Source organism: Nannobrachium achirus, assembly GCF_963921795.1.
Source record: "Nannobrachium achirus genome assembly, chromosome: 20".
Classification (NCBI taxonomy): domain Eukaryota; kingdom Metazoa; phylum Chordata; class Actinopteri; order Myctophiformes; family Myctophidae; genus Nannobrachium; species Nannobrachium achirus.
Window position 1 is genome coordinate 24,111,428 of NC_137827.1, and position 72,089 is coordinate 24,183,516.

Genomic DNA, 72,089 nt, shown 5'->3' on the forward strand with positions numbered 1-72,089 from the left:
AAATCGTGAAAATGTGTGCAAGAAACCTATGTCAAGGACCCCCAAGATGATATGTATTTGGCCACAGACCCCGATCTCAAAATATTTAGTTCCAGGGACCCCCAGAAGCAATATTTGAGTTAGAAACGTTCGCTTAAAAAATACATATATTCAAAGATTTTCACACATTTTCACAACTTTTCAAAGTTATTAGGGCCCCTCCACCTTGGGCCCCAGTAACTCAGTCCCACTTTCCTACCCCTTGTGACGCCCCTGAGCACAAGGGATAAATCAGCCATCCCCACTCACACTCAGAGCGAGCCACTGTCCAGACAGATCATTACATGTGCTCGGGCTTGTATGAGCTTGCCCTCTCAACAAAAAAAACATGTTTTTACCATCTACCTGTCCGTATCCATGACTACAGCTCGATAATCAACACAATAGTTCCTGCCAAGCTCAACACAAAGCTCAGCGACATAGGCCTGCACCATACAATGTGCAGCTGGACACTGGACTTTCCAACGAAGCCGCGGCCAAGTGGTGAGAATTACTTCAGACTCAGTCTCTGACCCTCAACACAGGAGCAGCTGCAACGACATCACCATGTACATATGCTGATGATGACACAACAGTGATGGCCCATTTTAATGATGATGATGATGAGTCGACAGGGACGAGGTCACTGACACCATGGTATCAGAACAACCTCGCTCTCAGCGGGTGCCGTGTCATTGTTTCCGACGGCGCATTTTTCTGAAGTTGCGTTGGTCCGACTCGCCCCATCCCTATCCTTAAACCGCATACTGTCTGTCATCTTTGATGTTGAGCATCAAAATGTTAAAATTAAAATGTTGCAAATAACAGTTTGAAGTTTCTGTTGCAAGTGGTTGCAAACTTCAACTCAGTTCCGCTGTGTCGTGATCGTGAATCTTTGGTCTGAAGGCTCCACAGCACCATCGAGAACATTGTGACGAACTGTTCAGACAGTGGCTCCCTTTGAGTTTGTGCGGCCGGCTGGCTTATTATCCTGTGTGCATTGATTCACAAGTGGTATGTCGTCATCACAGCTAGCTGTAATAATTCCAAAAGAAACCTGCCAGACGGCTCGAAAATTAAGGCATTAACCCATTATGCTGTCCTCTTTTGAAGTTTCCTCTTTTTATATGTGGATAAGTCAAATCAAACTGTGGATATATTAGTTAATTAATATCATTGACGCAAAAGAGCACAAGTTGTAAACAATGAAGCAACATTGTGCTTTAAGAGGAAAGTATCCTACATAATAAACGACCGAATGTCTGTCTGTCTGTCTGTCTGTCCGATGTCTGTCTGATATATCTGCATGACATCACTGATACTAAACAGTGCCCAAATTTGGAGATAACTGACATCACTGATACTGCCGCCTGTACTGCGCATGTGACACCGCCATGGTAACAGCCGCATGCTGAAACAGTGCCCAAATTTGGAGATGACTGACATCACTGATACGTCTGGGTTCTCCAACATTACTTCTGAGACGCCTAAATTCAATCCCTCATACAGTATACTATGCACAGTTGCACACCCCATAACCAAAACTCTGCACATAATTCGGAGCACATATGTTCGAACAGGCAAGGACTAGTACTTCTAATAATGATTCAAGTTCATCATAATTTCAACTGTTCTACTATTCAAGTTGGCTTCATTTGGAACAACGTTTGCAATAACCTAACAATTCACAAACCCCCACATATTTTACATTTAGAAATACTTGCTCTATAACGTATACTGTACATTTTAGTATGTTTTAAAATGAATGGGAATATCAGTAAAAAAAAACTATTGTTGTACTGAAATAATAAAATAAAATAATAAAGCTACAGTTTACCAAATATATACTGTAACATTACAGATGTACAAGTTTTATATAGGCCTACTGTAACAGAATGTTTGTTAAGATAATTGATTAAAATGTTCCTGTTATTATGATTAATACGGTATAGATATAATTTTCAGTGTTAAACGTCAATGCCATCAGAATGTTGGGACAAATAACTAATATACGATGAGATCTGTCCACTGCAGGTCATAATGACCAGGACACAGGATAACAAAATGCCAAACATACTATCTGGCCTTACGACTGGGGCCAACAACACGAAAACATCTGATATCCATTGTTATGCTTAATTGTCCAATCAGAATGTGACTAATGTATTCTGTAACGCCATATATCTCTGAAATTATGTTTTGTATGGGCAGAGATGCAACGATGGGTGTACTGTACTTGCTACAATTTGAACTCTGAACTATATTTTCAATACATCTAACAGAAAAATGGAATTACACTGGTGTGGACTCTTTTCTTGTGTGCGAGTACTTTACTATGGTCGGGGAAAACTGTTTCAGAACTGTTCCAGAAGAGGACATGGTGAAATACGACAACAAATTTATCATCTCAGCACCACTGGAGAATGGAAACTGAAAACCGACAGGGGCTCCCCATATGTGCCGTATAGTATAGAGCAGGTTGGAGATGACTTTAACAGGCACATCATCCCTGCCTTTTGCATGCCTGAACTGCATTCCTCTGAGATGTATGTTCTGCCCAGGCCCCTCATTCTTTCCCCTTCACCTACGTGTATGACTGGCAAGGCATAAAAGCTGATAACGTTGAAGCAGAGGAACGCACGTCGCACCTACAGATGTTTGCTTGAAGGTTGAGTTAACAAAGGCCATAATGAAAGATATGGTTAGTTCTGTCAAGATTTCTACTGCATGGCTTTGATAAAGGAGGAAAAAAAGTATGTTGGACCCGATCGCTGTCCTGCTCTACGGTGTAAGGTTCAGATAATTCCTCCCAAGTGAGAGCAACTGTTCGGAGGGATTTTTTGAGTGAGTACATGCTATTGTCCTGGCTTCATTTATACACATCTGATAGAAATATTACAGTGAATGTTACTTATGTCCACATGGCTTTCTAATGTGTAAATCCTTGTCCAGGACGGGGAAGTTGATGGATGAAACCAGTACAGGGCTGTTTGTATAAAGTTACTTTTCTTGAGGCCAATCGCACACCACATGGGATATAATGGCTAAGCTGTCTACGCCGTAGACAGCAGTGGTTCTCAACCTTTTCTGGCCGCGACCCCCAAAATCATATTTGAACTGGGGACCCCCAGTAAAAACCTTTTTTGTATAACACGGTTCTATTGTGAAAATAGCAGATCTACATGCTCACAACGCCTCGCAACGCAGGTTGAGAACCACTGGTCTACGGGACCTTTCAGGAATACTTCATGATACCTGCAGCTTGGCTTTCTGGAGGAAACACATCTGTAGTTAAGAATATGCAAGTGAGGTGTTGGACTAGGCATTTGGAAAAGACATAAAACAATACATTATACACTCTTCCTCGTGGAAACAATACTCATGCAGGGCCTTAGTGTATGTTACACCCAGGGAAAAGCGATGCAAAGTGCAGCCAAGTGTCATTACTAGCGTCCGCGGCCAGCACCCACATTGTGTAAGTATCTGTGGCCATGCCCATAACATTTGGTGTGGACAGGTAAACTATTGGTGTGTCGCTATCTTAGGGTTAAAAAACCTCATCTAGTATTACCAGATCTATTAGTTACTGCATGTGTGCAGTTTGTGAAAGAAATGCCACAAATCATAATTCTGCATTGAATAAACTGCAACATTTGTTTTATCTATAAGTAAATAAGCGAGAGTCACTGAGATAACAAACAAAAAACAACCCTTGCGTTCCTACATGTATTTGATTTTCTTTAAATGGGTTAACATCGGAGTAGACTAAGAGGTTGTGGTCATTCTCCTTTCATTTATGGTCAGATGCGGTTCGGTTTTTGGAGGTCAAGCATGTATCAGCATAAGCTCTGATTGGTCTACATACATAGGCCTATATATCGTTCAACGAAATGACAAATGTTAGGCAACGATTCTATTCTCCATCAGCGTCCCCCCTGTCCTTAGATGATCTTGTATCTTTGGATTGTGTCTTCCCAGCAAGCCAACATTACAAACAATAGGATTATTGTTTGTAATGTTAGTTGAAATATGAGCATATAAGGTTATATTCTGGGACATATCTGACTAGTTATAATATTTATCTGGCCTCGATCAGACCCTCTCTGATTAATCCAGGACGTCCGTTTTCGTGGGCAGGATTTATGTTGGTTGAATTCAGGTGATATTCGAGGCCAGAGCTGACTAGTCATGGTTTAACTTGATTGATCTGGCCCCAATTGAGACTTCACTGATTGGTCCAGGTCCTGACCGTGCTTGCTGGGCTTGATTGTATCAAATACACTGTAACTGTTCGTGGGGTGGAAGTGAGGGCCATCTGCCATTACCTGATCCAGCAATCAACAACACCGATTACAATAGCAACAAACGATGTATTCCGTATTGCTGCAAACAGTACCGTTGAAAACAACGGTAATTGGTTAAGACAGCCAGAGGCATTCTGTCAGAGGCAGAAGCAATGACCTATACCTTCTCCTAATTAACCCTCCGGAGTGGCCTTCCACTGTGAATCCTTTTGTGTCTCTGCGGGCAGAAAGACGAGTCTGTAAACTGAACTGGAAAGATCACATACCGTACACCAGGGTTCCCCAATTAGTTTTCCCCAAGGGCCGAATCATGTCTAGGGTACCAAGCCGAGGGTCACTTGCAGGGGGTGCAGGTGGCGTTCCCGCTACTCCAGCGACAGTTCAGACATCGTCGTTGTCGGGTGAAAATCGTGTATGTCCAAAACCGTTTGTTTTGCATTTATCATTTTAAAAATGATTTAAACTAGTGAAAACAGCCGATCTACAAGCACACAACGCCTCGCGGTGTGAGGCGTTGTGTGCTTGTAGATCTGCTGTTTTCACTACTTTTGTGTGACGGCCTTGTACGATGAAGCAGGGCTTTACTTTGCGAAAGAACATACACATTTGGAGATACGATGTTTCCACCCGACAACGACGATATACTAGTGTTGTTGCTGCTCTTATACCACCATTATTACTGGGGTTGGTGGGGGCCTGACAGTAGCTCCCTGCGGGCCGCAAATGGCCCGCGGGCCGCCTATTGGGGAACCCTGCCGTATACTAAAGGCTGAGACTTTTTCAGTGAAAGGGGCAGTGGGACCTCTGGAAGCAACAGCACCAGTGGTGTAAAGTAACTAAGTACATGTACTCAAGTACTGTACTCAACTAAGATTTTGAGTTATGTTTTACTTTACTGGGGTGTTTCCAAATATTCCAGTATTTCAGTCTACTCCACATCCACTACAATTATTGAAAAACTTTAGTTACTACTTTCTTTGTAGATTTTGATTATCATTACAAAACATACATTACCCACTTCAGCCCAAAATACATTTCAGCCATTTGAAAATAGCCGATCTAAAAGCTCACAATGCGTCGCATCGCATTGTGAGCTATTAATATAATCATATCATATAAAATAGCATTTGCTATTTTTAAAAGATTTTTATAGATTTGAAAACTTGTGAAATGGGACATCCTGCATAATGAGTACTTTCTACTTTCGATAATTTAAGTACATTTTGATGCCAATACTTTTGTACTTTTACACAAGTACATTTTGATTACTGGACTTTTACTTGTAATATAGTATTTCTATATTGCAGTATTGATATAGTACTTTCACTTAGGTAATAAATGTGAGTAATTTTCCACCATTGGTAATTTGTGTTCTTGTTTTACCCTGCAGGCTCCCCATATTCCTGTTCTCGGTCATCATTGTTTTATCGTGTTACGGGACTCCAGCATAATACATAACACACAATCAAAAACGCCACAGTCACAGAGCAACCTCACGAGCAACCCTGTAAATAATCTAATCATGTATATGTAGATACAGAATACAGAATGAGAACAGGGGTGTCAATTGGGTATGGCAGGGGTATGCAGCTGCCATACCCTGGGGCCAGGGGGGAAAATAAAAGTTATTTTTAAATAGAAATCCATGAATGTCTCTTTGTCTATCTGCGCTGGTTATTGTTGTTAAATTACAGTAAAATAACTACAAATGCAAAATGTAACAAAATGGTCACTTTAACTATTCTCCACACTTCTCCCCATCTTGACAAAATGGTATATTCCCAGGTTCCGCAGGTCAGCTGCACAGGTGCAATGCATTATTGTTAATTGTGGCACATTTACTAACATGCCAAGTTTAGCTGCACTTGAACAACCGTTCCAGGCTGCCATATCCAGACCAAGAAACCGTAGAAACCTGTGTAAAAAATGGCAATTTCTTTTCAGACATTGTGAAAATAGCAGATCTACCTGCTCACAACGCCTCTCAGCGTGAGACGTTGTGAGCATGTAGATCTGCTATTTTCACAATATAACCGTGTTATACAAAATGTAATGCCTCTTATCCATGAGGACTCCCATCTTTGCCATACCCAAGCTTTTGCTGAACTGACGCCACTGAATGAGAACTCTATTATCAGTTCTGAGAACGGTTGGCTATTCGTTTTTTATGTTATATGTAACAAACACTTTTTTGATTTTTTTTTTAACATGTTGGGTTTTGAAGCAGACGCTGCAGCTAGCATCTCGTTGCCGCTATCATAGCTGTGAATTCATGTCCGCCTGACTGCCATTCTGCCAAGTGCTGCATCATACCGTATGGAAATGACGGAGCCGTCACAGAGCCAGCGATGTCATGGAGCACTGCACACATGGAATGTCAACATAGCCGGGCAGATAACAGAAATAATCGTTCACTTGCGGATACAAGCACCAAAATTGGCACACATACTCCTTAGGGATTGCTCTTTTCATAAAACCATCTGGCCAAATCAAATTTCAAGATGGCGGCCATTTTTCAAGATGGCCGCCATAAAATACCATAGACCTGTCCTATTTGAATGATCTTGGTGTCAAATCATACATTTTTCACTATGTAGAATCCAAATTTGGACCCATGGACTTACTCACTGGCTTCCTTGTACCATATATCAGTCCCGGAATCCTAATATTCTGCTAAATTAGAGGTTTGTGTTATGTCTGACTCGGATAAAATGGGTGGTAGTGTATATCTTAGTATTGTTAGAGGTTTATAGTGTGTATGTGTGTGTGTGTGTGTGTGTGTGTGTGTGTGTGTGTGTGTGTGTGTGTGTGTGTGTGTGTGTGTGTGTGTGTGTGTGTGTGTGGGGGGGGGGGGGGTAATGTAGTAATGTAGTAACTCAACAGAGCGGATTTCAATGCACAGCGGCTGACGCGGCTAAAATGCATGGTAGATATAATAGCGCCGTGGGATCACTCTTTGTCTAGTCTCTATTCTTCGACCTTTTCGACTTGGGTAACCCTGCCAGGAGTACAGGAGTACAAGACTCCTGCCGACATAGCTCTGGGGGTCATGGAGACACGCAAACTGCCTCACCACGATAAGGTGATGATCCCGTCGAGGCAGGAGGTAGTTTTTTTTTTGTCTTTTCTTTTTTTTTTTTTTTTTCTAGGGCCTAGGCAGTATAGTACAATAGTATAGTAGGCCTATACTACAACGCTTCTAAACCTCGCACCTGCAGCTGCACAGTGCCGTGCAGGTCAGACCAAAGTGGTAGCATTTGCATCGACTGCAGCATTCCAACTTGCATCCACACTTGGTCAGCTGCTGGCAACTCTCTGCAATGGGTGGGAGCTCAGTCCAATCAATCTGCCACAGATCTCCTTTCTTGGTCCAGCCCCAGTTGTCAGGAGTCTGCATTTCTGGTTGACATACTGTTAACTGACTCCAGATGCAGGCCGCTTGATAGGAAGCGCGCTTCACATGTTGCTTCAGTGCTGCTTGCGTTGGAGGAATGGCTTCGTATGGCCTCTGCTTCCGAGCAAACAAGTCCAACCTCGCATCATTGACACCTTCAGCTGTGCTGGATCGGTCGTACATCATGACCACAAACTTCTCCAAGGTTTTCAGGTCTTCATCATCCACTACAGGTGGGTAATGGCTGAGTTTGCTGAAGACACCAGAAGCCTCATCACAAACATTCCAGGTTTGCCACGCAGACTTCTTCCCCTTTACGCGGAATGCTGAAACAACATCGCAGCCAGTGAAGGCATGGAAGAAGAGCATCCCTTTGCTCTTTTCTGCAAGAGTGCAACACAGGTCATGAACAGAATCCACTTTAAGTTCTGTCTTTGGCCAAAGGCAACCCACTGCCCAGCCCTGAGGCTCATAGGGCAGGAGTCTATGTCCTGTTTCTGTGAGGCTGCTTGATGTACATTAAGTACCCCTAGTGGACATGATAATAGTTTGTCACAGGGACATACCCCAATCCAGCCTTTGATGCTGAGGTCATAGATTCAAGATGTATGACAAGGTCCATATATGGAGTTCCCTGATGTCTTCAATATTAAGCCCATATCTAACAGGACTTCATATGGGAATGCCCATATATGGAGGACACATTGGCCACATACCACACTAACAGAATCCATATATGGCCAAGACAGATGGCCAAGACAGCCCATATCTGTGTGACTGGTTCTACAGACAGGGATCTCCATGTATGGGCATAAAAGGGTATGTTGTCAGTTGTCATGGACATCATAGTACTTTCACATAACAAATAACTGAGTAAGCATGTTTGGGCTCTCACAGCATATCTCCATATACAGTACATGGACCTCCATATATGGGTACCAGGGGGTCTCCATATATGGGTAAACAGCCGTTTGGATGTCCCCCTGTAGTAACGCTGAGGACACCTGGGGGTCCCGGACCCTGTGGAAGACCCCTGGTATTAGCTACAGAGCCCAGGTACAGGTACAAAAGCTTTTATGCTTCAAGTATGATCTAATTGTTCTGGAGCAGGAGCAGAGCAAGGACTGTACTGAGATAGGCTCAGGGGTCATTCCGGGGGTCCCAGGTGAGGAGAGACCCCCACCAAAAGTCATAAAGGTTATTCTGGCTGCTTCAAAAGTGCAATATATGAACTTAGAATGTTTTAAAACCTTCAAAACAACTCTAATATTATGAGAATTGGACATTAACTGGCTGACATACTGTTCTGCGAGGTCCTAACATAGATGACCCCCCAGAAAGGGGGCTGGGGTCAGGAAAATCTGACACCCATCATTTTCTGACAGTTTGGTCCCTATAGGGGTCCCGAAGCCCCTGTGGAAGACCCCTGGTATTTGTTACTACTTTTTTTTTGTTTTCAGAAAAAAAGTTTATGCTTCAATTATGATCTAATATGACATTGTTCTGGAGCAGGAGCAGAGCGAGTACTGAGATAGGCTCAGGGGTCCATCTGGGGGGGTCCCAGGTGAGGAAAGACCCCAACCAAAAGTCAGAAAGCTTATTCTGGCTGCTTCAAAAGTGTAATAAATGAACTCAGAATGTTTTAAAACCTACAAAACAACCCTAATATTAAGAAAATTGGACATTAACTGGCTGGCGTACTGTTCTGGCATGCAGGTCCCAAACTAGATGACCCCCAGAAAGGGGGTGGGGGTCCGGAAAAGTTGACACCCATCATTTTCTCATAGTTTGGACTCTATAGAACCAGGATCTGCAAAAAGATCAATTTTAGCACAAAAATCCTACGGGAGCTGTTTTTTGGACGCATCGCACCACACTATTAGCAGAATATTAAGATTCCGGGACTGATATATGGTACAAGGAAGCCATTGAGTAAGTCCATGGGTCCAAATTTGGATTCTACATAGTGATAAATGTATGATTTGACACCAAAATTATTCAAATAGGACAAGTCTATGGGATTTTATTGCGGAATGCAAGATTACTGTATATTCAATGGCGGCCATCATGAAAATTGGCCGCCATCTTGATTTTTTTTTTGGCCAGATGGTTTTCTGAAAAGAGCAATGCCTAAGGAGTATGTGTGCCAATTTTGGTGCTTGTATCCGCAAGTGAACGATTCACCTGTAATATGCACTTTATCTGCCTCGCTAACACAGCAGCACACACACACACACAAATCACCAGAACTAATGCGGTTGGACCTGCCACCTGGAAATGAGAGCAGCAGAGAGAGAAATGGAGTTTGTTTGTGTGTGTGTGTGTGTGTGTGTGTGTGTGTGTGTGTGCGTGCGTGCGTGCGTGCGTGCGTGAGTGCGAGAGAGAGAGAGAGAAAGTGTACGTGCATGCATGAGAGAGAGAGAGAGAGGGAGAGAGAGAGAGAGAGAGAGAGAGAGAGAGAGAGAGAGACAGAGAGAGACAGAGACAAAGAGCAGTGGGGAAGGGAGAGAGAGGAAGAAGGGGGAAGATAGATAAACAGAATCAGAGAGTGATCCTAATCCTTTTTTTCCCCTTTCCAAAACATTCATTCATTAAACTCAAATTCAACTCAACTCAGATTCATTTGTAAAGTCCTCAATCACTGTTACAGTCTCTAAGGGCCCTACAGGCGCACATTTAACAAAGGAATCAAATGACAATCCCCTGTGCCCTCAATCAGGCAAGGAAAAAACCCTCTCTCTCTCTCCATGTGATCTGAGATAATCCCAGGGCAGTAATTTCAGGGAGGCCATGAAGGCCATGGCCGTCGTTGCCCCTCAGTTTGGCTTTGTGCCCATCCAAAAAATGGCAAGACCTGAGGCCACAGTGGCCTTAATGCCCCAGCTGACTGTACCACTTTCTTCTCTGTCTCTTTCTTGTCAATAGCCAATTTAAGCTTTGTACGGCTACGGAAGATGACAATGGCAGCCGGAAATGATCAGAGCTCGATAGATCAACCTGACGCCGTTGCGGCCGTCTCTATACGGCAAGAGATAGCTTTCCACGTAGCGTCTACAACGCCTGCTGCGTAGACGTATTTGTCAATATGACAATTCTACTCTAATTGCCTTTAGTGCTTTGAAAAGTTCAAAGCCATCACTATGGAAAAAATAGAAAGTGAAGAAGGTAAGAAAGTAGTACAAGGTTCAGAGATGGCCATGGAAATAATAACAATAATACTCTTGACTTTTAAAGCAATTTTTGAAAATGGATTATAAATTGCTCTATATCTACACCTTCCCTCTCAGCTTTCCTACTTAAAAAAAAAATAAAGTTCAAAGGGATGACTAACCACTCTCCCTCTTTAAAAACACAGCAGGTGTTCTCCATCATGTCTACTGGACTAGTATACATTTAGTATTTTATTCATGGTAATGTATGTCCGTGGCAAAAAATATATTTTGAGGAAAATGTCCATCACAAGCCCAGGTGATGACCCATGACCAATGCAGTAAGTTTGATTAGTGCAGGAGTTCACAGATAGTCTACATTTCAAAATCATCCTAACCTCCTAACCCTTAAATTCAATTAATTCTTTCAATGGACTAAACCTTGTTTTATTTGATGGCCTTCCTGCCTTAGCATTTGGCCTTTGTGCCCTCCCAAAATTGACAACAACAAAGGCCAATTGGCCTTGCCCCTAAAACGACGAAATTCTAGACATGGATAATCCACAATTACCATCTTACGAAATAGCCTGTATATGAAACCATATGAAAACGAAATAGTTGGACCAGATGGGATGGAAGCCGGATTCTAGATCATCCTGCAACTGATTTGAGCCGAGTCCCAGTGCCAACACACACGCATCAATGATTGGATGTGACAGAATTCTCTTCAATTAAACAAAGACAAAACTGAAGCTTCAGTCGGTGATGTTAAAAATCACAACCCAAGCCAGAGATCTTGGTGTAGTCATCATGGGCTCAATTCCAATACTCGAATTTCTGCCTCATCTAGTTATATATGACATTAACAGGTATGTGGCACGGACACTTTGTCATTTTGTAACTAATTCATTATGCTCCTGATGGCCATATAGCTTATGTATGTCATTGCAGAAAGCAGACTGTGTTTGATTTGTAATCACTAATCAGCCTCAAGTTCAAATTGGGGCAGAGTCCCTGACTGGTCTGATTCATGAAAACCATTCCCTAGGCTATATATATACGGTACCTGAACTTGTGACACATTGTTCAGTACACCTGATGAAGGCCGGTGAGGCCAAACGTTGTGGTTTTTTTTACCGCTTGGTCAATAGAATTATTTGGGAAGAAAGTGTGCGGATCTATTCTTAAATTGGTGACCTGCCGAAATAAGTGACAATCGTGTAGACATCACATACTGTAACGTCAGTGTCCGAACACAGTTCAACACAGCACTATATTGCCACGTATATATAAAGATGTCCATGCAAGCAAGCTATGTGAAGTCCACAAGATGGTCACATATTTTGGCAGGTCACCAATTTCACCGTAACAACGCCATGCTGGAGTACAGAACAGAGGAGGCAGACATTTGAGTATTGAAATGTGGCTCATATGGACTCAGACCTGCTGAAACAGTCACTTTAAGACAATTACAAAGTCGGCCTACTATCACCTTACTGACTACACAGATTAAAGGACTTGTGTTCTCAGCAGGATTTAAATAAACTTCTCTGACTACTGTAACAGTGTCTGTAAAAGGCTCCCTAAAAATCTTTAACACAGCTGCAGTTGATTCAGAGGAACACTGCTGCTCAAGATCTCATTAAGACCAAGATCATATCACTCCAGTTCTCAGATCTTTACAGAGGCACTCTGTCTGTCAAATCATTGATTTCAAAACACCACAGTAGGTTTTTAGAGCACTGAATGGGTTTATGGCCAAAATACAATTCTGTTCTTCAGCCACATTATGAACCATCCAGACCTTGCAGGTCATCTGGGACAGGTCTGCTTTCTTTCTACAGATTAAAAATGAAATGCGGAGAAGCAGCGTTCCGTTTTTTTTATGCACCACATATCTTGAACAAACTCCCACAAAACTGCAGGTCTGCTACAGCTCTCAGCTCTTTTACTGTAAATCAAAGCTGAAGACTTCTGTTTGCAGCTGCCTTTTGAAGCTCTTTTCCCCCTCAGAATTACGTTTATTCGTTTTAGTTTTTTCTTCCGTTTTAAAGCGAAACAGGGATACACGTACAATACACAATTACACATACGAAACAGGAAAATAAAAACAGGAGAGAAAATACAAATCAACAAAAGTAAAGAATAAAAAAATATAACGATCCTGCAAGTCCGTGTTAGAGTGTGTTACATATAGTCAAGTGCTCAGCGAGCCTCCTGAAAAAGACAACGCACGCACGCACGCTCAACAACATTCAGTGATAGACTGTGTACAGTACATGTACATATCTATGTGCATGTTTGTTTGTGCCTGCATAAATCAGTGCCTTTGTGTGCTCAATCAATGGCTCTGCCACATTACCTCCATTTCCTACTTTTAACCTAAAATAGTCTTTCCTGTGTACCCCGAGGGCTCTGAATAGTGTCTGTCTGTGTGTGTATCTGTGCATGGACACAGAACATCGCAGGGAGCAGTGCTCGTGTTAATCAATTAACACAACCATCACCTCTGTATTCATTATTGACCATTTAATGGCTTCATGAGTAGAGTAGAGTAGAGAGAAAGAGACTGCTAATGAGTCCCAGTAACCATTTAGTGTTTTAACCACTTAAACCCCAGATGGTTGAGTGGAGTCCCTCAGGGCCCTATGCTAGAGTCTTTTCTTGTTGTAGTTGTTAGCATGTCGTGAAAGCTTTCCCCACGATACGGATGCTGGGGTTAAGAAGTGGTTATGTCTAGTGGGTTCTAAATACCCGAAGAAAAAGTGAGCGACACCCACAGCCACAATACTATAGGGAGCGACAACAACGATCTGGTACCACCCACCTATAAAACGGGTACATTCTCCTTCTACACTGCCACCCAAGTGTGGAATGCCCTCACCCCATCCCTTAAAAAATGTAGATCACTGGATGTCTTTAAAACTGGCCAGAAAATGAAGGAGGAGGCCAAAGAGGGAATCATCACTCCTCACCCGCTTCCAAGGAGTGGCTTTGTGTGTCCCATGTCCATATATGGTCATTTCAGTCCAGAATGAACAGGTTTTATCAAAAACAAAATGTGTGTCCCATGTCCATATATGGTCATTTCAGTCCGGAATGAACAGGTTTTATCAAAAACAAAATGTCTGTCACCTCATGTCCATATATGGTCATTTCAGTCCAGAATGAACAGAGTTCATAACTCTAGAACACATAGAATAAAAGTTCACCGCTTCACTTCGAACCGAGGTTTGATTTTTTTTCTACTCTGTACATGTGTGTTTTATATTTGTGATGATATTGAATTGTTGTTTTATTTTTTATCTCATGTTTATGAATTGCTGGAGATCGGCCGTGTTCATACCTGTCTGTAGTGAGCGAGGAGCAGACCTCACACCATTTGTGGATGTTCCCGGAGCCTCTGCCTCAGTAACCTCCACAGCCACGCCTCCTCCTCCTTCTCATCACCCACAGTCACAGGTGGACCGGCCACTGAAGGTAGCACCCCTTTCTCCTCAAGCTGTGTACACACTCGATGTCGGAGCTCAGCCTTAGGGAATGTGGGAGACACAGTAAGTTCATAGTTAATGGCCACCAATATCAACTCTGATTTCTTACATTTCTCAATTTTGGCCCAAGAAGGGTTTGCCACGAAGTCATCTAACGAAAATTCCATATTTACCAACGTAGCAAACTTAACATACTAAACGGTATGCGAGAAAAGCAAATGGACGAGCCCCCAATTCATGTTATGCCCCAGTCTAGGGGCTCTGAGACACAACATGAATAACTCCCGCCTTCCTCAACTCCCAAGCAGCCATACGAACAAAGATAAAGTTGATAATGCAAAAGTAAATTAATGATTTATTTACAACATAGTAATAACCACTTATAGTGAATAATAGAACTTGGATTTAACAAACAAAGATTGAGAGATGAGGATAACTGATGTAACAAATCAAAAGAAAACTCACTCAAAAGAAAATATCTTGCCTTCCAAAATAACCTGTTATTCCGGCTTGTAGACAAAGTGTACAGTGTGACTGTTTGCATTTATGTTTAAAGGACAACTTTGTTTTTTTACAACAAGTTTTCATATTTTAGATTAATTAGAGGAAAAAAAAAGTGAGTGTTAAAATGTTTTCATTTGCTTCGTTCTATTGTTTTATCGCGTTTACCGTGCTAGAATGTGGGGCATGCGTACGCATGGGGGCATGCATACAAGTGGCTAAATATGTATTTTTAGACACAATAAGCCAGCAGTTTCTTTATTGCTATTCACAGTAACACTTCTAGCCCCCATAAGTCACATCCAACCATGAAAGGTTGCGTTGTATCTTGGGAATGGGCTTATTCTGTAAAACATATTTAGCCACTTGTACGCATGCCCCAACCACTGAAATAAGAATCTCTAAAACAATAGAAAGAAGTAAATGAAATAATTTTAACACTCATCTTTTACATTCTTTAATTACAATCTAAAATATGAACCCTTGTTGTAAAAAACTAAAGTTGTCCTTTAACAAAGTATTCAATCAATACATCAATGCTTGGGCAAAAAAGTGCCATGCACTTGACAAAAATGAAGTATTTTCTACTGAAAGATGTTTCACCAAGGCTTTTAAATTGAGTCACTTGTTCACTGACTGTCCTGGTAGCACATGCAGCTGTCCTTGTTGGAGTTCAATGGTGTTATTGGAAACGTCTCTTTTACAATTCTGGCCATTACAGTTATGTGAAGCGGACCATACCGGTGGTCTGGCAGGTTTAGCACATTGACAACCACTGTATACTTGACATTACTGTTGACCATTTTGTCAATAAAGATGCCAATCAATCAATAAATCAAACCATTTTTGGGGAGATATCATTGGATTGCATTACTTTCAGTACGCTATTAAAGATCCACTTTTAGAGACATGATTGAGATACTGTAGGTAATTACACACACCATTTCATTTTGTGGTTATTTTTTTGTCAAAGTAACATTATTGATGCTTTTTATTGCGCCACTAACCACATTTTTTTCACAACTTAAAAAAAATAAAGTTGTCAACAATTTAGCCAAACAAGGTCACAATGTGACACATTGTGAGCATGTAGATCTGCTATTTCTATTTTTTATAATGACAAGCCCAAAATAGGGACAGGGTTAAAGAAATGTTGATTGATCTGAATAGTCGTGAAAATAGTCCCTGAAGAAAAGATACATTTTCACACTAAATGAAAAAAAAAAAAAAAAAAAACATCCATGAACGTATTAATCATTCAATGATGTGTATTCAACAGTGACTCAGTTCTTCAGGTACATTTTGTAACATTTAAATGACTTCAGAGAAAATGCAAAAAAACATGCACGAAAATGTGATGCGGGGCACACTGGGTGATGGATGCTGAAAATGGAACTGCCAGGTAAGAGGAGAAGAGGAGGGCCAAAGAGGAGGTTAATGGATGTGGTGAGAGACGACATGTAGGTGGCAGGAGTCAGGCGAGGAAGACCCGAAAACAGAACCAGATGGAAACTGATGATCCGCTGTGGCAGCTGTGGGAATACTCTCCTGCAGCTCCGGTAGGAATAACACACTCGCGGTCCAGGCACGCTGAGTAGCTTAATGGCGCAACGCTGGATTGAGTCCTGTTCCCGACGACCTTTGCTGCGTGTCTCTCCTCATTTATCGCTCCCTGTTTCCTGTCCATCTACGCTGTTCACTATCGATTAAAGGTAGAAAAGCCCACAAATTATCTTTAAAATGTACAACAAACTTGCCGCTTTGTGAAAAGATGTAGGCCAGATGTAGGCCAAGCTTCCCACGAAGCTTGACCAATGTGACCCTGGGCGTACAACAAACATTGGACAAACGGACAAAGCCAGATGCTGGAGCTTAGCTCCTTCCAGGAGCACCGCTCAAAAAAAGAGTTTATCGCCAAATACTGTGAAAAGTCAATGACACGTGTACAGTACTGACGCCAGTATGATCTTCACTCATGTCTCCGCTAAACAGGGGTGAGCTGTGCGCTGTCATTACTGTGTCATTACAGTGTCAGGTGACACGACGACACAATTTCTCACAGCTACAGTAGTTCACCTCAAGCAACAGTATCACATATGATGTGAAGTCAACAGCCAGGATAGCCAAGATATCCTCATGAGAAAGTACCATATTTACAAATTAACTAACAAAATAACTTTTGTTTGATGTCATATTTGTTATTGGGAAAGTCTCGGTTATCTAAAGACCTTGGTTGGTTGTGTCATGGAATGAAGTCTATTTGTTCTACACTGTAACTAGACTGTAACCAGACAATTGTCAGTGATTGACATGACATTATCATAAAATATCAATTGCACTATTGCTTGTACGCTCAGTAAATATGGACCTGCATAATGCCCAGCCTGCACCTTCAGGCCGCCAGCTGACTTTCATTTGATAAGCCATTGAGTCTTAGTCGAGTGTGACTGTCTCCCACACCCTTAAAAGGCTTTTAAACACTTGTGGTATGGGGGTATAGTCTACCCAAGGACAGCTCTATCATCTCACCCCCATAGTGCCTATAGAGAACGAATGAAGGAATCCATAAACTGCTAGGATCTGCCCTGTCCAAGCGTCATGGTATGGCTGAAGACAAAAGTTTCAGAGTTTAAAATGCTGATGGATGTTTCAGCGTTTGCTGGAGGAGATGTACGTACAGAGGGTGACTGAGGACAACTCTTGTCTCTTTGTTTGACTCAGACCTTCGTATTGGTGAATTGGCAAAACGCCGCACTGTCACCTGCTTTGCACAACAGAGCATTTTTATACCCTATTAAGTTATATCTGTACCGGGAGAGTGGAAAGTTTTTGTAGCTGGAACAACAGCAGCTTCATGTATCCCACTATATCCTCTCTGGCAGAGCTCAACAATCAACAACAAGCGCCTAACAAAGAGCTACTTCCCAGAGGTTCATATATCTGTCAAGAGAGGAACACTGAACGTAATCTCTTTAAATTAGATTCAGATTGTTCTTGCTCTGTCACACATACACACACTCATGCATTCACTCCCATAGACAATGAGCACAGAGCACGCAGTCTCATACCATCACAGAGTGAAGTTTTATCCCAAAGTTTGGGATAAAACGTCACTGTCTATGATGGTATGAGAATTTGGGACCCACGTTCTTCCGTTATGCCACCTGTATTTCCTTATAAGAATTTCCTTATCTTACTATACCTAATCTTGGTAGCCCCGGTGTCACACAGGCCTTTGAATTGTGCCCTGGGTGGTCATCCCAAAACTCTCGTGCTGTGACACAAAATGTCAGCTTACTGTACCTCAGTCTGGCTCGAAAAGCATGGCCTTCGTAAGCATCGTTAACTTATTGACACCCCCGGCCACAACTACAGAGGTTGAAAGAGGGACAGAGAGGGAGAGGAAAGGGGGGAGGGGGGGGGAGAGAGAGAGAGAGAGAGAGAGAGAGAGAGAGAGAGAGAGAGAGAGAGAGAGAGAGAGAGAGAGGGAGAGAAACAAGAGAGCTACACTGAACTGGACCCAAACCAGATGCTTTTAACCTAGCCATATCGCGCTACAGTCAGGGTATTGATGAGAGTCTTTCAGGGTTTATTGGGAAATGAGTTGGAGTTGGGAAATGGAGTCTGGTGTTAATCTACTTTGTCATAGATGGCCAAGGGAGAGTATATAGACACTGAGTTTGGTAAGCTCTGGAAGTAGATATGTTGTGTTGAACAAAAAGCAAACTTCAACCATCCTCTTATAGCCGCTCAGCCTCTGATGGTCCTTCCGCAGTATATTCCAGTAACATATGTATTTTCTACCCCCTCCGTCTCACTCCTTGTTTTTTAGTTGACCATGAAGGGGTCGCTCTACTCCATGCTGAATGCAGGCTTTGTTTGTTAAGGAGATGTCGGCAAAAAGCATCGTGTCCTCCCTCTAATATAATCAGTTTCAGCGAATTACAACAGCGGCTAATGGCATTAGGACCTGGTGACACTCATTTAGTTCACTTAGGCCCTGCATGGCTCACTGGGGCCCTTGTGAAGTGGGGCATCTCTGGGGCCAGCCTGGAGTGTGGCAAATGTCTAAACAGTGCCTCCTGCTGGTTAAAGGAGTGCACTACAGCATGGCAATTACTCAGTAACATTAGTTCAGGGTTGAGGACTCCAACCCGTTCTCACATGCATAATGCATAATGAACGTATTAAATGCTTTTTTTTAATGTAGACAAACAGTAACATTGCTAATTTCAAGAGTTTCTTAGGAGTTATTCACTGATAATTTCCGATCTAAATTTCTCTCCATGAGATGAGATTTGGCCAAGACTTCTAGCCACTTTTGTCTTTACTAGAGCTCACATCTAAGTAGCACTGGCGATTCGACCAATACGTCTGAGTAATAGTGTCAGGGCTTTGTCAGAGAACCCGTTGTAGCCATCTGCCCATGTTTCTGTCAATCTACCAGTGTCTCTTTTATGCCCATATACGGAGATATCTGTATCTGTCAATCCATGTCCCCTTTTGATGCCCATATATGGAGATTCCTGATGCCAGTATATGCCCATATATGGGCATGCATGCCCCCTTTTGTGCCCATATATGGACCACTTTTGTGCCCATATATGGACCAGACTCATGGTTTGTTTAAGGTTATGTTGTCATAGTGACATGGGCGACTGGCCGTTGTTTAAGTTTCCTTTTTCCATATACACCAAATCTTGCGCAGGCTTGTAGATCTGCTATTTTTGCCAAATGTTCCCACCAGAATAGGGACACTACCTTTGACGTTTGTTTTAAACTAAAACTATTGCTCTATTGCAGTGGTTCTCAAAGTGGGGTCCAAATGGACACTTAGAGTTCTGTAACTGTGAGAGTTAAGGGGGTATTTGAAATGATAAGGCTTGTGGGTGCCCGCTGGCCTACCGGTCCGGGCGCATACCACTTAGGCATTGCCACATAGGCATTGATGCCTGGCGGCGGCGCCGCTTCGATTCCCGATCCGGACGACCTTTGCCGCATGTCACTCCCCGTCTCTCCCCCCATTTCCTGTCAGTCTACTGTCCTATCAAGGCATCAATGGCATAAAAGCCCAAAAAACAAATCTTTGAAAAATTATAAGGATTGAGAGCCACCACTCTATTGTGAGGAGGGACAACCGGACAAGTCCTTAATGTGACACAACAGCACTTGCCAATGCATGCTGCACCTGAGAGCTCACTCTCACCAGGTTCGATGGCAGCCGCTGTTAATCAACACATTTTATGTTATCTGCTGTAAATCTCACACATGACATCATATGTGTGAGATTCAATCCAAATACGGAGCAGTACTATATTATATTATATTTGTGCAAGCCCTACAGTGTTTTGAATACTCTATGGCAGGGGTCTTCAACATGGGGTCCGGGACCCCTAGGGGGTCCTCCAAAGCTTTGTGTGACAGAAGCTTTTTTTCTCCTTTTTAACCACTTGAACCCTAGTGTCCATATTCTGAGAACTTTAGCCAAAAATAGCTGATCTACAAGCTCACAACGCCTCGCGCTGCGAGGCGTTGTGATCTTGTAGATCGGCTATTTTCAGCAAAGAGGTTTGGTGTAGAGGGGAAAAGAGCAGTCTAAGTACGGAGTGAAAGGTCAAGTTTATTAAGTATTGATGGTTCAAGACGTGGTTAAATATCTGAAAACACAAATTGACATGAATCCAAAATACACTGATGATTGTACTGTCAAACAATGAAACTATATGGAATCTATGAAAAGGTTGCGGGGGTCCCTGCTTCATCTCTCTCTCAGCTAAGGGGTCCTTGGCCTGAAAACGTTGAAGACCCCTGCTCTATGGGGAAAGGCTATTTAAAGAGGGGAAATACGTATCATATTGGTTTTATGAAATGTGTTTTAATATTGCAGTTTAATCCCATTGTAAATCCGTAATTACGGTACCATTTCAAGACAGATTTTGTTTATAGAACTCCTGTGATAAGGCTGTCTGTCAAATCTGTCAGAATTGTGCATAATTATTAATCCTCCTGAAAAGATTCCAAAAACATGAATTGAAAGTGAATTTGGGGTCTTTACAGTAAACCAGGAGGTAGAGTTATAAACTTTGGATTGTCTCTGATCAACTTGAAGCAAAACTGTTAGTAGAAAACAAAATTAGGCAATTGTCCAATAGATATTGCATAAGAAGAGTCCAGTTCTGCATCTCAGCGTTGATATTCCAAACATTAATTAACTCCCATTGACTTGACAACTGTTTCTGATATTCTAATCAGGGTTGGCAGACCATGAAAGAGGATCAACAATACAGCAGATCATTGAATGTCAAACACAATAATTCATTTGTGTTGCAAAAATGATATCCGTTCCCTGAAATTAGGTTAACTTTCAAGCACTGTTACAGCTTAGAAATGTCCCGTTTCGCTCTCTCGCTCCTGGCACCTCCAGCAAGGTATTCCAGAAAATCCGAACTGAAATGAATTATTAAAATGTAGGATAATTATTGGTATTTGTCCAAGAAGCTTAAGCCAAAATGTATACAACGCAACACATTGTGGCCTTGCAGATCCTTTTGGCACGTGACACTATCATACAGAAAAGCATAGATTTAGCATTGGTCCTTTTAGTCTACCCAAGAGAGAAAGGGAATGTCAGACATAAATAATGTAGGTTGGCAGAGGGAGAGTAGAGCCCAGGATCACAGTTTAGGCAATTGGCACCGGGTGAAAAAATGGGTTACAAAAATCGTGGGATAAAAAAAAAAAAAAAAAAAAAAAGACATAAATAATGTAATTTCGGTTGCTGTATATAAATGTGTTTCAGACCTTGTCATGATAACGTAGTATCCATATGCCATGTATAAACATAATCCCATTCTCAGATTAGCCACACATGGACAGAGATAATAACATCTGGGTTATTATACGATGACATGGCTATAACATAATACATTCTGGGATGAGTGCTACTGTTATACAGTATACCTAATAACACACTGTTGCAGAAAACAGTAATCTGTGTGTTTTATAAGTGAAATAATGATCTAAATTCACCATATATACTAATTGTAAAAAGTTAAAGGTAATTGAGTTCATCGAAGGATTGAGGAGGACAAAAACATAATTGGAACACGTGAGGAGTCAGATGAAAGCAGGCCCTGGGATTAGCATACTGTACCTTTGGAATGTATTCTATGGAGAACCTAAGCTCTAATCAAACTTGACATTCAGAGATTAAATTAAAGACACAAAAAAGTCCCTCTTATTCTATCAATGGAGCAACTATAACACAAGAACATAAATAATAATCACTCGGTCTTAAAACATCCCTTAAACCCTTAAAACATCATCAATAGTCTTCTTGAACTCTTGGCAGGACAGTGACAATTCCTGTTTTTAATTTTCAGAGGCCCTCAGAGACTCTGGGAAATGCTCCCTAATTTTTTGCACTGAAGCGAATGATGCGCTGCACTGCAATAAATTAAAATATCACCACATCACAGGCCTAATTATGAGAAATAGCTGTAATTAAAATGTCAGTGGAATGTCTTATGAGTAACAGTAATTGAGAGGGACATGAATTAACCACTTGAACCCTAAATACTTAGTTGACCGGGGTCCCTCAAGGCTCCATACTAGTTTTGCTAGTATTTCTCTCAACACACAAAAATCTCTTCACCAAAATAGCCATCTACAAGCTCTCAACAAGGGAAAAAAAATTCTCCTCAGACATTTTCCTCTCCTACTCTGTTCTTCTCCTGCTATTGAGCATTGAGCAATTTATCCAACTACAAGAAATCAACTTGTTTTATTTATTTGTTGATGTATAAAAAATGTAAAATTGTCAAACGTGCTTCTTGATTATTCGATGAATCAAGAACGTAATCGATAGAATTGTCGTGAAAACAAAATATTGATAGTTGTACCCTAGTGTGGATTGTACTTCGATGATAATTGCAACGCCCAACCCAAGGTGGATTCTCGGCTGAGGACCTGTGCTGCATGTCTTCACACAGTAAAATCCTCAGTATTCATTTCACTCTGAGAGTACACAAACAGAACCAAATGGATCCACAAGGAGATTTTACAGTGCAGTCCTGTCTCTTCAAGTCTTAACAAAGATGAGAAAAAGGGTCTGCGCTCTTGTTGAACTGTCCAAATCAAGCAGGTGTTCCAGTCAGGTGCGCAAGTCAAACAAAATAGGAACAAAGGGAAAGCTTGCACCAACATCACACCAACATCAAGAAAGGGAACAAAGGAACCTTTGTTCAGATCCATCATGTGAAAAAAGGCGTTACCAAAAAGTGTAGTGAACAGTAACGTTTCAGGTTAAAAAACATCCTCAGCCTGCCATCAAATGTTTTACTATCACTTTGATTTATTTTTTTACAAGATGGATCATTTGCATATGATTCTGAACAAACCTTTGTGAATATTCCCTTTTTTTTATGGTATGTGAGCTTTCCTTTTGCTCTTCTTCATGTTCACAAGACATCTCTCATTAGCAGGTTGCAACAAATAATCATGCATGGAAGAGTAACTGATTTTAGGACAATAAATTGCTCATCAACGCACGCACTCACTTCTTGTTCTAATGCAGCTATTCATTATTGGTTGGATCACAAATCTCAGAGCTGGACAACGTGAAGGAAGCATTGTCTCATCATTTCACATACGATGAAAAATCATTGCTAGCATTTGATATTTCCAGCAAAAATGACATAATTTCTTCATCCCCCTGCTGATTAGTCTCGGCCTGCGCTTCATGCCAAGGGACACTGTCAGCTGTCAAGACAACATAAACCACCAACAGGTTTCCAACACAAATATTCATAAATCACTGGAACAAGGATATGAATCAGTGATGAAAATACTGCCTTTGTGAACAAAATAAACTTCTGTGGCAGCAACTGTAACCCCAAACAATAAGAACACATGTTAACCCTCCCTGGATCTGTATTGTGTTACATGTTGTTTGTCTGCAGTGTAGAAGCTGTCAAGGCTTGAAAGGAGACAAGAGGCCAATGATTCACTGACAAAACCCATGTTTCCCAATGCTTGTTTGTCTCAGTCTCAGAAGGGTTGAGTTTCATCTTATATTACTACCCCCCCTTTTTTGGAGGGGGTGGGGGTGGTTAATAATTAACCGTGTTTCAGAATTAAAGCTGCAATCCGGAGCTTATTTTATTGAACAGAGCCATAGGGGTGTATTTTAATATAATATAACATCTGGTTGTACTACTGTAGTACTGTGATAGCAATTTTGAAGGTAGGACATTAAAACCTACAGATCGCAGCTTTAACAATGTATAAATTATTATCTTACAACAGAGAGGGAGAGAGAACATTTTGCATTTAAAGGTCTGAAGTTAATAACTATTGTTATTAGAACAGTTAACCATTTTAATAAGTGAATATCTCATTTTGGAGTCACCTTTCAAGGAAAATATTCTGCATGCCCCTTCGTGTTATTCCTTCATATCTTACAGTTAGAAACATAACAAGGTTATGTTTCTTTTGCAATGAGAGGTTTTCATTTTTGTACTTCTAACAGACGGTTATTTGGGCCTGTGTGTTGCACATGCCTTGCTTTTACAAGGAAGCAATTCTGCATATTTCCCCCTGAATTAGATCAAATAGAGTCCAGATGTAGCCTGAACCCTGTGACCACTATTAGTTCCCACAGGAGCAACCATTGTCTTTCACTAGCTAATTAGGTACCATAGGAGCAAACAAGAGACTACACCGACCGTTTAGTTGACATTTCGCTCAATGGAGCTCTGTTTCATGCGGCTATACCGAGTGGGCTATGCAAAGGAATAAAGGGAAAAAAAGGGCATCATCGCCTAGGCCCTAGTGTCAGTTAAGAGACCACCATTATGTGAAAAATCTGTGCCACATACTAGAAAATTGAAAACAAAGCAGTTTGACAAGAAACAGAAATCCACATGGAGCTGTATTGTTGTGTGATTGACTGTAATGCAAATAGATGGAATATTGGGAACACATGTTTCACACAGTGAAATGCAAGGCAAGGAAGGCCATTGTCTGTAGTACTTATAAGTGCTTCATGAGAGTATGTGGTGGGTTTGGAGAGCTCTTGACCAACTACTCATGTAACACATATTGTAACAATTTACCTTGTTCATCCTACTGCTGTCAGTGAGCTGTCCCTTCTGGAGCAGGACAGTGTTGTGTCTGCCTCATAGTCAAGATGCAAGTGACTCTGACTGAGGTACTGTTGACACCTATGGATCAAATCTGCAAGCAGAGAATGGACCTGGTATAATCAAGTCAGCACTGCCGTTTACGCTTTAGATTAGAAGCACACTGTAACAGCGTTGCTTGAAATACAGTCATTGGTTTATACGTCATGATAAATGTACATCAAATATGGGCTAATATGAGCTTGAAACTTCTGTTTCTCCTGAGTTTTATTAAACTCGTTCAACAAAAAAAGGCAAAAGGTCTAAGAAGACAGTTGCAGTAATGCAATTCCCTTTGCGATGTATTGGATGGTACTGTACCATTCATTTTTGGGTTTGTAAGCAGGAAATACATTGTATGAAATCTATACAATTTCATAGAAAAATACTTGTGTGGTGACAGTGAAGACTATTGAATCAGTAAAGACATAAAGACAACTACTGAATCAAAGAACCAACAAAAAAAGATTCTGAGATTAGCGATAGTTACAAAAGAAGGTTTTATTTGACAATTGACAATTATAACATTTACAGGCACTTGCCAAGTATGTCATTTGCTCCCTTGCACTCAGCATTCATCCTAGATTTGTACCACAGCCACACTTACTACTCAATCACAAGAAAAAACATGAAATTCCTTAGAATTATAAACAATATTGCTCTCGAGACCCTAAGCAGTGTTGTTATTCGCTTCCAAATAACTCTTAGAGCGTGTTTTACCTACTTCAGTCAGACATACTGTACCTCTGATCTACAAAGTTAGGTTCCTTCTTTTAAAAAGAAGCAACAGCAATCTGTTTACTCCTTTTCTCAGTAGGCTAGTTGTCAGTCTAAAGGAAAGCTGTTAAGAACTTCCATACAACTGCTACAGGAGTCTTTGAACTGATGGGCAGTATGTGTCTCCTATCCACATTCATCTCTTATCATCCTCAATTCTTATACCTTCATCTGCTCCTCGCAATTCAGCCATAACCACTTAAACCCTGTATACTTCATTGTATGAAGAATAGCCTAAATAGCCGATCTAAAAGCTCACAATAGGTACCATCACAACACACTGTGAGCTTGTAGAGCTGCAGGGGGAGTAGAGGGCTTGTGAAAAGTTGTGAAAAATGTCCAACCATAATGACACGTCTAAAATAGAGACAGCAGGTTGAAAGCTCGCTGGCAAAACCTAGCCAGTTGAGAGTCCAAACGAAAGTACTGAAAATTGGTTTGAGGAATTTACAAATCTGTTTGACATTTTCCGTACGTGAAATGTGTTTTGTGATCGGTCAAAAAAGACAGCTTTATGGGGGAAGTACATTCTCTGCTTTAGGTCGTTAACAGGCTTTTCTCCTCAGAGATGAAAAAAGGCTGGGGATGCGGGTAGGGATGGGACGATACGTGATATTATCGTATATCGCGATAAAAAACACTCATGATAACCGTATCGTGGAGATTTAATTTATCGTGATATTGTCCTCCGTCATGCACTGGGATCAATTCACCTTTTATTTGCCGAGCTGCATATCAAGTACCACTTAAACCCTCCATAATTGGTAAAAGGTACTTATAATAGACGTACTTGAAAGTACGTATATTATATTATTATAGTATTTTTTTCACTCTCTATCAAATGTCTTTGCCAAAAAATAGCCAATCTACAAGCTCACAGCGTGTCGCAACGAGCTTGTAGATCTGCCATTTTTGGGCAAATGTTCCGCCCCAGGATAATGGATTTTGATTATCACGATAATATCGTAAATCGCGGTTTCTTTTGTCACAATAATCGTGATATGACATTTTCATATCGTCCCATCCCTAGAGGTGGCTAGGTTGAAAGTGGTTAAGTGCTATCTTTCTTTAGCTACCTTCTGGTTTTCTGTTCTGTGTTTTTATCTCTCACGCCCGGTTTCCATCCTCTCCTCTCCTCTCCTCTCCGTCTACGACCCTCCATCACTCCCCCTTGCTGTCGCTAGCATCCTGCGTTCCCACGATGCTCTCCAGGCGCTTGGCCCTGATTGGAGGAAGCTGCTCGTAGGTGTCAAAGCCCAGTTCCACATGCTGCCGTGGCAGACGAAACAGCAATAGGTGGCTCTTCAACACCTGAGCATGATGAAAGTGGAGGCGGAAAAAAGATGATTAAGACGAGGGCTTTAACAGGCAGCAGAGAAGTGGGTCAAGTTAGGCAAAAACTATAGATTCAAACTTTCATTCAAATCATTTAAAAAAGGCATGAAGTGCTGCCATAGTTTCAGGCAGGACATTTCTGCAAACTCTAACTTGACAACTACAAGTGTGCATTGTTGCAGAACAATAAATGATAGTATGGATTAATAACAGGGATAGAGCTTCAAATTAGTGCAAGGGGAAAGTACTGCAGATAGGACAGATACAATTGTTAACAACCGATTTTCCTGAGTTTGGGCCGTATATGTCCCTGTGCCAAACACGAGTTTCCCAACTTGGCCGTTTTTGAAACCCTACTTCCTACTTCCGGTTTCGGAATGATCGCGATCGCGAAATGCATGTTTGTCTCCCAGAACAGCTCTATGTTTCAAACATGGCAGCCATGTTTGTTTACATTTGAAGAAAACACTATGGGAGAGTGTTTTTTGCAGGTCGTTCAGTCCGAGTGTATCAAAGGGTGCGTTCGGAAATGCACACCGGGTGTGTTAGATAATCACCCACGTCACGGTTACTGAGGTTAGGGTTAGGTTTAGGCATAGTTTTACTGAGGTTACTGCACTCACTACACTGAGCACACACCGGTGCGCATTTCCCAACGCACCCTTTGATAAACTCGGACTGAATGTCCTGCTAAAAACACTCCCAAAACACTATAGCCTCTATCTTTTGAATGCCTGAACGGATTTCCAAGCAGATCTTTTTGTTTGAAAGCTGTGAATGGCGTGCACACGCGTGGTGCATTATCAGTGCATGACCCGTGCACCATCGTGCAAACAAGGTAAGAAAATGGTGGCAATTGAAGACATTAGTCGATTTTAATCCTGGCAACAAGTGTGTTAAAACCAGAACAGATCGATAGCAAGAGGACACGTAAGCCACTGCGAACAGTGACGAAGGGGCACAGAGGAGAGTACCTCATCAGTCAGGTAGTAGATCTTTCTCAGCATACTGCGTCGAGCTGCTTCAACCTCCTAGAGTGAGAGAAAGAGAGGTTCTGGTCAAAGACCCTGTTGCTTTATAATGTATCTACATCTGCACAAAGGGATTCTACCGGCACGCCTCAGCCTAGTGCGGCTAGGAATAGGGACAACAATAGTTGTAGGAGAGAGATGGCACTGGAGACAGTTTAGCCTTTCTATTCAGGTGCTAGTTAAACAAAGAATGACTGACGTTTCAATCCTTCGATCTTCCTCAGAGTCATGATCTCTGAGGAAGATCGGAAGGTGTCAGTCATTCTTTGTTATACTAGCAGCACCTGAATGAAATAAAAAGGCTGCTCCAGTGTTGTATCTAAATCTGCATTTAGATCAATGTTTTCAGCTCTGAAAATGCAGTGGATTGTTGCAGGATATTACATGAACATCATGTAATGATATCACCTAAGAAAATCTGTCATAAAATGCATGTTGTATGCTGTTGATGTTATATCTATATATATTTATATCTAATTTTGGTGAACATGGGACATTTTTCTTTTACAAGTGAGAAAGAACCAAGCCCCAAAAGTGTGTTGCTATTGAGGCAAAATCAGAGTCTGACAACGAGCATCAGACTGACTCAAAGAAAAGAGGTTGTTGCATGCACTGAACACTGTTTCAATTGATAGTTCTTCTAAATGAAAATAAGCCCATGTTCCTGTGAAACTGGATTTTCGGGGCGCCCGCTGGCCTACTGGTCCAGGCGCATACCACCACATAGGCATGGATGCCTGGCGGCGTCGCCGGTTCGATTCCCGATCCGGACGACCTTTGTCGCGTGTCACTCCTCATCTCTCCCCCATTTCCTGTCAGTCTACTATCCTATCAATAAAGGCATAAAAGCCCAAAAAACAAATCTTAACACAAAAAAAAAGAAACTGGATTTTCAGAGCAAACAAACCCTTCTCTCATTTGATTGTCGGTGGAGCAGTTCCAGATTTTTTCTTTTAGTTTTTTTCTTTTGGCCCCCGTCATGGTTTAATCAAAACACAGTAAACACATAAACAAGCAGCACAGGACGCAGGGTATAAAACACAACAACAGGCCACCTTCAGAAGAACTATGTCTCTCTTGTTTCTAGCTGTAGGGGGGGGCGGAACTGGCCAAGACAACACAAATTAAGTGATTTCCTCTTCTGTTTAACAGTAGATTCTGAGGTCTTCCCACACAGATACAGGTTTGTGCACGAATCACATTAGTCCTGTTGCATGCCATTCCCTCTTCTCTACCTTGTAGAGACCTCTCTCCACTGCACTGTTCAGCAGGTACAGAGTGCCGCGCTGTGAGCTTGTAGACTGATTCTATAAATGTCTTCTAAAAGTTTTTTGAAAAACCCATGTTTCTATCATCAGTGGTTCTCAAACTTTTTCATGACAAAGACCCCCAAAATTATAGGTATTTGGTCCACGGGCCCCCATTTCAAAATAACTTGTTCCAGGGACCCCCAGTAGCAAATATTTGAGTTACAAAGGTATAGATATAGTCAAAGATTTGCAGATTTTGCACACATATTTCATGATTTTTCAAAAATAGCAGATCTACAAGCTCGCAGTGCGGTGCTCGCAGTGCGGTGCCGCGCTGCGAGCTTGTATATCTGCCATTTTTCAATAGCTAAAGTATAAAATAATTCCTAAGTCTTCATTAAAGAATGCGTTGTGTTGTACCGTACCTGTGCTGCAGCGTCTTGTGAGAAGATGAAGGAATTGAGGTGAGACAGAGCGACCACATACAGGACAGGGCACCAGCAGCGCCTCAGCGTCCCCGTCACCATGGAGCGGAAGTAGAGCCGGAGGAGGGGAAGAGAGTCTTCAGGTGGAGAGGTGAACCGCTCTATGGGGACGGGCAGCTGGGAGGGACGAGGAGGACATTTAAATTATTTTCTTTATAATCGATTAAATGAATTCATTTGATTAACTGTTGTTTGCACCCCTAAAACAGATTAAAGTAGACTGCACTCTGTCGAGGTGCCAACTTGCTCCTTGTGCACTCGAGGCGAAGAGCTTTGGAGGGGGAAAAGAGCAGACCAAGTATAGTGAAAGGTCAAGTTTATTAACACTTATGTTGCTATGATTTTTTCTCTTCAATGTCCCACGTTGCCATGGTTACCATAGACTTCCATGTAATTGCGCAATTGTGTAAAAAGTGCACGCCCATGCCTAGATGATGCACCACGTGTGTGCACACTGTTCACAGCTTTCAAACAAAAAAATCCGCTTGGAAATCCGTTCAGGCATTCATGATTTATCAGCCATTATGTTTTCTTCAGATGTAAACAAACATGGCTGCCATGTTTGAAAGAATGGGTTGGTATGGGGGTTAAACATGCAATTTCGCAATCGCGATCATGCCTAATACATTTCTGGAGGTCCAAAAAAAAAATTGATTTTTCTTTTTTTTTCTTTTTTTTCAAAAACGGCCCAAACTCGGGAAACTCGGGGTTGGCACAGCGGTAGTACCTTTTCAAACTCGGGAAACTCGGGGTTGGCACCAGATGTGTTAAGTATTGACTGTTCAAGTGGTTAAATATCTGAAAATACAAATTGACATGAATCCAAAATACACTGATGATTGTGCTGTCAAATGATTAAACTATATGGAACTATTATGGAATATAAAAAAAAAAGAAAAAAAAAAGAAAAAACTATATGGAATCTATGAAAAGGTTGTGGGGGTCCCTGCTTCATCTCTCTCTCTCGACTAAGGCGTCCTTGGCCTGAAAACGTTGAAGACCCCTGGTCTAATGTTAGTCATTCCATCACAACCTGAGAGATCATTATCAACAGAAATTAGCATCACCACCACCTTCATCATTACCTGGTCCAGGGTGACCCCCAGTGATCTGAGCATCCCCACGTGTTCTCCGAACACGGCCAGCCTCATGGTGGCGCTGTACCTCCTCTGTAGCGGCAACAGGACCCAGCAGCCAAACAGCCGATCGCCGAAGGAAACAGCCTCGTACTGGACCAACAGGGCCGAGTAGAGGTCCTGGAAGGAGGCCAAGCCCGGAGGAGGCATGTTGAAGTCCAGGGAGTCAAGTCTGGAAGGTCTGTGTCGGAGAACACATCGGATTGTTTAAAACCCATTCAGGCCTAGAATTATTGAATGCTTTAACCAGTGAAAAATAGCAGATATACAAGCTCACAGCGCGGCACCGAGTGCCGCGCTGCGAGCTTGTAGATCTGCTATTTTTGAAAAAAAGTTGTGAAAATGTGTGCAAATCTTTGAATATATGTATTTTCAAAGCGAACATTTGTAACTCAAATTTTGCTTCTGGGTGGTCCCTGGAACTAGATATTTTGAGATGGGGGTCCGTGGCCAAATAAATATAATTTTGGGGGTCCTTCACATGAAAAGGTTTGAGAACCACTGACATAGTAGTCTCTCAAGAACAGACTTAAGCTGCATTCACACTACAGATATATAGTTGAACGTTTTGCTTGGTAATTCAATGTAATCTCAATGGAAACCAGCTTTAAAGATACAGGCCATCCTGAGAACGAAGCTTTGAAAGCTTTAAAGCTGGTTTCCATTGAGATTACATTGAATTACCAAGCTAAACGTTCAACTATATATCTGTAGTGTGAATGAGGCATAACTGAGCTCCAGTTAAGTGAAAAGGACCTTTTCTTTGACGAAGGCTAGCCAGATTGCTGACACATAGAAACATATCTTTTTCAAAAAGTCTTAGAAGGATTCAAAAGACACTTATAGAATCGGGTCAAAATTCTAATTTTCACGATTTTTCAAAAATAGCAGATCTACAAGCTCGCAGCGCGGCACTCGGTGCCGCGCTGTGAGCTTGTATATCTGCTATTTTTCAATAGTTAAAGCATAAAATAATGATACACAATATAGTGTACCCGTTCTGAATGGGTTAACGATGTCATGAATCATATTAATCCGCCTCTCCTCCTACTGGATGTATGCTGTCCTTCTAAGGATATCTTGAGATAATTCCCTGAGGGACGAAGTGATGTTAAAACGTCTCCCGTAGGAGATGATTAAAGGCGGGGAGTTAAAGTATCTGTTATCTGTTTGTCAAGTATGTACAGCAGTGGTTCTCAAAACAAGTTTTTAGCATGTAGATCGGCTATTTTCACAATATTCATCTGTGAACCCGAGTCACATTAAATGTAATACCCTAACCCAAGTGCTTGTCAGGGTGGGGGTCCCCAGTTCAAATATGTTTATTTTGGGGCTCACAGTAGGGGTGGGCGATATGGAAAAATACAATATCACGATATTTTCCCAAGCTGTATCACGATAAACAAATTCATCACGATTCTTTTTCACATTGGTTTTTTATGGTTATTTTTCAAGTTCTCTCTCTCTCTCTAGGTCGTCCTCAGACGAGCCTTCCATCGTCGCTTCCAGTCATCCCGGTTCTCCATACATCCGGCCAGCTCGCTGGTGCTTTGCGCTCCTGTGTCTGTCTTGAGTACATCCACATATGTACGTCAAGCTGTGTTTACATAAGAAGAAGAAGAAGACAGAACCAAACCGTGCCAGTGGGAGCAGTAGCTCTTCAGAATTTGGCAGCAGCAGTTCCAGTGGCTCAAGTTCAGACAGCGACTCTGATTGAAGGAGCATGTTGGTGTACTATACCTGTTTTGTGGATTTCTTAAATATATATATTTTTTATTTCTATTTGTATTTCATCTATTTGTGAGTCTAGTTACTTGACAAAAACTAGACTCTCTGGGTTCCTTTTGGGAGGTCTAATTGAACTTTACAAGTATGTAACTCTGACAGTATACAAATGTATACTGTCAGAGTTAAGTGGAGACCTTGACATTTTAAAGTTTGAGAACTACTGATTTAGACGCAGGTTTAAATTGAATTCTGCAATGAATCTCTGTATTAACGATTAAACAGGATTTCTTACAAGTCTCCCTCAATTGTATCACGATATATACCAGGGGTCCTCAAATACAAATCTTGAAGGTCCAGAAATATTTTTTTGAAACAGGTCCGGGTCCGGAAAAAAAAAGGCGAAGGCGAAATAAGGCGGATACATTAATACAGTATGTACTGTATGTATGTATGTTTATTATAATCATTAGAATTGTTTATTTTAATTATTATTATTATTATTTGGAACTTTGGAAATCTCAGTTGGAACTGTTACCCCTGCTACCCGATAAGCGGTTGAAGATGGATGGATGGATGAATGGATAATTATTTATGCATGTAGAGTAGGCTACATTATTTACATTTATTGTGTAGCAATAAAACACTGGCTTATAGTTTCATTATTGGAAACTAAAGAGCATAAATGCAATATTAGGCTTGTCGTTCAGAATGGAAAATAAAGTGAAACTTAGCGTGAGGGGGAGAGGATTACTTGACATTCAGTTGACACACGTACTGCACAAGCCAGACTGTGCTGTTGCCTATGTCAAATGGCCAGTCAAATCAGGGTCAACGAGTCATAGTTATTAACCTAACACAGCCTAGGATAGCTGGCAATAATATGCGACGACACATCACATTGTTAAAGACGCATGATCACGCATCGCGAGTTTCGCGACCATTTCTCGTCTAATGCAAGCAGTTGGAGCCTTACATCGTGGATATTAGTGTGTTGCTGTTGTCCTCTCCAATTGAACAGCCAAAGGTAGAAGATCTCTAAGTTATTAATCCAGTGGGAGCAATGGTTTCCAAGAGGTTTTAGCAACTTTTTTAAGGCAGCGAGCGGCATGAGTGTGTGAGGAGGGGAGGGGAGGGGGGAGCAGCATGGAGAGCAGACTGCTTCGGAGGGAAGGAAAACCTTTGATCTACAAGCCCACACCACGTTGCACCCGCGACGCTTTGTGGGCTTGCAAATTGGCGTAGGGGACGGGGTGTGTCTTGTGAGCCTGTGTATGTGTTTGAGCGAATGAGCACATACACACCCACGCACACACAAACACAAATCACACACAGTCAGTCCGATCGTCAGATACAACTGTGCGGAGATTTCTCAGAAATGTGCCGCGGTCCGGACGGAGGTGCGCCTGGGTCCGGACATGGACCGCGGTCCGCCTATTGAGGACCCCTGATATATACGATACCTCTGAAAAGGCATATCGTGGAGACATTGCATCGTCTCAACGATAATTATCACCATATCGCCCACCCCTAGCTCACAGCCTAAAAAGGTTAGAGAACCCCTGATGTACAGTATGCGTGCATATATATTGTACCTGGTGAGCAGTCGGAGCAGGGCCCAGGCTAGTCTCTGGACAGGCCTCTCCAGGAACAGGTCGCTGGAACACAGGAAGATGCAGGACAGACGGGTGAGCTTGGCTATTGGAGGGACCACCTAGAACACAACGTAAGAAATGGGTTTTTAGGGTTGATATCTGCTAATAAATATATAACAAATTAAGCTAGATTTTGTAACCGACTAAACAACCTAAAATTAAGGATACACATACAAAAAAACATAATTGAGCACATTTCAATCTATAAGGCTAAACCTCAGGAAAGATTTAGAGAATATAAAAGCCATTTGAAAAAGGAGTAGTTCACCCCCAAAATGACATTTTTTTTCTATTGCTTAATCACACCATGGAGACTCGAGTTTTCGAATTTTATTTGTGGCATTCCTAAGACAAGAAAAAGGATTATAGTTAATGTACCCCCATTGATTCTGGATGGGGACCCAAATGCATGGGCCTGGATGGGGACCCAAATAAGGCCCTGGATGGGGACCCAAATGCATTTGGTCAGAATCAATGGGGGTAAATTTAGGGTCAAGGGTCAAGTAAATTTACCCCCATTGATTCTCACAGTACTCCTTTAATACGGTATAATATTCAAGTAAAATCGTCCGCTGAAGGCTGCAGAGATGATACGATGTCGATGAAGGCAACTTGTTGTGATTTGGCACTTTAATAAAATTGAATGGAATTGAAGGCGGGACGAGAGATTGTGTTTTTACCCCTGTCCGTGTTGTGTGCGCATTAAGTGCTCAGCTAATCTTAAAAACTACAGGATCATTCAGTGCCAAACCTTTTGTGCACGCTGCCAGTAGGCCAAGGAAGACACTCCTTGATTATTCTTCCAATCCATCAATGTCAACTATGTAATTTAATATTTTTTGTGAATGCATTACCGAAGACCTACCATCCAAGGAAGGAGAGGACTGTAACATCCCCGTTCATAGGGAAGTACTTCTATCGGCTACAAATACAGGTCGGTGTATGCGGGTGGTGACGTCAATGTTTTTACAAAAGAATTCCTCACACTGACGACGACACACAAACAACACAATACAACCAACACAATGCAGATAGACACACCTAGTGAGACACCTTTCTAGTTTTAAATGCTGTACATCAGTGGTTCTCAACCTTTTTCATACCAAGGTCCATTATTTATTCTGTTTTTTAGCCACAGAGTCAGACCACCATTTGATGAGAAGAGATGTAGCCTCTCAGGCCCAAAACGTAGAATATTTTGTTATAGTTGGATAGGATTTTCTCCACAATTCCATGCTGTAATGATGTTGTACGATAGGACTGATATCCGTCAATCAAAATAACAATTCTTCTACATTCTGTAATTGTGTAGACGTCTTGTAAATTAAGTAATGCAGGTGTTTAACAATAATTTAACTCTTGAGAGCGTGAATTTAAACACTCATTTTACACACTCAAGAGGGGTCCATTTGGTTACCAACTCTCCATCATTTAGCTGGGGACCACCTGGAACCCCCTCAAGGACCACTGGTTGAGAACCACTGCTGTACTTGAAAAGTAGATTGACTTCACTGTGGAAAGGGAACAAGTGCGACCACTAGTGGTTCAAAAGGATATTTTCTTCCTAAATGAATGCCTCCTCCACTTACCCAGTGGCGTCAGTTCAGCAAAAGCTAAGGTATGGCAAAATGACTGGTGTCAGACACCAGTCATGTTGCCATACCTTATCAACAGACATGATGAATTTATTTTAATTTCATCTTTTCCCCTGTAGCCAAGGTATGTCAGCTGCCATACCCTGCCATACCCAAATTGACGCCTCCTCCACTTACCTGGAGTGCATCCTCCCTCCAGACCTCCAGCAGCAGCAGCCACTGGAGACAGTGGATCACAGCCTGCAGCGCCCCGTGTGGCAGCTCCTCCACCTGCATGCCACCGCCGTCAGACACCCCCATTCGCTCGTAGAGGCTGACGAGCGGCAGGAAAGGCCAGTCAGAGGGCAGCGTGGGACCGCAGAGCGCCGGGAGGAGCTGGGACTTGACCCAGGGGTTCTGGCCCAGGTGGGCGTCCCGGGACACCAGGACAGTGGGCTCCAGGTGGGCCAGGTGAGTGAGGAAGCAGCCCCTGATGGAGGGCAGCTGGACGCAGGCTTCCCTCAGGAGAGCGCCCAGCGTCTGGACAGAGGCAGAGGCAGAGGGGGAGGTGGAGCCCGGTGCGTCTTCCTGGAGCTTCAACTCTGCCAGCTCTATGGCTTCAGGTCCTCCGCTCCGGCCCTCTCTGCAAAGGAGACATTGACCATTATTCACACGGTGGTCATTTATTACTGTTGTTATTCAGTGTGAGATCTATTTGTCTCCACTCAGGTCTTTCACTAAGGGCGTTGGCAGAGGGTTAAAGGACAACTTTTAAAGGACAACAAAGATGAGTGTTAAAATGTTTTCATTTACTGCTTTCTATCGTTTTAGCCATTTTAGTATTTTGATTTCAGTGGGTGGGGGCATGCGTAAAAGTGGCTAAATATGTCTTTTTAGACACAATAAGCTGACAATGTCTTTGTTACTATTTACAACAGCCCCCATAAGTCTCATCTGGCCATGAAAGATTGCTGTGCACCTTGGGAATAGGCTTATTGTGTCTAAAAAGACATATTTAGCCACTTGCATGCTTTCCCCCAACCTGGGGGCATGCATGCAAATCAAAATCGTTAAAATCACTAAAATGATAGAAAGAAGTAAATGAAAACATTTTAACACTCATCTTTTCTTTTCTCTAATGACTATCCAAAATATGAACCCTTGTTGTAAAAAAAACAAAGTTGTCCTTTAAGTGGCCAATTTAATTGTGTAAGTGTAGTCTAATAATCTTGCTTTAAAGAAAAAGTATAAAAGGTCACTTTGAAATCTTTTAGACCATTATTGTTAACCCAAAATGTACAATTTTAGCAATATATAGCAACATCGGTTTTTCAGAAAACTCTAGTGTCACTTTGTGCCACACTGAGAGCTTGTACATCTGCTATTCTTGAACATTTGTGAAAAGTCTTGAAAGTGTTTGAAATATTGGGAATAATTTTTCATTTAACACAAATCCTTTCCTCTGGGGGATCCACGGCCAAATGCATATAATTATGTGTCTATGGCATGAAAATGTTTGGGAACCACTGATTTAGAAGGCATTTAGGCCTAGAATAATTGAATGCTTTAACCAGTGAAAAATAGCAGATATACAAGCTCACAGCGCGGCACCGAGTGCCGCGCTGCGAGCTTGTAGATCTGCTATTTTTGAAAAAGTCGTGAAAATGTGTGCAAATCTTTGAATAAATGTATTTTCAAAGCGAACGTTTGTAACTCGAATTTTGCTTCTGGGTGGTGCCTGGAACTAGATATTTTGAAATGGGGGTCCGTGGCCAAATAAATGTCATTTTGGGGGTCCTTCACATGAAAAGGTTTGAGCACCACTGACATAGTAGTCTCTCAAGAACAGACTAACTGAGCTCCAGTTAAGTGAAAAGGACCTTTTCTTTGACGATGGCTGGCCATATTGCTGACATAGAAACATAGGTTTTTTCCAAAAATCTTAGAAGGATTCAAAAGACACTTATAGAATCGGGTCAAAAATCAAATTTTCACGATTTTTCAAAAATAGCAGATCTACAAGCTTGCAGCGCGGTACTCGGTGCCGCGCTGTGAGCTTGTATATCTGCTATTTTTTTATATTTAAAGCATAAAATATTGCGTCATAATGTGTTCAAGCCTAAATGGGTTAATGGGTTAAAGAAGGTAAGGGATGAAAAATCTAATAATTATGTGAATGTAATTTTAGATTTGGCTGTTTGAGGTGGGACTGCATATGACCAGAGTTAAAATTAACTTTCAAGCTGGCCGCCGTCCCTGTTTTAGTACCTGTTCACAGACTCCACACTAATCAGACCAGCACGGCAGCCACATCTCTAAGCCTGCAGAAATATACTGTTTTGCTCTTTAGTGGAGGTAAGAAATTAAAGTGATCATAAGACCTATTCCAAACAATATCTAGTCAATTAGGTAGTGAGTAATAAGTACTGGCGCCGCGGTTCTCAAACATTCTCTTTCAAGCACCTCCAGTTTGGTATGCGACTATGCGTTAGGGACAAGTACCCCTATAACTCAAGTGTGTACAAATGGGATTTGTACAGTCTCAGAGTAAGGTTCCTAAATATACATCAATTATCTGGTGCCCAGTGCAAACCACATCATCTGGCAACCTTCTCATGGGTACAGGCCAACATTTTACAGCGTCTTGCTTGATGTCAAACGCCTCCAACTGAACACAGAGACTGTGTGAAACAGAAACTCACGATATGAAGTCCTTGCTGAAAACAACAGTGGAGAGGAGTTCATGGGCCAGGTATTCGCTGCCCGGCAATAACCACGGCAGCAGGACAAGTGCCACCTGGTGGTAGAGAGGGGAATGTCTGGCCACTTCTGGTTCACCAGGAACCTGGGAAAAGAGATAAGAAATAAGATATAATTCAGAGTATGCTTACTTAAAACCTTATACTTTATCTATAGGGTGTAACTAGATTCTCAAGGGCTCTAATAGTAGGCCCCAAAAATAGCCAATCTACAAGCTCACAACATGTCCTGTTGCGACCCGTTGTGAGCTTGTAGATCATCTATTTCCGCCAAACGTTCCCCCCAGAATAGGGATGCTAGGGTTCATGTGGTTAAGGCAAATGTTTGCTTTGTCAACTTGTGGATTAGAACGAGGCAGTAACAGCTTCTTCGGTTTAGGTGGGGTTACAAGGATTGCTCGGGGCAGATACCAGTCTGTGTGCCAGGCGTAGCAGCAGGTACAGGAGGTGGTGTTCGTGACGAAGGAGCCAGACGCTGGTGTGAGAAACAGTGGGCGTAGCCTGACCACAGCTACGAAGGTAGCCAATCACAGGTTCTGAGAGGATGAGGCCACTGAACTAGATAGTGAGAGTAAAGGGAGAAAGGAAATTACATTATTTGTTAATTTCAGTTATCAAAGTCATGTTCTACATCCACCACAAGATGGTGGCATATTTCCCATTAAACGTATCTAATGATACCACCTCACATCTATATACTATAATTTTGCGAATGTCTGAGTGAGTGAGTGTCTGTCTGTCTCAGCGTTTCTCCTCGGTGGCTGGAGCAATTGATCTGAAATCGCATCACCATCAGCATATGAACACACCTGACATAACTGTGAAGCCCATTTGTCACTTTCACAAATCGTATGCTGTATATTAGCATTTTTATGCTGTATCTATATCTATTTAGCCTACAGTACCTTTTGTGACCACACATGTTAAGGGAGGGGCGCTGTTGTTCAAGCCATTAGCACAATCACACACAAACCCCCACACACACACACACACACACACACACACACACACGGGGGGGGGGGGGGGGAGGGGGGAGTGTGTGTGTGTGTGCAGGCCATGCACAATCACACACAAACCCACACACACACACACACACACACACACACACACACACACACACACACACACACACACACACACACACACACGGCGGGGGGGGGGGGGGGGGGGGGGAGTGTGGTGTGTGCAGGCGGGCAGGCGGGGGGGGGGGGGGGGGGGGGTTCTGGCCCTGTTACAGATGTTGTCCAAAATCATGCAGATCGGTACACAGTATCTCTGTAGCCGTTAAATGGAACGGGTATTTCTTACATTGATGCTCCTACATATTAGCATGCAAGCACCAGTTAAAGTTACTTTCCATCCCTCATATACTGTGTGCACAGTGCACATCCCATAATCCACACACTGCACATCATTTCGGAGCTCATATCTTTGAACGGGTAAGGGCTAGTGATAAATAACAAAACAAAATGACAATGGGAAGAGGATTATTGATTGATTATTTTATGCTTTAACTATTAAAAAATAGCAGATATACAAGCTCACAGCGCAGCACCGAGTGCCGTGCTGCGAGCTTGTATATCTGGTATTTTTGAAAAATCGTGAAAATGTGTGCAAATCTTTGAATGTATGTTTTTAAAGCAGACATTTGAAAATCCTTCTTTCTATTTTCAGATGGGGGTCCGTGGTCAAATACATACACATACACATAATTCTAGGGGGATCCATGGCATGAAAAGGCTTGAGAAGAACCACTGACTGATAGAAACATGGGTTTCTCAGCAAACTGTTAGCATTTAGAGGAAGTTTTTAGCCATTTTTCAGGCCTAAATGGGTTAATTCCTCAAAAGGACATACTTTGTGGGGGAGACCCTTGTGGATGCCTGTGAGAGTGTCCAGCAGGAGACCCAGGGCTGTGAGCAGAGGGAAAGGAGATGAAGGGCCAGCCAGCCACCGGCCGTGCCTCTGTGGACAAGCTAGACCAGGCAGGCTGGGGATGATCTCTGGACCAGGAGGAGCGGACTGAAGGTTACACACTATGGAGCAAGACCTGCCAGAAGAAAGAGAATGATTCAAACAAGTGTACTAAAAAGTGATTTTAGCGTGCAATCCTCGCTCAATTTGGAGATTCGTGTGGGGTAGACATAGAATAATAGGTAATAGAAAATATATTTTTTAAATGTTTGCCACGCATACTTGAGGTTCTTTATGAGGTTTTCCACGGCGGCGTGGGACAACAATGGGAGAAGAACCTCTGTCGTGAGCTGCTCCAGTTCTTGAAGAGTCTCTACTGGCTTGAAACAATTCTGCACAGGAATCACAAGGCTTATATTAGTTTACACTCTGCAAGAGATCACAAATGTCATGCCGAGCCTATCCAGACAGATGTGTTGTGTACATCACACAATTGCACCATGAGGCAATTAATCATGTCCTTTGAATTAAAAGGTCTCAGAATTCACTTTATTTGACTGAATAAATAATTCATGGCCTGGAATAGGACAGCCCACCAGTCACTCATTCACCACCCTGATCTTGAACCACAAAGATATAAATGGTATCCAAAGTGCTTTTCCATTCCCAAGCGACTGCTCTACCTCCTAAGCCACTGCCTCCTCTAAGATATGCTGATTCTAATTAGTTTGACTCAGGCAGGGTGTGATTGTTTAAGTCTGTCAGCCATCATCCAGCCTATGGTTATCATTATTGACCTGTGCAGTACAGGAGTTTACCATACTTTTGGTAGGGAGAAAACGAGATAACCACGCCCCAAACTCATTTTTGAAGCTTGTGATTGGCTGAACCGGAGGTAGGGAGCGCTCCATTGTGTTCACTTGGACCGTGCAGAGGTTAAACATCGGCGAGGTGTCACCTAAACCTAACCTTAACCCTAACCTCAGTAAAACTAACGCTGGTGAATGCTAACCTGGTGAAATGCTAACCTGCCGACGCTGGTGAGTAGCTAACCTGCCGACGCTGGTGAATGCTGGGATCGCACGCCTCCGTCATCTCCACCGAAAACCGAGCGCTCTATCCTGTTTCCACCCTACAGAAAGTAAACTCGCATGCAGTGCAGTACCTGTCTAGAGAGCTGGTGGTAATATGCCTCGGCAAAGACCAGATACGCTGGTATCAGGGCCAGGCTGCTCTCTCTGTAAACCGGGTCATCAAGGCTCTTCACACAGCCCTTCAGTTGTCCCATCAAGGAGGGCTGCAGGCCGCTCACGTGACCCCATGACACTGGAGGAGGTGGAGGGGCCTCAGAACCTTGGCAACTGTAGCGAAACATAGAAGAAAGTTGAGGTTTTAAGACCGGGAACGCATTATTACTTTGACCATTATTTTATGAATTGACTATTAAAAAAATAGCAGATATACAAGCTCACAGCGCTGCGAGCTTGTAGACCTGCTAACATTTGTTCAAGTCTTTGAATATGTTTTACCCGATTCTATAAATTCTAAATCCTTCTAAGGATGTTTCTACGTCAGCGGTTCTCAAACCATTTCATGTTTGTATCAGGGACCCCCAGAAGCAATTATTTGAGTTACAAATGTTCACTTTAAAAAAAGATATATTCAAAGACTTCCACAAATTTTCCAGATTTTTTCAAAAATAGCAGATCGACAAGCTCGCAGTGAGCTTGTATATCTTCTATTTTTCAATAGCTACTGTAAAGTATAAAATAATTCCAGGTCTTAATGGGTGAAACAAGTGATTCAACGGTTCATTCAAAGGTCATTATTTCCTCACATAATGCATCTATCCTTACCTGACCATGCCAGCCTGCAGCTCCTGATGGCAGCCCGCGGTGTGTGTGACCTGCGTGAGCAAAGAAAGTAGGGCCTGGATCCTCTGCAGCTGGAGGGCAAGCAGTGGGTCTGAGGGGAGCAGCGTTCGGTGGACGGACTGCATCACCTTGACCAAGACAGGATACATGTCTCTGTGGAGACAGAGGGTGGAAACACTGAAAAGCACATAATGCCAATCTAGCAGAGGTGTAACGATACACGATATGATACGATGATTTAACTATTTTGCAAAGATATTAAATCTGTGTGAAACGTGTCAATAATGCAGGTTCTTTAAGGGAAAATGTTATTATTATGGATATAAATATTATTATGGATTTTCGATAGAAATGTGTACATTTTCAATGCCACATTTAGCTACTATGTCCCTAAACCTCACATGAAATGTAGCCGCTTACAAGCTATCACCTACGAAAACAATGATAGCGAGCCGGCAGGTTTTTTGCGACCAGCAGAAATGATTTCTTCGTTTTATCAGACCCGTTCCATAAGGCTCAATATCACCACAGGTAGATAGCTATTTCAACCAATTAGATTGCTTCGTCGGAACTACCTCTTGTATAATTTGCAATACCTAACCATAATGTAAACTTCCCTTATTACCTTAATGTAAATACTCCCATTACCATAATGAAAATATGCCCCATTACCAGACTGTAAATAACACCACTGTTCTGAGGCAGAAGCTTAAATTGCTCTTTCCTATACTTGAAAGAAAATATGGAAAGCTTACGCAAATGATCATCATCTAGGCAAAGTTCAACTTGATGTGGATGTGTCTCCCTACTTCTACTACTTATTCTTTTTTTTTTCTTTTTAGGTGGGCTATAAGGTTGTGTCATCAATGGTGAAGGGGAATGAATGAAATAATAATAGGAAGCAACCTACCGGTACTTGTTTATGATATAATATTTCATCACGGCAGTTTGCGACTCAAATCCCCACTGAGCGATGCTGCTAGCATTTTCTGTGTGCCCAATCCGTGTGTGCGTGCAAATGTGCTAAATGTCTACGTAGCAAACGTACATGTATATATTACAGGCCTGTCCATAACTGGCTGCCACAGTCCACAGTCTGTAAGCCTCGGTGGTGACCATGAGCGCCTCAGACTGCTCCAACAGCAGCTCCCTGGGCTCCGGGGTCAGCAGGCGGCACAGCCGCTCCCTCGCTCCCAGAGAGTTCAGCTAGGGAGAAACAGCAACAAGAGAAGCTGTGGGTGCCTGATGCTTTACCACAGCGGTCTTCAACAGGGGGGTCCGGGACCCCTAGGGGGTCCTCAAAGTTACTACAGGGGGTCTGCCAAATCTTTGTGTGATCATGTTTGATCACTTGAAACCTAGCATGCTTATTCTTAGTGGAACAATAGCCAAAAAATAGCCGATCTACAAGCTCACAACACCTCGCACTGCAGGGCGTTGTGAGCTTGTAGATTGTCTATTTTCCATAGCCAAGGATTTTCATGGTACAGCGCAAAACAGCCTTGTAGTGGAAGAAAGGCCATTAGTTAATAATTTGTCTCTTTTTTCACTTTTGCTAATAGAGCCTGGCTGATGTCTTGACATTCTAGGCATAAACAAAGGAGCCAACGTTGGGAGATAAAAGTATTTGTCCATAATTCTGTATTTAGCAGATAATTTAGCTTACTTCACTGGTGTGTTTCAGTTGGGAAAAACACACACAACAGGGGGAGTGTTGGGGGAGCGAGAACCAGCACACTGAGACAGGGTGCCCAACAGGGAGCCTGTCGCCGGCAGGCGAGGCTTCTCAGCTGGTCATTACTACAGGAGGTAGGTACCTCATTAGATCAACGCACTGTGTTTCATTGGGGTATTCTCAGGAATACAGTTAAAAAAAGAAGAGGCTGGCAATGGCAGATTCTATATTTATACTTACAAGCCTGGCACATGCATGTCTCCCGGAAGTTGCCAATACTCTTAGCAACTTCATGGCGCTAGCCAATGGGAGTCCGTAAACAGACAGGGGGAGGGGCAAAGATGGCATGGTCCAGGAAGTGGGTAAGAACTCTGACATCACAACCTCCATCAAGCGAGGACAGTCTAGCACCTGAAGGGATAAGTATGGATTTACGGATTTATTGAATTTAGAAAGATTTAAAAAATAAACAAGGAACTGAGTTAACGAAGACCTAGAGTAGACAAAGTTCTTGAATATGACTCCAAGCTAGATATTTGGAGAACATAAAAGAAAAACGCAGATACTGTACGTGAAGAAGATTCATATACAGTGTAGATACTGTAAGAGGTCAAACAGGAAGGGAGACAGTGTTGTATGTTTTTCTTACCTGAGTGGCAGAGGAGGCGGAGTGTCTAGCGACACGGGTCAGAACCTCCAGAATGTCCTGGACCACCCGCGGAGACGGACGGACCACCTCCAGTATGTAACGCAGTCTGGGGAGCAGTTTCATCCTCAACAGACCCTGAAACAGAGAGAGAGAGAGAGAGAGAGAGAGAGAGAGAGAGAGAGAGAGAGAGTGTGTAACGGAGTAGCAGTTCTTTTATATTCAAAGGATAATACAAAGGAGACATTTCATGTCGCACAAGACATGACAGACAACTTCAACTTAAAGGAGTAGTTCACTCCCAAAATGACCTTTTTTCTATTGATTACTCATGCCATGGAGACTTGAGTTAAATAATATTTTTTTGTATTTGTCTCATTCCTAAGACAAAAAAGGTATTATAGTAAATATACCCCCATTGATTCCGGATGGGGAAATATACTGTAATCAAATTATTGTCTTATGAATGCAAGAAAAGAATATATATATATATATATATATATTATTGAACTCAAGTCTACATGGCATAAGTAATCAATAGAAAAAAAGTCATTTTGGGGGTGAACTACTCCTTTAAGCTATATATATAATGCATGGTTCCACCAAAGTTTAACATCACTTGAAATCTTGTGAATACCTTTATTACATCCTGTCTGGCCACGTCGTGATCTGTCGTCCTCTCCTCCTTCTCCTTGGCAGTCAGTTTCAAGGACTCCTCCAGCCCTTCGTCCTCCTCATCCTCCTCTTCCTGAGCGGAGGGCAGCAAGGGGAAGGAGGCCAGGCCACGGAACCAGGAGAAGGTGCTGTCCAGACACTCCTAGACGTGGCATATGGGTCTGAGAATCTATCATACAATCAAACCTGAAGGTCTGACGTGCTTCATTATGTTGACATGTTGCAATGCCAAAATGTTTTTTCTAGCTTCTATCACTCTGTAATCTCACACTCTTGGCAATTTTCATACCTCGTCCTCTGTAGACACTAGGAGTGCTCTGAGTGCGTGCACAGACGAAGACATTACGCCTTCAACGTTGTCATCCAAAGCGAAACGGAGGAGGAAGAGCAGACCGGCGTCTAGGAGTGTAGATGTCACACTTCCCCTCAAAAGAGACACATATTCACCAGCGCGTGCCTGCATGAGAAACCCAACATGACGGCATTAAAAAGCCTGTGGCTGTGTGCATGTACAGTATGCACTGTATGTGTACTGTATGTGAATAGTGGGGTAACCTTTGTGAGAATGTTGGCCAGAGTGTTGAGGGCCAGACTCCTCTGCTGGATCACCTGACTCCGAGACAGCAGGAAGAGTTCCTGGAGTGAGTAACCTGCCAGCTGTGGAAAGATTCTCAATGTCAATATCAGTGAAATATTTTTAAATCACACTAAAATAAGCCTAAACACAATTCATGTGGCAGACAAGCACTCGATTTCTTAAAAACTGCCAATACTGATACTGATACATCGGTACCTATTACCAAGCAAAGAGCACCTGCTCTCTGTTAATTTCCACTCTGTGCTACAGTATTACTGACCTCAGGCTCCTCCCCATGGTGGTGTAGTCCCAGGTGAGTTGGCAGGTCTTCAGTAGGTGGGATCAAGGCGCCAGCAAAGTCAAAACGAGCCTGCATGGCCTATCAGAACACAGTCCCAGAATGTTACTGGATGAGGCAAACATCTTATTCATCTCGCAGATGAAATGCTAAGTGAATACACAGAAACACACACACACACGACACCCACCTACCTTCTTGGTTCCTCTCTTCCTGGGTGCAGGCAGGTCTCTTGTCCACTCTAGTTTCTCTGGTTCCAGCTTGTTCATGTGGACCCACTCCCTCAGTGGCTTCACTGGCAGCTCGTCTGCTGTTAGTTTACAACAACAAAAAGACACACACTGAGGAAACAAACTAGTCATACTGCATTTTCTGTATGCTGTTGTAGGTCGCAAATAATTCAACAGTGCACTAGCGTTAGTAGTTGTTGTTGTTGTTGTAGTAGGGGTATTTGCCAAATAAATGTGACATACCTAGTATTCATCCTGTGAAGTTATTGTAACTCTTAGAAGCACTGGACCATATAAATACAGCAATACAGCACCTGGATAGTGGTTGTGGATCACTATCTTACTTAAGGACACTTCGATACTAACTCTGTAGGGGGGAGCGAACCATGGACGTTCTGATTACCAGGCGGCTTGCTCCATGTACTAAAATACAGCTGAATTCTAAAGTGGCATATCTAGCACCTACAATGTGGGATCTTCCTCAGCTTTGGAAGATCAGTTGGTCATAATGTGTCCGTTGTTTCTGTCCGTGAGAGGTAAATAAATTGTGTGCTGGCTATTTCCTCACTTTCATGTTATTATCGGGCCGTGCACCTTAAAGACTTGAAAATGCTACAGGTGCTGCTACAGGCAGCACCTGTAGCATTTTCATTCAGCCAACTCCCTCCCCACACGTTGCAGTTCACTCACAGGAGTAATGTTAATCTGCTAATTCAGTGTGGAATGCTATCAAAGGTATCATCGTCTGCCTTAATAAATAAGGATATGGTTTATGTGAAAACCAAATTATCACCAAAGCATGCATCATATCAAGCCCTGCAGTTGGAATCCTGTCTATATTTTTGCATTAGGGAAGATTTCACTGGTGGTGCATTCTTTGTGCGGTCTGCTCTGCAGTAAAACCGTAACTCCATTACACAGAGTGGCCAGTTCTGGCTTTGGAAGGGCTTCCTGCTAATCAGACAGAGTGGAATCAATGATCAGCTTTGGCTGTGGATTCTGGGTATGCAGCAGAACGGCTCGATCCTCTGCAATAAACCATTAGCTGGACAATTAGGGGAGGAGAGGGAGGTAGGGCTGGGCGATACGACTTCAAAATATCAATATCACGATTATTTTTAACTTTTGCCTTCATTACATTTAATGAACGATTATTTTATGAAATCAGTATAAATAGGCGATCTACAAGCTTGTAAGCACGTAGAACGCCACTATTTTCCTGCGTAAAACAGACTAATCAATTTAGTCTATGAAAATCTATTCTTTTGTGATCGTTATATCGATGTATAAAGAAATTTAAAGAATTATCAAAAAAAAAAAATACTGCACAGCCCTTGAAGGAGGGAAGGCAAATGACATGTTGGATGGACAGCAGCACAAACAGGGGTGGTGGGGGGGTGCTGGAGAAGATGGCTGGCACACACCCAGGGTTCTTTGGGTTTTCTTGACAGTGCCAGCAGCAGCAGCCAGGCTCGCTCTTATTTATAACAATGCCCAGGGTTCGCTGGTTTGGCAACATTTATTCTGCCTCAGAAATCCAGCACAACCGCTTGACTTCAGTTGCAAACACTGGATGTGCTGTAGATATGCTGATCTATTGATTTTGTTTTTATTGATTTGTTTTTTCTTTTTTTACTGGAAGCGGATCTAATAATCTGACCTTGTAAACAACATGTTGACAATTTCACCGCGCATAGCAGAACAGAGTTGAATACTTTTCCAGCTTAACCATTTAATCCATAATATAGCCCAACACATAAAGCAGCCTAGTATAGTGCCACCACGAGGCCCATTTGAAAGGTTTGAGGTGGAGTGTCGACCTTGGCCTACTGGCTGCCTGCATGAAAGGTTTCACACTGATCGGTCCAGTGGTTTGAGATTAGCTACACACAGACAGACAGACACTGGGGTTCAGGAAATTAGCAACACAAGCAAGTTGGTCTATCTCTATTCTTTCCGGTAAATTCTCAGCCACAGTCAGACTAGAACAGACCGGTCAGGGCTTCCGGTTTATTCTATATTTTATCATTTTATATATTTTAGTTTATTAACTGAGGAAGGCCTACATGCCGAAATGCGTTCTTGGTAGATTGCTGCTGAGGATCTTAAACATTATTAAAGACTCGTAAACTTCTTCAGAGAGTGTGAATATTTAGTTTTGTATGGCAGTGGTTCTCAAAGTGGGTTCCAGGGACCCTGTGGGTTTTTATGGGGGTCTAAATTGACCCTTACAAGTCTGTAACTCTGACAGTGTACAAATGGAACCAAATGGACCCGTTATTTGGTTCCATTTGTACACTGTCAGAGTTAAGGGGAGACCTTGAAATGTGAAAGTTTGAGAAACACTGTTGTATGGCATCCCCAGCAAGCTATATATGCCCAGCAAGCAATAAGTAGTACGTACGTATATACCGGTATGCTGTTAAATATTTCTTTCATTAGGACACCAAGTCTGTTGACTTACAGCGGATCAATTTAGTTGACACATGAATAACTGGTTGATGATGATCAGTGACCGGTTAGAAGTGTTTACAAAAAAGTCCACATTTTTGTCTAATTTAGACGCTGTACTTTCCAGATAGGAAGGTCCCTCCTACCTGTTAAAGGAAGTGGTGGCGTCACATCTTCTTCCTCTTTCTCCATCTCTACTTCCAATGGTTCCTGCTGTAGGTTGGTGGTCCCGGAGTAGACCGACTCTGTGGTAACACCTTCAGGAACACGTTGTTCACTGCCTTTGACACCTTGGGGATGTTTGAGGGGAGAGGTAGGGAGCTGGCTGCCTTGGGCTTTGCGAGATCTGACAAACTCCACCAGTCTAGGATCTAGAAGGCAAAACAAATGATTCACTGATTCATACCCAGTTGGGGCTACCAGGCTAAACTCAAGTACAGTCAGTTGTGTGATGTGGATTTTTTAAGTAGAGATACTCTATTTTCATGAGATCACGTGCACCTGCATGCCATGTGTGTGTGCGCGCAATCTGCGCCCGTTACTGTATTCAACACACATGATGGAACACTTTTTTATGTAGACCATTTCTTATTTAGTTACATTATTAATTTGTTGCTTACTATTTTAGTTTCAATTAATTTATTTTCCTTTTTTTATATAAAAAATATGTTTTATTTAAAATACCTTTACATAGACTCACCCACACACTACACTAGCCCTGAAAGGTCCTATGACAGAATACCGTGCCAGAATACGTGCCGCTCAACCAGAATCACCCGTATCTTCCATATTGTTTAATAAAAAGCATTTTAATTGTTGTCCTTGTATTTCCTGGTGTTCCCCTAACTCTGTTCCATAGCGTTAGAATTAGAACTCCACTAACGCTATGTGTTCCCCATGTGCATCAGCCCTGTGCTTAGTTCTACCTAATCGTCCGAGCTCTTTTAGTGCAGCTAAGCATGTTAGCCACAGCAGAGAATAGACAAACGTCCTGCTGTGAGGACGTACAGTAGGTGTCAGGTGAGGCATGCCCGAGTATTATTATGCAAAGCAAGCAGCCAGGTAGGGGGATTGAAGTGTCGACCGCCGCGTCAACACTTCTTGGCGGCGTGCGTGCACGCGCATGAACGCATGTGCATGTGAGGTGCTCGGTCGTTCCTGTGCGCTCCCGCGGCATCTCACCCCTGAGTACAGTGAGCAGTACTATTCTAGTAGAAAAATTAGCGATCAGGAATCAATGACTCCCAACAAAAACGAATACAGTCATTACAGTTTACAGTTTAGGCATTTAGCAGACGCTCTCAATCCAGAGCGACTGCCAGGTGATAGATACATCAATATAATAAGCAAGGTAATACAACAATATATCAACGTCAAAAAACTAAATCATTGTTGTGATAGCAGTGCCTACCAAGCTGAGCCAAAACCTTCTTCTGTTCCTCTAGTATGTCTGCCTGGGACATTGCCTGGAGCTTGGCCTGGTTCTCGTGGTGGATCCTCATGCTCTCCGCCGAGCTGTTGGGCCCCTGGAGTCCCAGTCCAGACACCAACCTGGAGCCTAGTGGGAGAAGTATGGAGAGGACGTCAAGCAAGCCACAGAGCCAATAATAACATCAATCGCAGATAGGCAACATTACTGTACATATATCCCCATATACCCAAAAGCCTACTAACCATCACATGTATCTATATCCATACTACTTTCAGGAGGGAGATTTGGGCCCATGGATGCAGGTATTTGTTGACTGCCATCTTCAGGCGTACATCGTACAGGAGTCTTGCCCTCTTTGATTCGCTGGGCTGCGATCTGACGAGCAAAGATGCTCTTCTTTCCACCACCAGTGGATACCGGCACCTGGTCAGTTGGAAGAAAAATGACCAATGTGCAATGAGATGTGTGTGCATGTCCAGACTTACAGAATAGATACCACTTATTCTTGACAGCTTGGACAATGGCCACAACGTAAAGATTTGAATCCTGGACAGCTCAAATATTAACACTTTTATTCACTTTGACTTAAATCTCACCTTAGAATACACTGGCATTTACACACAAATACAAAACCACAGCATATAGGAAAGAACACGTTTGTTAATCTCATCATGTGGAGAAATAGAGCCTTGATGAATGTTGATGTGATCCTACCTGGTCGTCTGCCTCCGAGCGGTGCAGTACTTTGGGGAAAGCGGTGCCCGTGAATGTTGGTAGAGAGACTGGAATAGAGCTGGTGTCTCTCTCCTGGAACACAAAGCAAATGTTTCAGCGAACGTTACTTTTGTATTTTAAGCAGATTTTATGTAAATAAGCCAAGGAGAAAAAAAGGCAAGGAAATGGGTCTGTCTCACGATCACAAAAGAGACTTAAAAATATGCTAAATAGATATGAAATAATCATATCATCTCTAATGCTTTTCAGTGTTTACATGAATGCACACTAATATGTCGATCTATATTGATATCTAATATTGATTCATTGAATTCAGAGATCGACTTTCCTAACTTGAATTATGTATTATACAATTTGAAATTGTATGTTGAATGTTTTTAAAGCGAACAATATTGTACTCAAATCTTTGATACTGGGGGTCCCTGGAACAAAATATTTTGAGATGGGTGTCCACGGCCAAATAGATATAATTTTGGGGGTCCTTGACAGCTTGAGAACCATTGACATAGACTGATTTTAGAATCGGCCACAGGTCTTAACTCATTTGATGGCCACGCGCCCACAAGTCAAACTCGTCAATGTCTCCCAGTGCCCACAACGTTTGGCGCGTCTGATAGGGTTTTATATTAAACTGTAGCTTACTGTAGATAATGTGATCAGGAAGTCTGGTTCCCCTATACAGGCCAGTGTTATGAGATTCACAAAAGTGGATTTATCTCGTAATCTAACACCAGATCACAATCATGTTTAAAACGAGCCCTTCTCTTCCGGTCGTTACAAAAGCACTGATGGCCGCAATTGTGGATTTTTCTGTTCTGAGAAAATTACGGAAATACGTGGGATTACATTTACTCAGATTACTTTTACCCCGAGCCTCCGAAATAAGGAAAAATCAATAAAATATTGGTCACTGGGCAATTAAATCATTGTTTAATCAAGGGCATCCAATGTGACTGTGACACACCTAGGAAAAAAGCTATGATTGAGGGAGAACATCCAAGACGGCATGTTTGACAGAGATTATACAGTATAATGGCAGGGGCTCCCATTCCCAAAAAACAATGTTTGGGACGAGGACCTATTATTATGGGTCATGATGAGTAAATAAAAACATTTGGGAAACCCTGTTTTATGTTGATCACTTACTACGATCCTGGAGAGAACCGTAGTGATGTGTCTGTCGTGTCTGTCCAGAGACTCTTCTGTATCCTCATCCTCAAAACGCACTTTGTTGGCTTTGAAGCGGGACTTCTTAGGAGGCGCTGGTGTCAGAGTAGGGAGTTGGTCTGGGAGGTCTACCACAAAGAAAAAATTAAGCACATGAAAATATCATGTTTATGTATTTATTTACCAATACTAAGAGTTGAGGCATAAGATTATGTACGGTTCTGTTGTGAAAATAGCAGATCCACAAGCTCATAACGCCTCGCATTGTGAGGCGTTGTGAGCATGTAGATCAGCTATTTTCACAATTTCTGCCTCTAATATTTGACTATTTGGCCAATGTTTAATTTGTCATTTTAGAGGTATTAAAAAGTCCTTAAATTGTCACTTTAGAAATGTGCAGATACCCTCTATACACTTAAATTTATGTTGGCTTGTCTAACTGTTGAGAGAGAAAACAATGTTGCACATTAAGTTAATCGACCCACAGGTTGAGAACCACGGATTAATGGGAAAAAAAAGAATAAGTCATATCATGAACCTGCGATGGACACAACATCTCTCTGACTGTCTCCATCCTCTGCGGTGTGGCCTCCACCTCCTCCCGCCCCAGCCTCTCCTCTCCTCTTGTCTGGCCGACGGACCACATGGACCCCTGACGGAGTGCCGGAGGCCAGGAACTGCTCTTGCTCTCGAAGGAGGTCCTCCTCACAATCATTTGGTTTGGGTCTCCGCAACATCCCTGTTGATGACACTGATGATTGTTTCCATAAGAAGACAATTTATTACTGTATGTCTCTTGGACAGAGTCAACTTAGAAAAGTGGGGTCATGCTCAAGCTCCCTCGACCCTATGTTCCCTCAGCCCTATGTTCCCTCAGCCCTATGTTCCCTCACTCCCTAACAATTTATTATACCCTATGTTCCCTCAACCCTATGTTTCCCCCAGCCCTATGTTCCCTCAATTCCAAAATAGACGCTATGTTCCCTCAGCCCTATGTTCCCTCAACCCAAAAATAGACCCTATGTTCCCTCAGCCCTATGTTCCCTCAGCCTAAAATAGACGGTGCCATGGCATTGGTCCGACATCTCATTGTTCCGATGTCCCATTAAGGGCGTCTTACTGGGCAAGGTCACGCCATCTGTCTTGGCCACCAGTCTGGCCATATATGGATTCTGTTGGTGTGGTTCCCCTAACAGGGCATCATCTGGGAATACCCATATGTGAACTTTTAATTTATGTTATCCTTTATTAATATATATTGGACCAGTTACCCATATATGGAGATCCCTGTTACCCATGCATTCATAGATATGGCCTTAATAATGATGACATCAGGGATCTCCATATATGGGCATATAAAGAGTTAGCATTCTTCAGGTTAACATTCACCTGGTTAGCATTCACCAGCATCGGCAGGTCAGCATTCACAAGGTTAGCATTCGCCAGCATTCAAAAGGTTAGCATTCACCAGTGTCGGCAGGTCCGCATTCACAGGTTAGTATTCAACAGCGTCGGCAGGTTAGCATTCACCAGGTTAGCATTCACCAGGTTAGCATTCACCAGCATCGGACGAATGGGGCGTCAGAACAATGAGACGTCGGAAACAATGCCATGGGGGACTGAGATTTTTGGTCTGAGGGAACATAGGGCTGAGGGAACATAGGGTCCTATTTTGGGATGAGGGAACATAGGGCTGAGGGAACATAGGGCTGAGGGAACATAAGGCTGAGGGAACATAGGGTTGAGGGAACATAAGGCTGAGGGAACATAGGGCTGAGGGAGCTTGAGCATGGACCCAGAAAAGTCTGAATTGAACCAGGAGAATATTTTGCTCAGAATGACAATGGCAGAACTAAATTATGAATGCAAATAAAACCGATGCTAACAACAGAGCAGTGCAACACACCATGTGGCCATAATGCATACTTACATAATAAATAAGGTGCAGTACAGTATACACGTTTCGTATAAAAAACAAACAAGAAACAAAGAGTAAATTAAATACATTCAAGCAGTTCAAAGCAGTGTCAGTGTCCATTCAAGCAGTACTCGTTTGTTTTAACGGGGGCATCTGGAAACTCAGATTATCTAAAAAAAAAAAAAAAAAAAAAGAGTGGAGATTATCTAAAAAATAAAAATAAGAGTGCATCCAAACTCATATCCCATTCTCAAAATTGCTTTCACTTTAGTCGCAAATTGCAACACTAGATTCTTTTTTATTTTTTTATTCAACATAATTGAAAATAAATCTAGTGTTGCAATTTGCGGTTACTTTCACTTATTATGACAGTTTTTCAGCTAATGATAACGCTTTATAACTTGACGTTTAGCGTTAAAACGAACTTAATTAACTTTAAGTCAATAGCTTCATTATTATTTTGACGTCAAATCAGCATTGGATAGTTGTAAAATGGTTTTAATTAGCTTATTAACCAAGCGAGCAAGCTGAGCTTTTGCCTGCTTGTGCGACGACGAGCAGATCAGGCTAATACAAGAGCAACGGCAGTATCTCGTTTGTTAATTCCAAATAGATTAGGATAGATAGGAGGGAAGATATTTCACCTTAGCTACGTTGTTGCTGTCCTGACTTGCAGTGAATTCACACAACGTGAGCTTGTTCAAAACAGACAGGGGGACGGATTTATGTGTAACACATTGAACTTTACCTTCAAAATAAAAGCGTCGGGAAGGCTTTCCGCAGAGCAACGCTCTGGCTTTCCGTGGTGAAAACACTTTGGACTTTTCAAATTAAAGTTCCAAACGTTTTTTTTTTGTAGCCTAACCTTTATTCATAAGTCATCATGACATACAAGACCGGGTAACTAACTATACCATGAGCATGTCGTCAGCATGTCCCCATAAAGCTAGGTCAGCCTGGTCAGGTGCATGCATGCACTGGCTGCACATTTGAGAAGATATACCTCAAGGTAAGAGGTAGCCTATGTTCTTGTCCGTCTTTGATATATTTAAACATGATTCATCAGTTAGCTCAGCATTGATTCGTTTTGTAGCAGCATAAAATATAATAGTCATTATGATGATGATGATGATGATAGTCTAGCAGCCAACTGCACATAAACACAAATACTGTTAAGAATATTCCAATGAGGTAAATGATGTCATGATGTGAATGTTTTTCACTCTCGCGTTGGTGTCCGTGTGAAACGTTCAGGACCGCGGACAGCGTCCATCACCACCATCCTCATCCTCCTCCTCATCATCATCATCATGGTGAACCTCTGCTGCCTCCTCTGCGGTGAAATCCCCCGGCCCCGCCCCCCTCCGTCCAGCAGCCAGTCGGGGTCCCGGGCCGTGTCGGGACATCCCCCAGTCCGAGCCGTGCAGAACCAGCAGCCTGGCACCGGCCCAGACGCTCCGGGGACGATGATGATGACTAAGGGACAGGGAGGAGATCATCATCAATGGAAGTCTAGCTCCGGCCGGCAACAGCAGGCTAAGAAAGCGGAGTGAACTGACTAGACTTTGTGGTTCTTCTGCAATATGCTCAGACTGCAGCATGTTCTCTGCCGATCTGGACCCCGAGACAGAGACTACTGCTGCAGAAGACACGGCGACTGGTTCTCCCAATGATGCTGCTGCTGCTGCTGGTTTAGAGGATGAGGAGGAGGAGGAGGAGGAAGGTGACGGGGACTCACCGGTTTGCATTGATGTCCTAGAAGAGGTATGTTGGGCAGTTTTAGTAGCTATCAATCATCTTCCTTAATAATATTAATTTGGCCTGTTTACAAAAAGTATGGGGGAGAAAAAAGAAGAAAGAAAGTAGCACAAGCCAAATTGTAAAATACAATCTGTCACTTTATTGCTGCATGGGTGAAATCATTTTCTCCCCAAAGTAAACTAATAGCCTATCTGCATTCTGCTAGGGATATCCCTTAATCCCTACATTGCATCCAAATACATTTTAGTAGACTATTATGCTCAAATTAGCAGATGTTAGAATGTGCATTTGATTGCTCAACATTCACTAGTCTAGACATTCCATCACTGTACAATGGATTCTACCTGCAGCAAACTGTTATTTAATTTCACTATAGTAACAAGAAAGCCAATGCAGTCTGCTCCCAAGAGACAGTTCTTGCACTCTGAACTATAAATGGGCGTGTGTTTGGGATAGGGACACAATATGGTATGGAATTATATGTAGCTAAAGTCTTTGCATCGAATTACAATGGCTTGAGATCCATTAGTATTATATCAATCAGTGCAACATGTGTGCTTATGTGTTTTACTTCAATTGTGCTGATTCAATACATAGGACCACAATGGAAACCCAGTCCCCAGGACTTTTTTGTGTCATCCTTCTTAGCCCAAATGTATGACTGTACCCCATGCTGTTTACATTTCTGCCTAATAAAGTATTCAATCAATCAATCAATCAATCAATTAAAGAACTTTCGTTTCTTTTACAACAAGGGTTTTAGATATTTTAGATAGTCATTAGAGATAGTCATTTCTTTCTATTGTTTTAGTGATTATAGCGATTCTGATTTGGCTAAATAAAAAAATAGTAAAAAGTGGCTAAATATGTGTTTTTAGACACAATAAGCTCATTCCCAAGATGCACCGCAATCTTTCATGGGCAGATGTGACTTATGGGGGCTTGTGTAAATGGTAACAAATTGCCGGCTTATCGTGTCTAAAAATACATATTTATCTACTTGTACGCATGCTCCCAACCTCTGAAATCAAAATACGAAAATCGCTAAAACAATAGAAAGCATTAAATGAAAACATTTTAACAGTCATCTTTTCTTTCAAAAATTACAATCTAAAATATGAACCCTTGTCGTCCTTTAAGTTCCATTATAGTTCCAAATATGATGTATTTTATGGTGTAATAAACGTACTACTAAAACATTGACCAATGTTGATAAACCAGTTCTGTCGAGTCAGCCAGTATTGAATGCCTGTGGTGCCATAAATAACTGGGGTGGAGGAGCTACCAAAGTGACATTCCCATTCTGATGTCAGCGCTGTAATGGATGGCTAGATGTCACCATCAATCCTTTCACTCCACATATCACAAGAGATATAGGCTATAGGACCAGGTTATCAAGCCAAAGTCTCATGTTGGAGCGTTCACAATCCTATGGCCCATGGGGCAAAATACTACATAGTACTCTACCTCGGTACCTCCACGTAATTCTCAGATATTATGTCAGTATGGTCTCAAGGTTAGAGGAGGGTGTTTTTTTGACCTGAAGGTTACCAGGTTTTTGTTCCCCCAGGCCCAGTGGGCAACTGAATAATTAACGCTCACTCCTCTCTCAATACTCACCGTTGAACTGTGGAGCTAGTAGACGCCATTAGGCTTCTTACTAGTTTATTACATATTGAGTATAATCAATGCTATTATGTGCAGATTAAAGTTTTCTTTTCAGTTGGACTTTTAGATAAAATGTAGAACAGTGAAAATAATTATTTAGTGTCTAACTGTGTGTATTATGTTGTGTGGGAAAGAATCCAAATGCATATGTTATTGATATACAGATGTATAGGCCTATCTCATGACTAAATTGGCAAAAGGCATAATGCAAATGTATTTTGGAAATGTCACTGTCAATAACAGAGGCTGCTAGCGAGGATATGCCATTGTAAGGATGAGACATTTAGAATGGACCATAAACAGATGCCAATGACAACATAACAGCTAAAATGTATATTAATATAGTTTTCTTAGAAATAGCGATTTGGGTAAATGGGTTAAATTGACGTACAGCTTCAGATGGATTCTAAATCAGCAGAGTGTAGTTTCATTTCATTTCATTCAAGTGAGCTCTCTGGTTGATTTACTGGATGGTTTGGCTTTTAAAATTTCCAACACTCCCATGTTCATTTGCATTTCAGCTGCAAGCCGTGGTATCACTTCCATGCTTCAGGGGCTCATTGGCATAAGTGGCCGTTTCTCATGTCCGTTAATCTGTCTGGCTGCTTAAAATGTATACTGTGCTCTGTTGCAGGACGGAGTTGCTCGTTGAAAATAGCCAATCTACAAGCCCACAATGCGTTGTGCCGCAAAGCACTTTGTGAGCTTGTAGTTTGGCTATTTTCTGCGTTGGAGGAAAATGTATAAATCAGGCTTAACTCTCTCTCTCTCTCTCCGGCCCTTCCCATTTCATCTCTCCACAGCAGCGTCCAGTGAAGCAGTCCCTTGGCTCGTGTGTCTGCCGTGAATCCCACTGGCGTTGCCTGCTGCTGTCCCTGCTCATGTACAGCTGTCTGGGAGCCGTCACCTGGTGCCAGCTCACCCAGGTCACCAAGCTCAGCTTCAACTCTGCACTCACGTCTTCCTTCACCGCCTCCATCACATCTCTCCGGGGGGCCTCGGGGGTTGGAGGTCACTCCATGATCTACCATGACAGCCCCTGCTCAGACGGCTACATCTACATTCCGCTGGCCTTCCTGTCTATGTTGTATGTGGTGTACATGGTGGAGTGCTGGCACTGCCTGGCCCGCAGCGAGCTGCAGTGTAAAGTGGACGTGGATAGTGTGTATGAGCGCGTGCTGCGGATGCGACAGGCTCGGCCGTGCGTCTGGTGGAAAGCCATCAGCTACCATTTCGTACGGCGGACGCGGCAGGTGACGCGGTATCGCAACGGGGATGCCTACACCACCACACAGGTGTACCACGAGAGAGTCAACACGCACGTAGCCGAGGGCGAGTTTGACTACAGCCGCTGTGGAATGAAAGACGTGTCGCGTGATCTAAGGGGCCTGGAGGGACATGCAGCGACCCGCCTGCGGTTCACCAAGTGCTTCAGCTTTGCAGGAGCTGGTCCCGAAAACTCTTACCTTAACCAGCGAGCCAGGTTCTTCTCTGAGATAGAGGGTCTGGATGATTACATGGAGGCCAGGGAGGGGATGCAGCTGAAAAATATGGACTTCAAGGAACATCTGATAGCGTATGTAGACCCTGACAGGTTGCCTTGGTACAATTCCCAGGTTGCCTTCTGGCTGGCAGCTCTTCTCATGCTGTCCTGGCCACTAAGAGTTCTGATTGAGTATCGCACCGCATACGTGCACTACCGCGTGGAGAAACTATTTGGCCTGGAGTACAGCCACAGCAGCCCTTCTCCCACAGATGAAGAGGGGCCCGTGAGGAACAACGGTGGCCGGAGTATTCCGAGGGTCGATACTTTTGACAGTACTGAACTCGAGTGGCACATTCGTTCCAATCGTCAGTTGATTCCCAGCTACTCGGAGGCCATGCTGCTGAACCCGGACACAACAGACTCCAACTCCAGAACAGAGATCGTAGACACCGCGTCATCAGACTGTTTTCTTTTGGATGGTGGCCAGCCTGCTCACAGTTACGGAACCCTTCTAACACCGGAGGACTGTGAGCACTGCTCCCGGCAGCGGCAGAGCAGAGGCGCAGTGGGAGGAGGAGCTGGAGGAGGAGGTCAGAGAAGGAGGAGGACAATCACCAGCTCCAGCTGCTCCTCTATATTCTCTTGCCGTGGAGCGCTATTCCACTCCCGCCTCTCCTTGGATACCTCCCGCTTCTCCCTCTGCCGTATGTACGGCTCTCGGCGCACCGTGGGCCCGTGGCGGAGCCGCAGCAGCAACCTGACGGACCGCTGCTGTGCAGACGAACGTTGCAGTCAGTCCGACTGCTCCAGTCAGCTGGCCCTCAACAACAGCCCCCCGACGTACCGCGACGCCCGCTTCTTCCCCGTCCTCATCGTTCACCGTGCCGAGGGCTGCGACAGCGAGGAGGGGAGGGAGGTGTGTCGTTACTACGTACGGAGAGGGTCGTCGTGTCTTGAGACCTCACTATGAAGGGGAAATAACAGAGACTTATTCTAGAAAAGGGTGGTGGGAATTTGACTCAGAGAGCAGAGACAACAAGCGGCCTGATGGAGAGACAGAGCAGGGGGTTGGGGGTGTTGTCCTTCAGGATTCAGATTGGCCTACACAGGGATGTGCAGGTTTCAAGAGCAAGCATCCTTAATCATTACGCCATCAACACGTTAGTCAGATCAATTGCAATATCACACGATTTGTCAATATCAAAATATTGTCAATAATATCTTGAATTATAAATAAGTAAGGACATTGTAATGCTGGTCACATGGAAACATTGAGTTCCCTAACAAGTCAATTAAGAGTACATTCATTGTTTACCTCTTTTTTATTCAAACTGCTTAACATAGTCACAAACAGTCTACTTGTATTGTATGGTATGTGTGCTATGTATTTAAGTAAAAAAAAGTTAACAATGTCTCCTCTTGGTACCTTATCATCATCTTAAAGGGCTGTGTTTTAACCATTCTGTCAATCAATTCTCAGATTATATGGTGCATACAATACCACTAACCGAATGACATTAGTACATGTTTGAAAGTAAGCATACTGTAAATTTGTGGAACAATATCTACTTTTATATTCACATTACAGTATATAAGGTAGATACTAGATCTATGTGGATTGATAGATATGTGATAACTGATACGTATAGAAGTTGGTTGCCGAGGAATACGACTAATGCCCAGGCGCTAATGTTGTTGATCACATTTGTTGTTGATCACGTTCTTGTATAGAAGGTGTTTGACAGCCTAACTTCTGGTAGACTAATACTACCCTAAGGATTGCATGTTATGTTCCATTGTGTTGTATGTTGGACTATTAGTTGATGGCAAGTTGGAACCAAAAAGGTTCAATAAAGAATATCAGATAATAGCATTGAATGAATGTGTGCTTATATCCTTTTGTGATATGAAATAGAAATAAGAAGCAGAAATCAGAGAGGGAGAGAGAAACAGACAGACAGAAAAGACAGGGTCTGTGTGTTCAGGAATGGCTCCGAAAAATAAAATTAAAAATAAAATTATTATGACATTTTAAAGTATTGCAATCCAAATAAAGTGATATTTGTGTTTAGTTACTGTACATTTTGTTTTATTATGGTAATAACATTGAGAGCTTCTGCTCTGCTGGCCGCACTGCATGTAGCTGCTCTGAAAGTGCGCACAAGGCTTCGTGCGCGCGCACGAGGGCCTCTTTATTTCCCCTTGCCCAGGGGCCTCATGTCATATAAATCCGGCACTGATGCTTAACCCAAACCTCAGTAAAACTACACTTGACCCTAAACTTGACCTCAGTAAAACTATGCCTAAATCTAACATTAACCATGAATCTAACCTCAATAAAGAGATTTCTATTTTAAACAAAAATCTAACCTCAGTAAAACTATGCCTAAAATAAAAATATGCCATGATGAATAAAATATGTTGTCAGTTCTGTTTATAAAGCCCTGCATTTACTTTTTTCAGCCAGCAGGTGTCAGGGCAACAACATGAGACCGGTCCAGAATACTTGATTGTGGTATTGCTGTATTATACATTTATATTTGCATTTCAGTCTGAATCATTTCATTTTCATTGTATTTATTTATTTATATTTTCGGCAGCTTCGGCTCTCCATATACATTAAGTTGCAATATGAACACTACCCAATGGTGGTGTTAGTTAAATGAATTGAATTGCATGGATCATATTGTAATACAATGTATTAATTTCACTGCAGACTACACATTCAATTTAAAATCAGGTCTGGTGTAGACCTGCTACTAAAATAAATCAACTCTCGAACTTTTACATTGAATTATTATTATTATTATTAAGTAGGGTCTACAATTAGGCTACACTTTCACCAGCCAACCTAAAACAATATAAGAAGATTACACGATTCGATTGCATTGAAAATAGTTATTGTAATTAGTTTACATTCTGTCAGTGTCTGGCTGGAACAAAGGTGTGATTAATATCAAAAGTCTCAGCAATGGTCACACCCAAATTGTGTCCCTATTGAATCTCGTCTGTATTCTACATTTCCTGTTTCTTATAATGTGTCACTTTTATGAACAGAAATAGTTATTTTTAATTCAAAACGAAACAAATAAATAAACAAACAAATAAATAAATACTTACTCTTCAAAAGTCTACGCGTTTGAACTGTTAACATTTTAGCTGCGTAGGGAGTTGTTTACAAAAATAGCCAATCTACAAACTCACAATGCGTCGCGATGTGACGCATTGTGAGCGTGTAGATCGAGAAGATCGGCTAATGTCAGGTGGTTTACGTACGAAAATCGAAGCAGTTACCAGTTGACCAATGAACGGCCAGGAAGGCGGGAGCGCAGAACAGCGGACCAATGAACGGCCAGGGAGAGCTCGCGAAACTACTGACGTGGTGGTGGGCGAGGTTTACTGACGTGGCAGCCTGGCAGGTTTAAATTCCGCCGGGGAGAAGGTACCGTCAGTGGTACGGTTGTTTTCTTTGCTTCTCGTGCTCTCCCAGGTGCTGCAGTTGATGGTGGATTGTTTGTGTGTCGGTGTCCGTGGAGGCGGAGTGGAGCCATGGCAGCTGTAGGCAAGATCCTGAAGGTGTGGAGCAGTGAGGAAGAGATGGCAGAGTCGGAGGAGGAAAAGGAAAAGGAGAGAAATGATTTGGAGGATTTGAATTTGAGAGGGCATGGAAATGAAAAGAAAAGAAAGAAAGATGAACAGACCGAGGCGTCAGAAAGTGAAGAAGAAAAAGAGTCTATTGTGATCGGGATAAGAGCGGAGAAGCAAACGGACAGGATTTTTAGTGACGCTCAAGCGGTAGGAAAGTTTGTGGAAAGAAAAGTGGGCAAGGTAAAATCAGTAAGGATCACCAGGAGTGGACTTGTGATTGTGGAGTGTGAAGACAGAGAGCAGGCTAATAAAGCAATGAGGATTATGTCCTTTAATAAGTGCCCAGTGGATGTTTTCGTTCTAGAGGGAAAGCGAACGAGGGGGGTGATAAGTGGCGTGCCACTATCAGTGAAACCTGAGCAACTGCTAGAAGTGGAGGGAGTCTGTGAAGTAAGGAGGTTGACAAGGTTTAATGATGGAAAACGGGAGTTGAGTAAGTCAGTGTGTGTGACATTTGATGGGGAGATGCCAGAACGAATATATGTGGAGTATATGAGTTACCGTGTCAGGCCTTACGAGAGAGCACCTTTGAGATGCTATTGCTGTCAACAGTACGGGCATGTCGCAGCCGTATGTAGGGGAAACAAAATATGTGGGAGGTGTGGGAAAGAGAATTGTAAAGAAGAATGTAAGGAGAATGAACAAGCAGCACAGTGTTTGCATTGTGGAGGAGAACATTATGCAGGATCAGCGAAGTGCCCTAAGACCGTCAAGGAAGTGAAGATACACAAGATGAGAACAGAGAGAGGAGTGTCATACGCTGAAGCAGTAAAAAGAGTTGAGGGACACAAAGAAAAGAAGGAGGAGGGAAAACGAGAACAGGAGGAAAAAGTGAACAACAATATCAGTATGGAAAAGACAAGATTCCTTGCTTTCATAGCGATGGTAATCAATTGTGCGGTGGAAATAAAGGGAAAATCCGAGACAGCGGCGGGAACATAGGAGGCGCGTGAGTGCTTGAGCGTACTGTTATGAGAGCCCATTGATTCTCAGTCGTTCGCCCCAAACTGGCCAAACTGCATTCCTGGCACTCGGCCGATATCACACGTCGGCTTTGTCCCTTTCGAGGGCGTCACCCAGCGTCATAGCCCGCCTCCACATCCTGGCTGTATGTCTACTCTGTGTGATGTAGCCATGTAGCTCTACAGTATTCTACCCCCACCTCCAAAATAATAAAAAAAAAATCTCAACTGAACTGTTCTTATGCCTCATTCACATAGGGAGCAGCAAAGCTAAAGTTTTGCTTGCTTGGTCAATGTTATCTCAATGGAAACCAGCTTTAAAGATACAGGAGATACACAGAACAAAGCTTTGAAAGCTTTAAAGCTGGTTTCCATTGAGATAACATTGACCAAGCAAGCTAAACTTTAGCTTTGCTGCTCCCTATGTGAATGAGGCATTATAGTATTTTATCATGCCAGTAAAGCTCCTTTGAATTACATATAATTGATGTAGCCTAAAGCCTATTTGATTGATTGAAGGCTTTATTAGAAGTTTGCATAGGAAAATGTACAGTTTCATGACGGTACAGTTCACTGGTACAAGGTCTACTAAAATGAGATCCTGAAAAGACTAAGCTTATTTCAACAGGAAACCATTAAAGTATATCATATAACATTGAATGACACAGACGAATAGAACACAGTACTATGCAGTAGATATGTAAAGAAAAGAAAATGAGAGAGAAAAAATATATAATAAAAGAGAAAACAGTAAGTCTAAACAATCAGTAAGTATATACAAAGAAGGGGAAGGGGAAATTAAGTCACCCAGTTAAGGTTACAGGACAGTAAGAAAAATAAAAAGGACTGTTGTGTACAGCCGAGTGTCGAGAACAGTTTGAAAAAAAAAAAAAAAACACAACACAACAAAGAATAGTAGTGCTTAACGTTTCTATAATGGATTGCAATTTTAAGTGACTTTTCTAAGCATATTGCAAACTCAAAGAACTTACAATGGTCCATTCATCCAAACATTAGGAACTACTTATCAACACAGTGCCAAAAAAATATAAATACACAAATATACAGTAGGTCTATACAGTATAGACCTAAAGCCTAGCTTTTCCTTTTTGTAGGCTTTTTATGTTATACCAATACTTTTGGACTTTTACTCAAGTAAGCATGCCAGCATTTTTAATTCAGGACTTATATTTGTAACAGAGTATTTCTATATTGTAGTGATAGGCCTACTAACTAAAGTGATACTAAATAAAACTTTTTCCCCCCACTGATCAGCAAAGCAAACTAGCGTCCAATCCTGTGCCGAGGTGCCCTTGTCCTTTAGAAATGCTAATGTATGGCATTGTCTTAACCTGGCAGGTAAAGGATAAAAAGACAGCAGTGTAGCCTATCTCTCACACATTATTGTCCAGCTGACTCAGCAAGACAATATGCCTCCAGCAAAGAAGAAGCAGAGATTCACCCAGAAGAAGTTTTTTTTCTCTTTTTCTTTTTACACAGAAAATATTACATAAAAAAAAAAAACATGTTCCTCCACAATTAAAATAGACAAAGATCTTGGGAAAAAAAGGTCTGTTTCTGCTTGTAGCATGTTAATGTAGGTGCAATATCATGCATTAATTACTGTGTTAAGATGTTGAAACACACTGATTGCTGAAAAGTCATGATTGCTCGTGTGTCATAAAAAATTCCTACAGTGCATTCATTTTATGACATCGTTATCGTACCACTGTACTATTGGCAAACTGTAAATAAAGTACTCAATGATGGAAAAAAAAATGCCTTTTCTTTTGCTGACATGAAATGGGATATTTTGATACCAATACGTTTGTACATTTACAGTTACTCAAGTATAGGCCTGTCTGCATTTTTAATTCAGGCTGCTCTGTTTCATTGGTTTTCAATTAAATTCAAAGGAGCTTTATTGGCATGATACCAAAGTGTCACAAAACTGCTGAAAATGGGGAACATATTAGCGTTGTGGGTTTTCAGTGCCCTCTAGTGGCCAAACATAGCAATGGTCATTATCATTTTGTCTAAGCGGCTGGCCGAGCAGGCAGGCAGGCGGGCGGGGGCGGGGGCGGGGGGGGGAGGGGGGGGGGGCGGGGCGGGGTCAAAAACGAGCACCCATTTGAATATTGAAACGTCACCGCCCCTGATCCGAGAGGATAAAAATGGTGTTGACAGCAGCAAAACGATTCCTAAATGTTGTGGACGTCACTGGAGAGGATCTTGATAGTGTGTTGAGAGAAGAATTCATGGAGGCTCAGACTCAAGGTCTGGGTCGCTGAGTGGACAATGTATATATTGAGTGAGATCACTATGGGTGGACACTGTTTATAATTTGTACAGAGATGCACAAAATCGGGACATTGGACTAGTAGTCCGAAGAAATCAGTAGGTGGCGGTAATGCACATGTTTGTTTGCCATCCGCCAATAAACCCGAATAGAAGAAGAAGAAGGTACCGTCAGTTGCTTTGTGACATTTGATTGGAACAGACGCATTTTTCGCTCATTGAGCTGCTCATCACCAACAACCAACCGACGACACAAACCAGAGGAAAACATCAGTCAACGACCAGAGGAACAGGATTCTACAGTTTCCCGTTCTTTTTCATCACAACTTGTCCGACATATTGACGTTTTTTCAACCATCTTTCTTCTGCTAACGTCTAACGTGTCTCTACCATCTCCTCAAGCAGTTACCTACCCACTAGCTCTGGTCCATAGCGTTAGTGGAGTTCTCCCTAACGCTATGTTCCTCTACCTCCGTATTCCTTGGCAAAACCGGAACACCCCGCCGTCTGGTCCAAAAATAACAAAAACTGTTTCGCCCCTCATCAAACCAAAGGTATCAGTGAACAGTTGAAAGCTTACTCTACTTAGTGGACGCGGGCTGAGCCCCCCACCACACGATTAAAATACATTTCTAGGGCAAAATGAAAAATATTCTACCGGATCCGCTGGCCTTCGCGCCGCTTGCAATGTCGTGGACAATCGAGCGGCTCCGCCTGGAGCTAAGGCTGCCACTGGGAGCAGTAGAGAGGTTGACCTGGGTCTGCAGTGCTGGGTCTGCAAACAGGTCTGCAGTGCAGACCTGTTTGCAGACCCAGGTCTCGCAGACGCCTTCCCGCAGGTTGCAGCAGTTACTACTTGGAAGCAGCGGCCGCTTATGCCACCACGTCATGTCCTAACTTTGCAGCCGTCATCGTCCAGGACAACGTCTTCGACACCACCCAGACAGAGGATGTTAGATCAGCCAACGACGGCGGTCGGAAGAAGAAGCCACGGAGCATAAATAAGATTCCGTGGTATCTGAGGTTTCTGATTGGGTTTGGGTTTGGGTATGGGATGGGATTTTTTGCATGTCTAGCGGTATTGGTTAACCCCCTGTTTATTGCGGGGGCTTTACTACTACTTTACTTATACTTTGAAGTGTTTCCCCTAACTATGTGGGACTGAAATGGACCTAAGAATGTAGGTATACATGTAAATCTAACTCAAAAAATGGATCAAATATTGAGAATTACATATACTTTTTATTGTATTTTTTTACAGAGATTTGTAACTGCCAAAAATATGACTGAGTGTGAAATAAATGAGTCACGTCGTTCTGCATGATCAAATAGAAGTTGCAATTCATTCATTCTTACGATTCTTACAACTGCATGTTTATTTTCCCACAATTGCTTATTTATTTTCTTCTTAGAACCAAGTTTAGATATTTAATTATCCCATCACTTCACCTGGTGGGGTTGTTTGTTTGCTTATTGTTGTATTATTCACACAAAATGGTTAAAACATACAGAAACTAAAATGGTGAACTTATTTTGGATGTCACAACAAAGGCAGTGATGGCTGATCACTTGAATCCTCCAAGGGAAGTGTCCATAATATTCAGGTAAAATAGATCTAGTTGGGCTTGTAGATCTGCTATTTTTTAGCAAAGGTATTTGGTGTAAAGGGAAAAATTGAGAAGTGGTCTATAAGATCCCAGGAGGACTCAGGTCAGTGTTGGTAAAATACTAATTTCTTTACTTTGCTTTTTTTAGCTCTTTTCCTAAGTACTCTGCATTTTACAATGGTTCATTCATTCATACATTGGGAGGTGAAGCGGCAAACAGTGGCCGACAGCATCCTCACTTCCCACATTCACACACCAATGGTGGCATTCTAACACCGACCCACTCATTGGAGGCTATGTGTGGTTCAGTGTCTTGCCCAAGGACACTTTGACATGTGGACAGGAGGAGCCGGGACTTGAACCGCCGACCCACGGATCATAAGTAAAAGTATCAATACTGCAATGTTGAAATACTGTTGCATGTAAAAGTACAAAAGTATTAGCATCAAATATACATAATGACCAAACGTCCCATTTAACAAGTTAAATCAATATGTACCAGTAAGACTCCCTAATCGGGAGATAAGCGACCGTTGGTCGCTTATCTCCACAAATAGGCCAAAAGTTTGTTTTACCAATTATTACACTCTATGTGAACATTTACATCAACAAATCCCAAGTACTATGCAGAACGACCCATTTCAAGTTTTTAATGTAACAATATTTAGAAAATAGGTCTACAAGCTCACAATGCTACGCATTGTCCTCGTCCCTTATATTCCCATAGGTTATATGGAGATCTCAGTGTTTGTAAGTCCTTGTCCCTTTTATGCCCATATATGGATATTCCTGATGTCATCAGTATATGAACATATATGGGCTTTCTGATATGCCCATATATGGAGATCTCTTAACTGTAAGCCCTTGTCCCTTTTATGCCCATATATGGATATCCCTGATGTCATCCGTATATGCCCATATATGGGCTTTCTAATATGCCCATATATGGAGATCTCTGTATCTCCATATATGGGTATAAAAGGATACTTCAGGTCTGACATCAGGTTTGTTTATATTGGGTTGCTAGGTTTGACATCACAAACTCCATGGGCCATCTGACCTAGAAATCTATATTTGGGCATAGATGACTCATCGTGACCTCATCATGATTTCAATCGCTATAAAAGGACTCTCAGTGACATACACTCTCCACAGATAAAGCAGTCAACCAGCCTACCAGTCAACCCATTCTTTGATTACTTTGTACAACTAGATTAACTTTTCAATGGCATCCCCACTGGAATTGACCGAAATGTACGACAGACAATGCCGGTCTTATACCAGGAAAGAAGCATTTCTTCGACTCAGACCTTATCGCCAGGGTTGGCTTATAGCAGCTGTCGGTAGATAATGCCGGTCTTATATAAGGGTCATTTGTGTACGGTGTGATTTGCCATGGTTACTCATTGAAGTTGAATCTCCATATATGGAGATAACCTACGCATCACACTAAGTCTGACCTCACCAGCCCATATTTGGGCATGAGCAACTTATGTCTCCATATATGGAGATATGATGACATCACACAGTCCTCAGCCGATGATGTGGCGTGATGTCATTGCGTGTGACGTGTGACCGACCGACGGACGGACGGACGGACGGACGGCCGGTGGAGGTTTTGATACTAAACTGCGACCTTACGGTCGCAATAACATTTTCTGAAAATGGCAGATCCATAAGCTCACAATGCGTGTAGATCGGCTAGTTATAAATGGCCAAAATGTATATGGCTGAAATTAATGGATGTTTTATCAAAATTCCATCTGCAATGTAGTGGAATAAAAGTATATAATTGAAAATACTCCAGTAAAGTTAAAATACCTCAAAATTACAGTACCTAATTAAATGTACCTAGTTACTCTCCACCACTGGACTCAGGTCAATGAAATATACAGGGCTTGGTTAAAGACATTTGCAGTGTACAACATGAATCTAATGCAACAGAGAGAGGATCTCCTAATATGAACACTTCTCTGTTAAAGGCTTAAACTATTGAAGGAACCCTAACCCTCACTTTGAGAACCACTGATCTTATGTAATCAGAATGGTACATGGAGCAATTGATGAGGTGGTGGTGTGGCGTGTAGGATCTTAAGTTGAAACATTTATCACCGGGTAAATAACTGAGGAGTTTAACTAAGGATATTTCAGTAAGGCATCAAAATGTTAATAGCTTAGATTCACTTTACATTTTCTTTTATCTGCTAACGTTTAACAAGAACATAGTCAGGTTACGGTACTGGTGCCTGGATTGAGTGGATTTCCCTAGTGTCCACTCCTCTGAAGTCTGGTGCCCACTCTGTTTTGGTGCCCACATTTCCCTAGTGCCCACTCTTCCAAGGTGCCCAGTTAAGTTTTCCCTTGTGCCCAGAATCTTCCAAGTATCCGTTGGAAGGAAGGGAATGCCAGGGACGAGGGTGGTCATGGCAGATTGTAAACTGGGAGCATTCAAATATAAAACTGAATGTTTTATTCTTCAGGTCATATTCCCACCATTCTACTATCATACCTGTTTATATGATATCACTAACCTAGTTTATTATTAGTCAAAAATGCCACTTGAGCATTTTCCATGCAGTGGTTCTAAACCTGTGGGTCCCCAGATGATTAACTTAATGTGAAACATTGTTTTCTCTCCCAACAGTAAACAAACCAACATAAAGTTAAATGTATAGTTAGAGGGTATCTGCACATTTCTAAAGTGACAATTTAAAGACCTTTTTACCTAAAATGACAAATTAAACATTGGCCAAATTGTCAAATATTAGGGGCTGAAACTGTGAAAACAGCCGATCTACGCGAAGCGTTGTGAGCAGGCATGCCTCAACTACTAGTGCTCGTCAGGGTGGGGGTCCCCAGTTAAAATGTGGGGGCGTCGTGGCCTGAAAAGGTTGAGAACCACTGCTATAATGAAACCTTGAGAAGCACGTCTACAAAATGACCGCTAGATGACGCTGTTGCACAGTGATTTGTTTTTTATTCAGAAAATATATTATTTTGTGTGTGTGTGTGTCATGGAAGTTGATGGAACTACCGGCTACCCCACACTGATTTCAAAGACATTCTATTTATTAACAGGAAAATCCGTGAGTTACCGTATATCCATAAATGTTACGTGCATGTTATCGAATAACAAATTACAGGACCTTGCAGCAGGATTGTGTTGTGGCACCTTGTGTGCCGTTTGATTTAGCAAACCATGTCAGCAGCAGCGCGTCAATGCGGGGCAGTGTTGTTCAGCAGCCCGTCTGGTACCGCCCCTCTCCCTCTGCACGGAACAAGACAACGAGCGCTCGACTGATGTCACTACTCACTTCCCTTCCCTCGCGCGGGTTGCTTGCTACTGCTACCATTAGCGGTTTTACCAGCAACAAGTAAACATTTGTGGATTTTTATTGACTTTGACAAAGTACACATTTGCGTATATTCACTTTTATTTGAAACGTTTTAAAGTCAGCTCGGCCGCTCAATAAGGACATTCTTGACAATCGTTTAAAAATAATTTTGCGACTGTTGCTGCTGGTCCGAAGCTGTTTTGTAGGCTAATAATTCAGCAAGCCTTGTTGACTCCATGACGTCCACGAATGTCAATGTTTGCCTGTTGGAGTAGTCTTTGTGTGCATGTGTGAGACGTTGTGTTTAATACCTTAATCTTCTTGGTTGAGTCTCGATCTACCTAGTCTAGAAGAAATCTATATTTTGGTGCAATGAAGTTGCAGTGTGATGTCGAGGTGGTAAATCGGATGCTTCCCACCTTTGGGATGAAGAATCGTGGGAAGGGGGCGAGGGCAGTTCTGTCCATTGGAAAACACATAGACAAGACCTCGCAACGCACCAGCATCTACCTGATGATCTGCACGGCAAAGGACAGGGCAGGATCAAAGTACAAGGTGAGTGCAGGTACAGGTAGTCAATCACAGTGGTTCTCAAAGAGGGTCCCCCGCCCCGGGACCCCCAGGTTTCCTTCATGGTGTCCCTGGAAAAAAAGAGTTTCATTTCACAATTATTTCTCCAGCTAGAAGACATACATCATACCATGTAGGCCTATAACTATTTACTATTCCAATCATGTTTCAGTTTCACTCTCCATCCATGTTAAAGGGATAGTTCACCCCCAAAATGTTTTCCCCCCTATCGAATACTCCATGGAGACGTTAATTCCAGGATATTTTTTTGTTTCTGACACATTTCTAAGCCACACATTTGAGGAGAATCTGTGTGTGTCCATAAGGAACAAAGCAGGCTCGTTGTGTCTCCATAGGGAACCACTGCTGGTCTTCAGATTATTGGCTTAGTAATTTG

At 42.4% G+C, this 72,089-nt stretch overlaps 3 protein-coding genes across 5 annotated transcripts in view; 2 read left to right on the plus strand and 1 right to left on the minus strand.

Moving 5' to 3' along the window:
- Positions 1-25,634: 25,634 nt before the first annotated feature.
- Positions 25,635-55,073, minus strand: rpap1 (RNA polymerase II associated protein 1). 3 transcript variants are annotated; one of them, XM_080750087.1, is made up of 27 exons: positions 55,002-55,073; positions 52,978-53,178; positions 52,419-52,567; positions 51,252-51,344; positions 50,780-50,960; positions 50,517-50,663; positions 49,252-49,476; positions 46,619-46,734; positions 46,407-46,505; positions 46,105-46,206; positions 45,839-46,006; positions 45,512-45,691; positions 44,878-45,012; positions 44,469-44,639; positions 43,602-43,759; positions 42,536-42,706; positions 41,845-42,040; positions 40,962-41,071; positions 40,623-40,815; positions 39,177-39,323; positions 38,709-38,851; positions 36,205-36,649; positions 34,373-34,491; positions 31,002-31,233; positions 29,857-30,033; positions 28,125-28,181; positions 25,635-27,126 (listed from the first exon to the last, which is right to left on the minus strand). In XM_080750087.1, the coding sequence occupies exons 2-27, from the start codon at positions 53,174-53,176 to the stop codon at positions 26,977-26,979; spliced, it is 4,263 nt and encodes a 1,420-aa protein (XP_080606213.1). In that variant the 5' UTR covers positions 53,177-53,178; positions 55,002-55,073; the 3' UTR covers positions 25,635-26,976. The 3 variants fall into 3 exon arrangements, with proteins under 3 accessions (XP_080606213.1, XP_080606211.1, XP_080606212.1); XM_080750085.1 differs by having other exon boundaries at positions 52,978-53,190; positions 55,002-55,072; XM_080750086.1 differs by lacking the exon at positions 55,002-55,073 and adding an exon at positions 54,370-54,486 and having other exon boundaries at positions 52,978-53,190.
- An 883-nt stretch (positions 55,074-55,956) lies between these two features.
- Positions 55,957-60,242, plus strand: LOC308306025 (transmembrane protein 151B; the record flags this gene model as incomplete). The annotated part of the gene is made up of 3 exons (XM_080750925.1): positions 55,957-56,031; positions 56,062-56,121; positions 58,590-60,242. 3 exons carry the CDS (start codon positions 55,957-55,959, stop codon positions 60,240-60,242), a joined length of 1,788 nt encoding a protein of 595 aa, XP_080607051.1.
- A 10,906-nt stretch (positions 60,243-71,148) lies between these two features.
- The window catches only part of lrr1 (leucine rich repeat protein 1), a 5,827-nt gene continuing 4,886 nt past the window's right edge, over positions 71,149-72,089 (plus strand). The window contains exon 1 of the mRNA XM_080751373.1: positions 71,149-71,677. Coding sequence (XP_080607499.1) covers positions 71,495-71,677 — 183 coding nt within the window. The 5' untranslated portion in view covers positions 71,149-71,494. The remainder of the gene's footprint in view (positions 71,678-72,089) is intronic.

Coding starts and splice junctions, on each gene's coding strand:
- rpap1 (XM_080750087.1), bottom strand. CDS start 53,176: ATGTTGCGGAGACCCAAACCAAATGATTGTGAGGAGGACCTCCTTCGA. Junction 38,852..39,176: donor TACGCCTGGCACACAGACTG/GTATCTGCCCCG, acceptor CTCTTTTCCCAG/GTTCCTGGTGAACCAGAAGT. Junction 34,492..36,204: donor GGAGGGAGGATGCACTCCAG/GTAAGTGGAGGA, acceptor GTTGTGTTCTAG/GTGGTCCCTCCAATAGCCAA.